Here is a 72089-nt window from a genome sequence, read left to right as displayed (position 1 = left end):
GTAAAATCTGTTTTTTGAATGTTTGCGATATAGTGTTTCTCCCGTGCAGACATTTTGTCAGTTGTCGATCCTGTGCCTCACAACTCGATAAGTGTGCTATATGTCGTGGATCTATTAAAAATACATTGACTGTTTTTACCTGTTGAACAATGGATGTATGTTTTTTGGATGTTCAAGGTTTACGAGGAAAAGACGGTGAATTTGTGTGGAAAGAAGTCGGAATATTGAAGTCTCCTTTTGAATGTACATTTGATTATTTAGTAAAACCTCCATACGGTCTACATTTGTTAAGTGAAAAATATCGTCGTGTGAATTATTGGCTCCGTGCAAACAAACACGGACTCTCCTGGGAAAATGGTTGGGTACCGTATGAGAAGTTAGGAGATCTTTTATATTCTGTACTTGTAAATGAAAATGTGTGTGTTAAAGGTACTGAAAAAACTAAATGGTTGGAAAAATGTATCGGAGAAAAACGTATGAGTACGTTAACCGTAGATAATATTGAAGAATTTGGGTGTCCAAAATTGGAGAGTGTGAAACTTTCGGTAGAGAAAAAGAAATGTAGAGAACATAGTGAATCAAAAAATGTAAACAAAACCTGTGCAGTTGAAAATGTTTGGAAAATGTACCATTTCTACTGTAATAGAGAAAAATAAAAAACTGTTTAACCTTTTTTCAAATGTTTTATTTACAATTTAATAATATACATATAAAGATATACATTTACAGTAAAAATACATAATGGATAATAAAGTTATTTATAATATCAATGAATGTCCAAGATTGTGTTGAAGATATATTTCAATCATCAACTCGTTGTACCAGAGAACGTGAAAATGGCTTATCAGGTTTTCCGGTACTTCTTTTCTTTCTGAAAACATATTCTTTTCGATACAATGCACAAAAGTCTGTATATGTGGCTGTAATTTATGATAACGTTCGTTCGATAATTTTCTTAAGGGTGTGAAAAGTTCACAAAAAAATAAATGTAGTTCCGGGGGTGTAAAAATAAAAGCATCCGGTGAGGAATGTTGATACATGGAAATACAACGTTTTCCGAAAAAATTTACAGCACTGACAGTAACATTCCCTGTGACGAGATAATTAAATCGTCGACCTGTTTCGATGTAATTAAGTACATCAGATTTCAAAACACACAATTCTCTAATCTGTGAAGAATTAATTCGTACGGGTAATCTTCCTTGTTGCGAAAACTCCCATACCAGATTGAAAGGTGTTTGTTTTTCGAATCCTACTGCTACATATTTGGTTTTTTCTGTGTTCAGAAAGTATATATTTGCAAGATAAAGATCCAAACAGACATCTATGTTGTGCAGTTCCGAACATTCGGTTTTATTTTGGGAAGAACTGTTTTCTTGACGTATTTTCATGAAATCACAATCCTTTGTCACATCCGGTTCACTCTCGATCGGTTCAGTTTTTATAACAGGAATCTCAATTTTGGTAGGGGGCAGACGTCTACGTTTTCTACATCTAGAAACACCATCCTTATGAGTAATACGGTCTAGAAGCTGATCATGCTTTTCCATTGTAGAATTTTTGACCGGTTCCATGATGTTTTCACTAAAGGTGTTAAGATGATACTGAGAGTGAGCAGAATCATCATACATATTTTATATAGAAATCACCTTATACACTCCCGAACTGGTTTGATGGAACGACACACTTGTGCTCCTTTAGGACACTTTGAATGCGGTAAACATTTGAAGATCTGGCGAAAACGGTGTAAAATATATTCATCTTTACTAACACCCGGTGGGAATATCCGGATGAAATCCCTGGTTGTGACGTGATGTGCTTTATAATAAGCATATACACAACAGTAATGTCCGCAAGTTGTAGCAAATATTCCTTGTAAGGGGGTATTATTGTGAGTCCAGATAGAGGAATGACGGTTCAAGAATGTTATGAATTCTGGGTAATAGGGGTGGAAACCGTATGAATCAAAATATTCTGCCTTATTGTTTTTGTCGAAATAGAAAGCAACCCAGTGTGTTCCTTCGGAATCGGAAGTATCCGTGTTTGCGATTATCAAAGCAGGGGTGGAGAACGTTCGAGGCAGAAGATCTCTCGGGTAAACACCACAAAAAATTGTTTTGGTGGAACAGTTGTGAGATAAAATATGTCTGATCTGTGATGTGTTCATGTCGGATACGTTTATAATAAAGTACACAAACACGGTAGTCTTTTTCTATTACGATACAGGTAGGTTTCTGTGACAGAAAACAGGAATACACCAAATTTATAGAGTAAAATTGTTAGGTTTATTAGTGAAGGATAGCACCTCTGTCTTTTGTCACATCCAAGGCCACTTCGAATTCAGCATAGAGAAGACAGGTAACATTTTCCGACAGTTGTGGAGAAAACTGCATTTCTACTCCTAAGGTACCTTGTTCCTGTAGACTGATGTGTGTATCGTTTCCTGAAAAATCTGGTGTAATGTCGTAAATTAGAAAAAATGATCCGTTTTCAAACATCTTCCTTGTTATCTGATGTCCATAATTATTGTGATGGATACCTGTGCCGGAAAAGAGAGTTTGGTAGGCACGTGTTACTAAACCACTATTTCCTCCTGTACTGATTCGTAAAGGTTCAGAAGGTGTGAGCTCTCCATTTTTTACAAGATGGAAAGAAGATAGGTTAAAACTTCTAAAGTCGAACGGATTTTTTTTACTGTCTCCGAGAAAGCTGGCGGTGGATACCATAGTAAAAAGAATAACATTCGGAAAAGGACCTTGAAAAGCATTGTCGATAGAAATCTGCTGCGTTCCTGCAACGTAAGAGTATGCCTTGATAATACTTCTTGTGAACGGATAATGTGCAGGAGCGTAAGAAAGTGCTCTGTCTATAGCCAAACTGGTGCTAGGAGTAGGAATGACGTGATTTATTTCGAGAGCAGCTTTTAAAATTTTTATTTGTACGCTAGGTGAATCTTGATCTCCCCAGATATAAAAAGCATCACGTGACTTGATAAGTTCGATACGTACTTCCACACCATTGAGTAGATATTTAGGCTGATTGAAAAAATCTATGTGGAGTTTTCCCATAAGTTCCATTTCGGCTGTTACTTCCATAGGATTTCCTGATGACGGAACGTATTGGAAAAAATTTTTTCGGGTGGTGAAACCTTCGTTATTGGTTGTGATTTTATCTTGGTTTCCAGGTGTGTCCAGGTACCATAAAGCATTAGTAAGATGTGTATTTGCAGCATCAGTACCGTAATTGAGAAGTACCTCAAAAATCGATTTGTATGCATAATTGTTGTCAGCATTTGTTACAGATATACCGTTGATAGCAACGTTACATTGTGAAAATATAGTATTGAGGAGATAATTTACTACCCCACAATTTTTTGTGGTTGCATTATCGGTCGGCAAAGCACTCATACGACTCCCATCTTGTTTGACCATCTCCACCTGTAAACGAAGATAAACAGATGCAAGATCCAGAAAATCTGTTGCTGTTGCAGGTATGAGAAATGGTATCACGTTCTGGTTATCGATGGATGCAATAGGTTTGTAGGTAAGAGTGTAGGTTTTTTCGACATTTTGTTGAATAGGTTTTTTCCGAAAAAGATCGAACTGTGAAATCATACACGTGTTGTCCTGCATCATTGTGTAAAAATATTTTTGACTTTGATATTCTTTTTGATTTTTCTGATCCTCGAGGTTCTAACACGGGTACCTCAATGTTTTAACATCGAATGAGTATTTTTTCTTGTAATTCTTCTTCTTATACCCGAACCTGTCAGAGAATCGATTTTTTATCGGACGGTAGAGTTCTCATACGACTTCCATCTTGTTTAATCATCTTCAGCTGTAAGCGAAGATAGACAGGTTCGAGAAACGAAGTTACATTCTGGTTATCAAAGGAAGCAATAGGTTTGTACGGAATAGTATGTTTTTTCTGAAAAAGGTCGAACTGTGAAATTACCCAGGTGCTGTTCTGTATCATGATGTAAAAATATCTCTGACTTTGATATTTTGTCTGATTTTTCTTTTACGTGTTTTCCTAGATTTCGATGATGTTTTTCGACGTTTTACGGATGTACGTTTTTTCTTGATTCTCGAGGTTCTAGCACGGGTACCTGAACGTTTTAACACCGAATGGGTATTTTTTCTTGCAATTCTTCTTCTTATACCCGAACCTGTCAGAGAATCGATTTTTTGTTGTGCTCTAGTTTTAAGATTCTGACCAGCTTCACGTATTCGCTGACGAACAATAGTTTTCGGGGTTTGCTGACTTGTTGCAATATCTGTAACAATATTAGCACCAGTTTTTTAAGCTTCTTTTCCGATAGCTTTTGCACCACTCCAGAGAAGAGGTTTCACCATTCTGAAAAGTCCAGCAAAAAGAGAACCTAATCCTCTTCCTTTCTGAATTCTGTTAGAACGAAAAATGGGTCCGATTCCTCCATGTATTTGGGTTGTGTAATATTCTGCTTGCGAATTCATGATGACTCATTCGTTTACCAATATAGACTGAGAAAATAGTGTTATGTCGGTTTTTTAAAAGGATTTTGTTTTTTTACGAAAATGTAAAACAGCGATAGTAGGAACGGAACCGTTTCTTAAAGGTAAAAAGTTTCCTTTTTGATCGTTCAAAGTAATTTCTATTGTTTCAAAAGAACTTTTATCCAAAGAAACATAGTGAATCGGATTGAATGTGTGATGAGCTACAGGTATCGTACATGTGGTATCTACTTCTGAACATTGTTTTCGAGTAAGACGTAAAAGACGTATCATTTCTTCACCGACCAACTGTTGTTTTACAATATCTGAATATACAAATATGTAAGGATTTTTATCGACAACGTTATTAGATATTACGTGCGAAGAGTAGATAGATTTTAATATATCATATCGAAATTTAGCATAGTCGTCTGTTAAATCTATCGGTGTTATTGTATTGTCTACAGAGGCATCGGGTTCAGGGTCGAGCATTCCTGTTTCGGACAAGTGTTTATATACTGCAGCTTTAAAATAGAATCGAAGATGAGTAGGAATAGCTACATTTGCAGGGTTGGTTTTTTAGGAAAAAAATAAGATCATCTATTGTATAAGTAGCTGCAGGAAAATAAAACGGTTGATCGTTAATATATAGTGTGTTATCTGTAGAAACAGATGACTCGAATGAACTCCATTGCGGGTCAGCCAGAAGATGCCAGAATTTGTAAAGCACAGATTTTCGTATTTCTCGATTATCGGGAAGGGAAGTTACGATCGACGAAATCAAATCGTCAACGTTTGTGTATGTTCGAACAGGAAATGTTAGTTGTCCTGAATCTGTTTCCAGAACGTTATCATAAAGAGTTGAATGACATAATTCTGCTAAACCGAATTCCCACAAATCTGGAGGCAGATCGATACGTTTTGCCAATTTTACAGTAAAATGAGTTAATGTGTTGTTTGAAAAATATTTTTCTGATGAAGACGATGGGAGGTAGATATAGAAATTATCATCCATTCTGACTGAACAAGAAGAACTCACTGATTCGAAATGGTGATATATTTCGATATATATTGAGGTTTAGTTGTTTGCTATCGGTTTTAACGATGATGCCTTGATCCATGAATCAAAACTGGAGGGATAACCCAGCCAACGAACACGGTATTCTAAATTTTTACCTTTACCTCGTGTTTTTAAAATTTTATCAATTTTATACTCTTCGTCAGGATTTGTATATACTTTCTGAACTTCCTGTTTGTAAAATGTTCCTTTTACAGGTTCACCATTTAAGTCGTCCAATATGTAAACAGGTACCGGCTGCCGTTGAACGACGGAATGAATTTTAAAAAGTTCTCGTGACCACGATTGTTCGTATCCTTTTTCGAAATGTCCTTTAACAACAGAAATTCGCACAATGTCCCCAACTTTCAAATCTGAAATTGTGTGTGAGATACGGTTGTTGTGTCTATTGAGATGTTTCCACACTGTGTAAACATTAGTTTCGTTTACATCTTGAGGTGCCATTCCTATGGAACGATGGATCGCAGTATTGTAACCTTCAAGAAGTTGAGGTAAAATATCTATGTAACGTCTTGTCTGTTTTGCTGTAAAATATTTCCACATTCGTTCTTTTAACGTTCGGTTAAAACGTTCCACTATACTTGCTTTTACAGGGTGGTTAATTGCGATCGAAAAGTCTACTTGTTCATTTTTCAGAAAATCCTGGAACACAGAATTTGTAAATTCTGTTCCTTGATCTGTCTGTAATGTGGCAGGTTTTCTTTTACTTTGTTTAAAAATGGTTCTGAAAGCTTCGGTTACAGAATTACTTGTTTTATTTTTTAGGGGTAATGCATAAGCATATTTTGAAAACACATCAATCACTGTTAGGAGATATTTAAATCCGTCGTTATGTTTTTGTATCGATGTCATATCGTTAAGATCGGCTTCCCAGAGCATATCTATGTTCCATACATTATAATGGTTTCGAGGAAACCTTTTGCGTGCACTTTTGTGGAGAGTGTATGTTTCCTGGTGCATTAACCAATTTTTTACTGTATCACGAGATATATTCCTATCTCGTACAGCTTTCCATAAACGGTCCACAGATGAAAATGAGGCTCTGTGTTGAGGATCGTAATATATTCTAGCAAGAATTTTATCATGTTTTACTTTAGGGACTCCCATGATTGGTCTCTCTGTCTACGGCTTTTTCTTAAAGGAACGAGTTTGTATGCATCAGGTGTTCTCAAAAATGGTGAAGTTTTTCTGGAAACACGTAAAACAACATTTTTCTTCTTTTTTTTCGTAGGTTTTTGTTTACGAGACGGACCAGGAATCTCCGTTGGTGATGATGACGATGAAAAATTTAAAGATCTCGGGTCCGGAAGTGTTTTTTCCTGATCTTTTTCGATTAGACGTTGGGCTGTAGATTGATACTCATCAATAATATTTTCTAACTGTTGTCTTGTATTACGTGGTAATGTTTCTACCAGGTTTGGAGGAAAATAAGTTGATTCTGGTGAAATACTAGAATCACCATTATTCTGGATAATAGGAATCTCTAATGGTTCTTTTGATTTTCGACTCAACCATAAATACTCATCCAATTCTTTTCTATAAAGACGCCATTTTTGGTCATCCGGTATATTTTTCATTTTAAAAATTTCGTTCATTTTTTTATCCAGAATAGATAATTTTTGATTTATAGACTGTTCGGAACCGCGAATACGTGTTAATTGTTCTGGTGAAAGAACAATCATTTTTTTGTAAACAGGTGACATTTTTAATGTGGAATGAGAGTTCCGAGAAGACCCGATAATAGAGATCCTAAAAGTAGGGGTAGAAACCCTCCTCTTTGAACAAGAATTTTTCTTCGTTTCTCGATATTTACTTTAGGTTTTACAAGTCTACGTAAAACAGTTTTGTAAGGTGTTAGACGATGCTTTACATACGGCCGAAGTTTTATATTGCCTTTTAAAACATTCAGACAACATTCACTGATAATACGGATTGTTTTTTTGGGAGCACTTTTCAATAATGTTTTACGAACTTTTGTTGGGGAATTTTTCAATATGTGCAGAAAAGGTGAATGTGTTTTAAAAGAAATATTCTGTTTAGAACGTAAGTTGGTACGTCTCTTCCTCGTTTTCTTCATCTCGAGGTTTCAGGCATTCCTGAGGAAGATATATGGTTGAATGATCTGTATTAAAAATATCTGTTTGATAACGTAAAGGATCCGGTGTTGACTGGGAAAGATCAATATACAAATAACTGTGAGGTTCTATTGTTGCATCTATATATACTTTTTCAAGTTCCTTCATGCGATGAGGTTGAAGTTGTCGTGCAAAAACAGTAAATTGGTTCATATCTAGTGGATTTTTAAATATAACAAAATGTTTTACGTTCAAAGAAATATCTCTACAATTTTTTCCTTGGTGAAAAAGATTCTGTGTTATAAAAACAACTGAAATATTTTTGTGGTGACTACCTTTCGTAAAAAGATCTGCAACTTTTTCTCCTTCAGCAACCATCATAAGATCATCTAGCACTATAAGGGTAGGAGTTTTTCCGTTCCATGATTGCCAATCAACAATTCCTTTATGATATTCCACATCACCAATATTTTTTGGGATACTATTTTCCTGATCGTAACACCACACTATTTTTTTAACAGGTTTTTCGACAAAAGAAAAAATAGAATTGACAAGTTTTGTTACAAAAGTAGTTTTTCCACTTCCTGATGCTCCACAAACCATCATTGTAAAAGGATGGATAAGTTTAGGAAACATTTTATATTAAGCAAAAATTTTACAGATTTGTATCCAGGAACTTGAAAGAAAATGACGGTTTACCAGACTATTACTACATTTTATATTTATTTTGTACAAGATTATATAATACAAGTATACAATATAAAAAATACTGAAACAAAAATTTGAACTTTGGACCTAAAACCTATTACAATACCTATTACAGATTAGGATTACAGACATATTTATAACCTAATCTGTGCGGTATCCGAAAGGAAATGATAAATGTCGGTGGTCAAAAAAACGTTTCATTAATACTGGCTGAAACAATTTCTTTTCATTTGTACTGATAACTTGAAACTGTTTTGTTCTTCTAATTCTAAAGATATTTTCTACTGTAACGTCAGATTTTTCATTGTTCATCATATCACACATAGTATCAAAGTTGACCAATTTTGATGTAGAAGTGTTTAAAGTGATCCCTTTAACTTTACAGATATATTGGGGTTCAGAAAGAGGTTTTTTTAATTTTCATACTGTAACTTTTTGGTCCTGTTGAGACAAACTCTTCACAAATTGCATCGGGACCGAAATCACTTAATTCATCGGTGAGATCCCCTAATTTATCACCTGTTCGGGGATGATATTCCATTTCAGGACTATCTATGTAAATCACCGAATCTGTGTCACAATAACATACCCTGTCATCCAATTTTGCAAGAAGTTCATACAGTTTCAAACGAGCATGACATGTCGTAAAAGCTGCAATAGGAACGTTTACTTTTCTGTTCAGGGTGATTGCCTCTTCAACATATTTCCAGTTTACTATAACAGTATCCTGATTGATAAATATAACTCCTCCGATAATTATATTAGGATCAGTCATTTTATCGAGAAAATCTTTCGACTCCTTGATAATTGATGTTTGGGAAAGGTTATCTCGTTGACAAAATTTGCCCCATAAAGAATTAAGACAACGTTTAGCCAAAGTACGTTTTCCAGGATTGATTTCAATATTGTCTTCCTCCAATAGAATTCCCTCTTTGTCAAAATAGTCTTGTAGGTATTTTTCTTTATCCGTTCTGTTTTGACACCAAGTAGGCCACCCACTAGCTTCCTGTTTTATTTTCAAAAATGTGTTGACATACTCAGCAAACAGTCCTCCAGTTTGTGTAACAGGATTGTACATAGATGTTTCATATAATCCACACTTCCGACATCTCCAACATTCTGTAACCTAAACTACAAGCTTTACGTACTTCTGCAATAACCCAAGTTCCTGAAAGTGCACGCTGTTCATCTGAATGTTCACAAATACCTTCACATTTTAGCGTGATAGCACATTCTTTACATAATACAAACATCAGTTTTCCATTTATTTTGGAGGGTAAAACAGGGTGGAGAAGGGTTGTAGGGGGTAGAATTGTACATTTAACAAGTCCTTCCATGTTTAAAACTTCATCGACTGGAGGAATAGAATTTCCTAAAAATATGGTAGGATGTTTTACAGGATACGTACAATATTTGTTTACATAAGGGTACAAACTTGTAAAATCGTTGTATTGTAATTTCTCATTCTCCTTGATTCTGTAATAAGTTCTGACTGTTTCAACTCTTCCACCATATAAGGCATCCCTCGGATTTAAAGGAATACAGCAGACAATAGGGTGTGTAGATAGATGTCTATCGAGTTCAGGATCAGTCTTTAATATTCTATCAAAATCGCATTCCCACATTGTGACAACACGGTATCCTTCAGAACGTAAAGCTGCAAGTTTACGACATGTTGTTTCGTATCTAAAAGCTGCAGTGTTTAGCATGTCACTATCGGTTTGATCGTCATTTTTCTGGGTGTTTTCATCTTCAGTGATATCTTTAGGATACATATCCCTGTTTGTTGATATGCATCGTCTGCAACCGTGCCAGAAGCAGCCAAGCGCTTCGTACACTGTATTTGTCTCCTCGTGATATCCATCTACTTTATAACGTCCTCCTAAAACATATTTTTCACGAGTACGTCCACCGTGAAGAAGTATTATGTGATTCTGTTCTTCAACATAGGTCAACCATTTCAACGCAAATTTTGACATTTTATCTGCATGATGGTAACCTCCTTTAGGAATTATTCCTATAGTGTCAGCGGGCATAAATTTATGTCTGTAAATTAATGAACAGGCTGATGCTATAGTGATACAATTTCTAAAAATATCTATTTTACATATATCCAGAAAATTCTGTCTCAGTTTCAGACATCCTTGTCTTAACAGAGTAACATCTTTAATACAATATTGGAGTAGTTCTGTTTTGTTGTTAAAAGGCATATTTTTTTTGCATTCAGTATCATACCAAGACATGAAATTTGTTTGATCTTCAATTGTTTTCATATATTCATATCCGTATGCAGAAGGAGGAGGTTTAGGTCCTATGTAATTTCGATTTTTGTATGTGTTCCACAAATGCGGATAATATCCTTTCTGTACTGGTAGACCGAAGAGTTTTGAAAACCCTGCAAGATTCGTTTGAACATAATTAAGACTGTCGATAAAGTAGAGATTTTGGTACGTCATACTGATGATTTTGGTTCCATCCAAGATTATACGAGGTTTCATCCCTTTTTCCAACATTTTTCTCAATATAAACGTGCAATCATAACCTCGTGCATTGTGTGCACAAATAGTTATATTGGAAAACTTATGTTGCAGTTCGAGATAGGAAAGAAATGTTTCTACAGGATCATCCCAGAATATAAACTGTCTTGTACCACAGACAGAACACGAAACTGTTAAATCCTCTTCGTTATGACATGCATGACAGGCTGTTTGTACCACGATTAGATTCGGAACATGAAGAAAAGTTTTTTCTTTATCGCAGTACGGAATATCAGTATAACATTCGAAATCATAAAACACAAATAGAAATTTCGAATTCTGTTTAGCTTTTGGAATGGACATGTAACACATATGATTTATAGGTTTCACACAGTTACAGACAGTACAGTATTTCATGTTACACCTATGTACTTTCTCATACGAATTATTTGTGAGAACAATTCTAAAACATCGAGGACACTGTTGGATTTCACTACATACTGTACCGTTTCGAAATAGTGTAGAAACATGATTTGTAAAACATTTCTCATTTTTGAAAATCCTGTGACATGTTTGGCATGTTTTATAAACTCCTGTTTCAGGTACGCATGGAGGGATTGCACGGCACATGGAACACATCTGTTTGCACTGATGAATATGTGGTTTACAAAATATAAGTTCGTTACATCCCTGACATTCCTGTTTTGCTGCAAAAGCTCCAACACGGTTCACAATAACATCGTAATGCTGCCGAGTACTGTCGTATAGAAGATATATGTATTTGGAGACATTCTCGACCTCTCCTTCAAAAAGAATATCTTTAACATCACGAAGGTTATTGTACACAGTGATTTTATATTCTGTAAGAACTTGCTGAAATTTTTTGAGTTCAGGAATTCCACTTCCGACACACGTATTGTCTGTTAGATTTACACCTGCCTTTCGCATTAGTTCAAAAACAGGTCTAAGAAGATTTCTATTTTTTCTGAATTGTGTATACGATGGATCTTTATCTACATAGGCTTTCCCTATAACCAAAGCTTCAGCTAAACAAAGAGGTTGTTTTCTATTTGGTACACTGACAACACTTCTCTTCAGTGTACTTAGGATATAATTCGGTAAACAATAGGCACGCTTACCGTCTCCTCCTCCTCCAACAGGTATATCAACACGGTCAGCCCGTAAAATTAGACGGTCTGTACTTGAAAATGTTTTTGCACTTTGTAGTATTTTATGCATAACAGTCCATACCATATCACTATGTAACTGATCACTTCTATGCCATCCGATATAAATATCTTTTACATTTGGGTCGGATATGTTAGATAGTGTTAAACCTATTTTATCTCCGTCCTTAGCATTCTTTTTTACATAGGTGAGAAGGTTTTCAACACCTTGACGAATCCAACTGTGAGGGTCAACATTTTCTGGAGGATGTGAGAAACTGAATTCCACACGTTGTCCCTTGGAACGAAATTTAGGGTATTCACGTTCCTGAATATTGTGTAACAATATATTTCCTATGTGTTCACGAGGTATTGTATCACGTTTTCTTTTCTTACCTCTTCTATGTGATTCAGAAATATTCTGAGGTGACTGTTCAACTGTCGGTAAGGGGTCCTCTCTCCAAGACGGTCCAGGTAGAGGTTCCGGGTCTGGTCTGGATACGACATTCCTTGAAGTTCCTTGAGATGATGCAGTATCGGATGTGTGAATATTCGGTGGCGATGATACTCCTTTTCCGAAAAGTTCGGGTGTTGTTGTTGTTGTTGTTGTTGTTGTTGTTGTTGTTACTGCCCGTAGTAATTGATCATACTCTTCAACTAAAGAGACAGTCTCTCCTTCAATTATCCTTTGTGCAATGTACGCCAGCAGTTTTCGTAACTGGTCAGCTGTTTTGTAATACCTGTTACGATATAACACTAACAATTCGTCAGCAGATAACTGTAAGTCCATGATAGGAGGATAATAGTATTCCAGAAACTACTCACGAAAGAGGGTGTCTATGTTATATACCTCAACATCACAATACTGATTCTAACGGTTTTACTGTCTGATTTATAGGTTTCCAGGAAATAAGTAATAATCTTTCCGGTATCTACGACCCCTTCTGTTTTAATGATTTATCTAACGGTTTCCTGGTTGTATTGTAAACTTTCTAGAAATGTGTAACGGTTTCCTGGTTCTTAACTATAAACAAGGTTAAAGTCTTCGATAATGAAAAGATATTTCTAATAAAATAGAACAACAATTGCAGAGGTCGAATTGCCTGATAACCTAAAACTTGGCAAAATTTCAGAAAACCTAAACATTTCAAAGGGGCATAGTCGTGTTGCTGATCGAGTTAGCCTGAAAACCGTTACAGATTTGGAATCTGCACATCGAGAGCTTTTAGTAGAGTGGTCGGAAGGGGAGTCTTCGATTGGTAATAAAGGAAGTAGGAAACTGTTGATCCTAGAATGATGAAACCTTTTCCAATAGAAAGAGGATTTCATTCCGAGTTCAACGACCTATCGATCATCCTTCTATCTCAATTAGGCACGGAGATATAACGATTTGAAAAAAAAAAAAAAGTTCAAAAAAAAAAAAAGTTCAAAAAAAAAAGTTCAAAAAAAAAAAAAAGAAAAAAAAAGTTCAAAAAAAAAAGTTGAAAATCAAAGTTTGGGGTCAAAGGTCATTCACCATTTTTCAAGGGCCCGGGCCGGCCCTGGTTTTAACGGAATAATAACCACCAAACGTTATTCATCATTTCCTAGGGGCCCAGGCTGGCCCTGGTTTTCGATATACATACAGAAATAACGTTACGATGGTTATTCACCATTTTTCAAGGGCCCGGGCCGGCCCTGGTTTTAACATACAGTAATAACTTCACCAAACGTTATTCATCATTTCCTAGGGCCCGGGCTGGCCCTGGTTTTCGATATACATACAGAAATAACGTTACGATGGTTATTCACCATTTTTCAAGGGGCCCGGGCCGGCCCTGGTTTTAACATACAGTAATAACTTCACCAAACGTTATTCATCATTTCCTAGGGCCCGGGCTGGCCCTGGTTTTCAACTTGCAGTGAAAACTTCACCAATCGTTATTCATCATTTCCTAGGGGGCCCGGGCCGGCCCTGGTTTTCGATATACATACAGAAATAACATTACGATGGTTATTAACCATTTCCCAAAGGGTCCGGACCGGCCCTGGTTTTCAACATACAGTGATAACTTCACCAATCGTTATTCATCATTTCCTAGGGGTCCGGGCCGGCCCTGGTTTTCGATATACATACAGAAATAACGTTACGATGGCTATTCACCATTTTCCTAAGGGTCCGGACCGGCCCTGGTTTTAACATGCAGTGATAACTTCAGGAATCGTTATTCATCATGTCCTAGGGGGCCCGGGCCGGCCCTGGTTTTCAATAAACATCATTTGACACAAAACCCTGTTCCATATTTTTAAAATGTCTGTTCTGTGTAGTTTCGTAAAAGATCGACCGCAAATAACCTCCTTAGGGTTTATTCTTCTTGTAAACCTTTAACCCTCATCTCAAAACTGCTGATTACAATTGCATCCTTAACTTTTAAACATTACTACGTCTACCGAGATATTGAAACACAGAATTTATAAACACCGGAGAATGAAAAAGACTCGAGAGTTTATCGACTCCTTCATTATTTCTCAATACTCTCAAATGTGACAAAGAACCTTCTCGAGACTGCCAATTGCTACGTAACCTCTAACCTTTAGAATGATACATAGAGATACTTTCAGAGAACGTCAAAACAGCTTGTGAAATATGTTTCCCACTAATTGCTACGTAACCTCTATAATCTTTAGAATGTCAAAACGACTTGTAAAATATGTTTTCCGATTCCCAATTATAATTTGACCGCTAACCTTTAAATGATACACGGAGGATGTTACAAAATTTGGATCAAACTATACCGCCAATATATGGAATATTTATAGCAGTCTTTCTTCACATTTTACCGTCTGCAACAGAACAGAAATGGAGAACGGAAACTTGGTAAGTAATTTGCATGTTTGTCTGTTTCTAACTTATTTTATGTAAAGAGACTAATCACAACTAGACCTCCAGTTTACACCGGGGTTCGAATTGTTAGACCTCCCCGATGACACAGTGGTAACGTCATCGTCTTGTAATCAAGGATCCCGGATTCGATTCCCGGTGCAGGCACATTTCGGGTCCCACTTTAAACTGTAGGTCTAGTTCCGATTAGCCTTAATGTGCATAAAGTGGACTTTAAACAACCAATCAAAATCAAGAGTTCGAATTACTGTGTATTTTTACCAGGTGTCGAACCCGGGACCTTAATTATGAGACATGTCACCATAGTAAAATCGGATTCGAACCATTTTTATGGAATAGCAGATCCGGAACTCTGATTATAAAACAGCTATGTCACCAATGTATTATAAGAAAAACGTAATTAACATACAGGTATTTCATATTAATATAAAAATAACATATTTTCTGATTATATTTTATTACAAACATTTCATATCCATCTAGTTATATTTTAAAATATATACATTTCATTTACTAAATCACCTATACACTTTCTCATTTAATTTTTCGGGTGTAGACAAACGAAATTCGGACAAAAGTGTTAGTGTATTAGTGGTGTTAGTATTTATTTGTCCAATTTTCTTTTCTTTAGAAGTTCTGACATTTTACTCTCCATCTCCTTTTCATCGTTCTTTTTTGTCTCCTCAGTTTTTTGTTTTCTAATATTTTTGAAAACCTCCATCATTTCGAAACATACACGAAGGGATAAATGAGATGGCACATACTGTGCCTGTTTTACATTTTCCAAAAAATCCCCAAATACTAGGGACGTGTTCTTTTTTTCTGATATGTAACTAAACATTTTAGTGAGCGTGTCGATTTGGACTGCCATATCACGGCAGACCTCCTCCAGGTTCTTCATCAGGTTCTCTGCTAACCCGTTCTCCTCGCAGAAATCTATGTAGCATGCGATCTGTCTCTCCACTTGGCGAGCTTGGACCTTGCTCCACAGATTCCTTCGTTCCCCGGAATGTTCTGCATCTTTAAGATTCCCATGCAATACATTGAATTCAAATGGTAGGGATGCCATATCTGAAAATATAAAGAAAATATGTTAGATATATCGCACGTACACCTTGATTACAGTTATACATTTTTGTTTTAGAACAATCGGGGGTTGGCTCTTTTAGAGGCCTTCCTTCTGTATATGGCTAACGCCGATGTGCCGGAAGAAATCCAAAACATGCAGAGGGCATTTCGCCGGTACACAGATAGAGTGGCAGGAGTCGATGTGGAGGCGCAGACAACTGGTGACCGTTTAGGCGCTGAATTAGAGGGTATCGGACACCGTTTGGTTGAAACACTCCAACGTGCCGTTACCGCGAACAACGGATTCATAGCCAGGCGGGAAGAGTTTAGGAGAGAGTTGGAGGCAGAGATCGGCGAGATCCAGGAAAGGTAATATATTTTTTCAATTATATCTATTACATCATCACCCCTATCTATACAATTTCCGATTTATGTGTGAATATGAAATATTATTATTCTAACTCCCTTCTTTTTTTCAGGCTCCGTCGTATTCACGAAGAACGAGGCGTTCAGTTCTTCGGGTTGGTGCCGGAGCCTCTCCTGGAACTCGTCCGGAATGGTGCTGTGGCACCACCTCCTCCTGCTGCTGTGCCACCCCCTCCTGCCGCTGTGCCTGTTCCTCCCGCCGTTGTGCCGGTCCCTCGTGTTGCTACGCCACCGTCCCCTGTTGCTACGCCACCTTCTCCTGCTGTGGCGTCACCGTCTCCTCCTGTTACGCCTTCAATTATAGATATCACGGATGAAGAGGACGGCGATTTATAATTTATCAATAAATATAGGTAATATTTTTTCTTACCTTTTATTTTTACACGTCTTCCACTTCTGATGTATCGGTCTCCTCGATGATGTTAGGGAATTCACGGTGAGGTGGGGTCAAAGTTCTGGTAAATTTTTCTTCTACTTTGTGAAGGCTAGAAATAAAAATATATTTATTTCTTACATCATCTCGTCGTAATGGATTGTAACAATAATCCGATAATTCTTCCAGATCCAATGTAGGCCCTTTTACTCCTAATATTTCACCTATCAGGTCCTCAGGGGACACACTGTATCGAAACCACCGGAATATCTCCCCCAGTGTTAATACAGATTCTCGGTACTCTCTCCGAAATATCTGCATTAACGTTGCAACATCACAATGATCTACCATCATATACTTACCGTGGCAGCCGACCCTATATAATTGAGGAATTTCGTTATTCAGCAGATCTTCCAAATTTTCGTACCGTGTCAATTCGACATCGGTACGGTCGCAATTCAGTCTTTCATTTGCCATGATGATATATTTTGTTGCCCGGCAACGTGGAGGAGCATGTAACTCAGATGTATCTAAATACTCCGAATTTAATTCCGATTCTGTTTCTATACAGATCCAATCCAATGAGGAAAGCCCTGATACTAAAATAAAAGGTCCTGCATTGTATCCGTGTGTCGCTATTTCACTAGCTACACGACTCGTCCATATACCGTACGACAAATGCCCGTATACAGGTGCTCTTTCGAACAGATAGTGTGTCTCACATAAACCGGCTCTGCGATTATTAATAAAACGCATACTGATCGGAAAACCGTTATTTTCAACTTCCAAAAACGTTTCAGACACTAAATTTTGATTGTAGACGGTAATTAAAAAGGATTCTCTGAACCTTACAGGGGCGTCAAAAATAATCAATTTTGTATTCTGATGTCCAAATATTTCCGATTTACAACTTTTAAATTTCTTTGATCTATTAACTGTTACAGGATATGTCTGATACACAGTCTTTTCGGGAGAACACTCTGTATACCCATACATAGGATTACACTTTACATTATACATATCACGTTTTCTCTTCCTCGACAATTCACCAGCATCATCGATACTGTTCTTTCTATAACGTTTAATTTTTTCGTACCCGTGTTGGGCAGCGTTCTTTTCTTCCCACAACTTTCGAAATTCATTCTCCGTAAAATATTTAGGGACATTCACATATGTCTCTTTTTTCGATAACATTCCTGACCGTATCGATGATCGTGGTGATTGTGGAGGAGTCGGTAACGGACGAGAATTCTGTCTAGTTACCGGTTTCTCTGATCGATCAGGAGATGAAGTCATCCCGATCATTCCTCCAATAAATTTCATCATCCACGATACTATACCCATTTTATACTTACCTCCGGATACCGTTATATACCTGGTAAATCACTTCGAAATCGACTCTGAAAGGTAGTCTCTGGATCTCTGGAAGAAGACGATGGTCACACAGGGTGCTCACTGTGATGTAAACATAAACAGATCAATCGTCCTTATATACCTCATCCTCCCTGTTTATCACGCACCTATTTTCTCTGCGCATCCTCTCGCGCAAAGCGTCCAACGCCCACGTACCCCTCCTATCCTCTTCCCACCCCGGAATACTATACACACTATCCCCTTCCGCAAATTGTACTTTTTTTCTATTTACTTTATTTACTCCCTGTTTCTCCACAACTTTTTCCTTTTTCACTTCTCCCTCCATCGGTCGTTACCCTATACGGTCGTTACCCTATACCGACCACACATACAATGACGCCACTATCGATAAACACGCAAAAACATCTCCCGGAAACATACAACGAACTTTATCTCCAACCTTTACACCGTCCACAATACCTCCTTTGTTCTACCCCACTTCCATATCACCCAACAGTCCCACACTCACATCCTGATTTCGTCATTCCAACCGCTCATCTGTAACCTTTCACCTTTCTCAAACAAAACTCTCACTCACCATCCCACGCCACCATCTCCCCATACCCCAAAAACCAATCAAAACACATCCCCATATCTCAAACCCCGCCCATTTCTGGCCGAACTCCAAAAATAAACAATGCTTGCTTGTCCACAGCCCTTTATCATCAATTGATCTTTCATCGATCTTTTCCAATCAATTGATTTATCGGACTATATCCGGGAACATAACTACTGCTAACTTCTTACCCCTTGACCTCAGGACCACCAAAACTTGGTACACGTATTCTACACCTCCAAAATCGACAGGGGGGGGGGGGTAGCTTCGCTACCGGGATGGGGGTGTTTTTCGATATATTTTTTCGATAACTCTTACCATTTTTGAGATATTTGCAAATTGAAGATTTTTTTAACGCTGTGGACTTAGAAAATTTTCGATTGATGAAAAAAATTGGTTCCATGACGACCTATGTTTATTTTGGTATGGGAGGACAGAGGACACCGAGACTCGACCGACACACTAAACCCGACAGGTTGGATGCTTCGTTTTTGGCGCAGCCCTTTGACCTACTTTTGAAATGACTTACGACATTTTCCTATAAGGCTGTCTCTCTTTACGATGTTTTCCTGTAAGGCAGAGATTGTCTGTCAATGGACCCTCAGTGTAATCTACTACGACCTAATACTAATTTTCTTTTTTACGTTTCATTGCAGTGACGAACTAAAAGCGCGGAAAAAAAGGCTCTGAAAGGTGAGTGTAAAAAAAAAAACAACGTATTTTCAAGTATGCATGCTCCAGTAATGTAACTTTCTAAAAACATGTGCCGTCCATGTTTCTATATCGTGAGGTGTTTCTGCGATGATGGCCTTTATATGCGGCTGTGAATGAAGTTTTACTCTTAGAAGCAATAATGCTGTAACGCGGAAGAAAGGATATAGGATTCTTGCAGTGATATGGCTGCATCAAAACAACTGCTTTTTTTTTTATTCACCAGTTCCATTTGTTTCTGCGGTGATGTCATCCAACAACAGCTCTTAATAATGGTCGCGGATTGCTGTATCCAGATTGTTGTTGCATCTACGGAAATATATAGATACTCAATCTCTCGTAAACATTCTGTACAACTAAAATTATGTTCAATTCGTCCTCTTTATTTCTCAAAATTTAAATTTCTGTATGCATCTCGTAAGGAAATGTGAGTCCATATAAAATGTTCAATTTGATGCATCCATCTAATTGGTAAATAACCTCTGGATATTTATTCTTTCTTCTATTCCTTGGAGAATGGATTCCCAGGACCAAGTTTCAAAACGACGTGCTACATGCTCAAAGTATTGTAAAATCTGATGACAGCAAACTGTCTAGAACCTTTCTTGAATACACAATTCATTTCAAATCGTTCGTCAGTTCTTTCAAACGTCTAATAGATTCGTAGCATTCGCAACCAGCACCACCTTTCGAAGGCACCGATTTTTTTGGTCTTATGCCTTTTATTGTCCATGATTCAACACCGTGCATGAGAGGGCATCCCCGATTGCCTTGTAATCAAGGGGTCCTGGGATCGATACCCGGCGGAGGCACTTAGTTGTTCGGATCCTACTTTAAATTTGTAGTCCCGATTAGCCTTTCTGTACCAGTCGACCTCGTGACGTAGTGGTTAGCACCAATTAATTGATTTCGTTTATTTTACTTTTTTCCGCCACTTTTGGCTAAACGCGAAGATGAGTATGTGATGATGATGAAATTAATGAAGGGAAACCACAAATAACACCCATGCCCAGGCCAGGATTTGAACCTGGGACCCCTGCCTCAACGCTGTTGATTTCCGGTTCAGTGGTTAGCACATGATAACTTATTTGAACCAGTTTAAAAATTCAAATACTTAGGAGTAATATTAACAAATGAAAATTATATTAAAGAGGATATAAAATAAAAAAGTAGGCTTAAAATTTAGGAAATGTATGTTACTTCTCTCTAAGAAACTTATAGTTAAAATATACAAAACAGTAATTTTTTGCCTGTTGTATTATATGGATGTGAAACTTGGTCTGTCATATTGAAAGATGAACATAAATTTGAGAGTATTTGAAAATAAGATCGTTAGGAAAATATTTGGATCTAAAAGGGGTGAGAAGATAGGTGAGTGGAGAAGGTTACATAATTTAGAACAGGCCATGTGTGGCACGAATGGGAGAGGAAAAAAAAAAGGAGTTTACAGGATTCTTGTTGGGAGACCTGATGGTAAGAGAGACCTGTAGGAAAACTAAAAAACGAAGATGGAAGGACAAATATTTGGGATGGACCTAACGGAAAATTTGGTAGGGATGGAAAAGAGTATATAGATATTTCTCAAGATAGGGACAGATGGAAGGCCTGTGTTGATGCAGCCATGAATCTTTTGGGTTTGAGAAGGCTAGAGAGTTAGTTAGTTAGTTATGAAAGCACATGCCACTATATAAAAAAATACAATCCCTCTCAAAAAAAAATGAATTTAAAAAAAAAGTGAAATTTATTTCCATATAATGAACTTCAACCTATACAATTGTATATATTTTTTAATTTTGCAGGAATTTAATGAAACAGACGTAAATAAGAATTGGGAACACGTACGTAAATGCAATAGAATCAGCAGTTAAATAAAGTATAAATCAAGAAAAAGTAAGCCATGGTTCGCATAACCTAATAGAAATAGATTGATTGATGCACATTAGGCTAATCGGGCCTGGACCCGTAGTTTAAAGTGGGATCCCAACCACTACATGCCTCCACCAGGGATCGAACCCCAGGGATACCTTGATTACAAGGCGACGACGCTACCACTGCGCTATTGGGGAGACACTAATAGAAATAGACTTAGGCGGTTAAAGAACAGCAAGTTTTAGAAGATTACTTGAAAAGTAAAATTAACGAAATTGAAAAAAAAAGTATCAGAGGTGCAAATGAATTGAGAGAGGGGTGGCAACCTAAAGTAAACTTGATATAAAATGGCTGACTATTTTAAATGGATGGAAGAACTACTTTAATGATGTTTAAAAAAGTTCATGTAGGAGATAAATCAGAAATAAATTAAATACGCACAGCAGAATCTAACTTGATTGAAGTCAAAGATGCCAAAGAGATAAATTAGTCGAGAAGAAACTTGTTAATATGTCTGACAAATGTACAATTCATGATGGATTAAAAAAAAAAGAAGATGCATTATCTCCATTGCTTTTTTTTTTAATTTTTGCCTTAGAATATGCTTTTAGGAAGCTAAACGAAACTAACGAAGTAGTGTTAGCATATGCAGATGATGTAGACTTACTGGGGAATGATGTAAATACAATTAAGAATAATGCTAAAATATTTTTTCAAAGCAGCTAAAGAGATAGGTTTTAGAAGTTAGCAATGAGAAATCTAAAGATATGTGCTGACAGGCCGAAACCAAGTGATAACAACTTGTTTGAACCAGTTTTTTCCAAATCCAAATACTTAGGAGTAATACTAACAAATGAAAATGATATTAAAGAGGAAAATGAAAAGAAGGCTTAATTCATGTTACTTTTCTCTTCATAAAACTTTTTGTCTCCTCGTTTCATATCTAAGGAACTGAAAAATTAAAAAAAAATATATATATAGATCTTGCTCAGGATAAGGACAAATCGAACTTTCGGGTACAAGAAGGGTAGAGAATTAATTAATTAGTTAATATTCAATGTACTATGGTTTCACGTAAGTTAGTAATAAGGTAATCATATTGACAAGGCAATTCTTACAAATTCATTCTCTTCGTAAGTTTGCCAATAGCATTTTTTTTTCATCCTGTGTTATTTCAAATCTTCAATTATGCAATGCAAAAAAAAAAAAAGAGAAGAATTTCCATGACATGATAACATGAATTTGTACGTTGAAAGAAAAAATGAAAACGAAGAGCTGTGAATAAAAAAAAAGAACGCTTGACTCTAGTAGTGTAATTGATACTATTATAAACTCAAGAAAGTATGAACCCCCCTCAAGCAGATTTGGCTACACTTAAAACTAGCTCAACATGCCCATATGAGCTTTTTGCTCAAGAGTGGAACCCCGTCTAATCCAAGATTTTTGTAAAAATGCCCTCAAAAATTTCCTGAGAAAGTATGACACCCCTCAGATTGATGTGCCTACACTTATAAAAGGCACTTCTGTGAGATTGTTGTCCACAAACTTGTCAAAAATATGCTCCTCTTGATATTTTTTTTGGCCACACTTAAAACTAGGCCAAGACACACACACACACACACACATATATACACATACATACATACCCACACACACACCCACCCACCCACACATATGTACTTCCGGTTTAAGTTCAATTGGATACCAGCTTCAATTTGTTTATCTAATATTAAAACAATGTAATATGCAGAGACCCTCTAGAATTGCTCCGTGACTCTCTCATTTCTTACATCATAAACATATGATTTTTCACCTATGAGAATAACACTACATATGGTGTCATCAGGTAATGCCTCATGGAATTAACAGATAATTTTAATATTTGTTCTGTCATTCACCACAACCTGTTTTCTTTTTGAAGTGTTGATTACAAACATGGGTCTCTGTGCTTTGAATTCATCTGGTGTGTAATACATGTCAGTATTGCCAGTAGTGACCCTTTTGAAGGATGTAAATGCTTCATATAATTTGAGGAAATCATCCTTGGACATGTCTAAATTATAATTTTCTCTAGGAAATACCTCATTTTTGCCATTTTTAAGATATATGTTCTTGATGTTGCAGCTATCAAATTTATTTGAATTTTTTTCCTGATTATTGTGTCTTCCAGTCTGAAACAGTACCACCACAAAATCAGGCATGTCATATTGTATGCTGGAGAATGAATTTGTAGCATCAAACTCATAATATGTACCAGATGCGGGCTTCTGTACACATTCATATGTATAAAATTGTAGAGAAATTTGTGGATTTTTTATTATATCAGCTTTGTATTTAAGAGCATAACTGGCTTCATACTCAACAACAGGGATTCTTAACTCCATAGTCTGAATAATGCACTTGCCCTCATCAGGTAGGGTATTGGGCAGAGCTTCCCCTGTAGAGTTTATTGCACTGTACCTCATCAAAGCATTGTTATCATTTGCAGCTCTTCTAAATGTGATTCTTAAACCACCCTTCCACATAATTTCTTTGTAATCTGAGAAGAATCCTGGCAATAGGCGCATAGGGAACAGCACTGTGTGGTTTTTAGATAATATCTTATCACCAGCCTCAAATCCACCTATTTTGTAGTATGAAGCCTCGGTTTTGGATAATTTTAATGTGGCCAAAGCTGTGGAGGTAATGCCGGGATAATCCACTCTGTTTATAACAACGCCATGCTTTCTGATTTCAATATCAGAGAATAGATGTGGCACAAAATTATCTACCAATCTTATATTTGAATTTGCCGGATAATCTGTTCAATCGAGCTTTACAACATCAAATTTGATGTATAGATCTGCTCTGTGGGGGTGTATAAATCCATCCCCTACATCAAGATCAACCTCAATCTCTGTGTTGGGTTAATTTAAATTTGCAAATGAGTAGTGGGTCTTGTGCTATAACCAGGACCACTTACAAGTGTAGAAAGGAAGAGCTCCTCTCAAGCAGATTTACCTACACTTAAACCTAGCTCAACATGCCCATATGAGCTTTTTGCTCTAGTGTGGAACCCCCCTCTAATCCAAGAATTTTGTAAAAATGCCCTCGGGAATTTCTCAGAAAGGAAGAGCTCTCCCCCAGCAGATTTGTTTACACTTAAACCTAGCTCAAAATGAGTATTGCTCTAGTGTGGAACCCCCTCTAATCCAAGATTTTTGCTCGGAAAGAAAAAAAGCCTCTTGCCCATACTTACAAAAGTTGCATTAGCCAGATTTTTGTCCATAAACTTGTCAACACCAGAAATTAAGCCAATACATACACACATACACACCCATATACACACGTATTTACTTCCAATTTAAGTTCAATTGGACCTCAGCCTCAATCCAATATTAAAACAATGTAATATGCAGAGAACCTCTAGAATTGCTCCGTAACTCTCTCATTTCTTACATCATAAACATATGATTTTTCACCTATGAGAATAACACTACATATGGTGTCATTAGGTAATGCTTCATGGAATTCACAGATAATTTTAATATTTGTTCTGTCATTCACCACAACCTGTTTTCTTTTTGAAGTGTTAATTACAAACATGGGTCTCTGTACCTTGAATTCATCTGGTGTGTAGTACATATCCGTATTGCCAATTGTAGAAAACAGTAAACAAAATTTGCTTGTTTTAGAGATATTCCAAAAATATATAAGCAACAACAACAGGGGCCATCTATGAGCAAATGTCTGAACTCGGTGAACACTTGGGAACAAGCCAACTTTTTTCAATACTACATCATTTTTAACTCTTATTGTCAGTAATAGGGAATGGTAGTAAGCATTAGACAAAGTACTTTGGAGCCGAATATGCCTTTCTTAAGACGTCGTATATTACTAAAATATCTTTAATTCACATATTTCTCATACCGCCGTATCTTGTTCTATTAGGTCTCTTCAAGAAAATTGCCAATTAGTGAAAATTAATTGAGCACAACAGGTGCTAATAGGGCAAGCATACAATGATATGGGGATATGTGAATTGTTGGTTTCTTCGATTCAGATAAATGGATCGAATTGAAACTGGGATATTTTGCATTTTCTTATACAAAATCTGTTACATCTAGCTTATTTGTTGTAATCCACTCTTATTTAGGGTCGGGCCTATACCCGTCACAGCTTGTTATACAAAAATCAATACATAACACTCAGTGCTGGGTCAGTGCCTTCTGGGACATGCATGTTCGTGCAGCCATTTGTGCTAGGTCAGTGCCTCTGAAGGCCGCTGCTTTCTTCTCAAGACCCGGTTCTCAACCGGCCTGGGAATCAATATATTGATTTGTTCTTTTGTATTCAGCAATTCCATTAGTAGTTTTATTGCCAATTGGAGGAGCAGTTCCTCAAATTCCCGCATGGCGCTGTGAGCATCGGATTGCTGTGAGCATTGGATCAATATATTAGTACCTCGGATTCCCAAGGTATGGGTGTGTAGGGGTGAAAGCAGCCTTAATGGATTAGTTCCTGCGAGCGCCATGCCCTGGCGCTGCGGTATGGATTGCATGTACACCTAGCAGAAAAATGGGAGGTATGCACAGGAGAAAATACTCCAGCCATGCAGAGTCACCCACAAGTGGGGGATAGAACCTGAACAGGCTCCACCAAAGTATAGGAGAATTGAAGCATATAATTTGGCGGAATAACCCAAGTAATGTCATAGAAACAATATACACTAATACAATAAAAGCCAAATTTTTGGCAGGGGGGGGGCCAAAGTGGTTCCTAAATACAATATCTCAAGAACTAATTGACATAGAGCTATGCAGTTTTTTTGTCTGCACTGAACCCAACTGATCCAGTATAGAGATTAGATTTAAAACCCAGGAAATTTTATATAAATACCAAAGCGAGAAATATTAACACACACACACACACACACACACACACACAGCACAGTGTTGAACCCAACTGATCCAGCATAGAATTTTGAATTGAAACCCGGGAAATTGTATATAATAAACAACGGCAAAAATGCCAAAACAAAAATATTGCAATCAGTGCAATAAAAATATATTTAGCTCTAATTGGGCTAGACACCAAAAGATTTGTAACCCAGACAAATGCAGAGCTCCCACAAAAATTTGCCCCAAATGCCATAGAAAATATAACATGCAATACTTCACATATACACATAAAAATACTTGTTCTGCACAGTCATCAACATTGCCCCCACAAGCATCTACATCTGGTCTGAAAAGGAAGCATGAAGCACCTCTTAATGCCGGACCTGCAAAGCAGCCACGCTATGAACCCATCCATAGCAGTTTTAATTGCCAACTTAGGGATTATCGGTTTGTATCAGAGCCAAGATGTGGTATTGAGAATTTCTTGAACAGTAAAAAACCTGATCTGCAGGCAATTCTAAATGTACAAAATGGCTCTTATAAGCTGTCTCTCAAATTGTTTGTGCAATATAAGAAGCCAAACGGCACAAAATTTACACAGCCCCACATGACAGAAACTGTACCAGTATATTTAAATGCAAATTCAGACACAATAATAAGCAGTTTAATAGATCAATTGAACATTAAACACTCTGAATTTGAGGCAAAAGAGTCTGGATGGAGCCTATGCGGCTCTTCATACAAGTTATATGTTCATATTTCTGAATTCAGCCCATTACAAGGTTCTACTTATTTACCATTACCTGATAATATTAAAAACAAACAAGCCGTGGTTAATATAAAAAATACCGACCAGAAATGCTTTTTGTGGTGTATTTTAGCTGCTTTGTATCCAGTTTCAAGGCATCCTGAAAGAATAAATTATTACAAACAACATGAACATGATTTTGATGATGCAATGGAGGGTTTAGAATATCCAATGACTGTTCAGAATATTGATAAATTTGAGAAAAGGGCCCGGGATATCAATGGCAAACAATTATCTATTAATGTATATATTTGTTCCACTGGTCGTGATAATTGCTTGATAGATCCTCTCAGAATCAATGATGATAATTCTGCTGTTCCGATTGATCTGCTCTTAATTGAAGGGGATGGCAAATATCATTATACTCTGATACATAATCTTGAAGCTTTAGTCAGAACACAACTAGACAAATCTAATAGAATATTCAAGTTGTGCAGAAGATGTTCAAGTACATTTGATGGTAGAAAAACAGTGAATGGGATTTGTAAAGTGAGTGCAGAAATTGCCAAAAACAAGTTAATTGAGCATCTGAAATACTGTGGCAATCATAAACCTGTTCATATGGTGATGCCAATGCGAAGTGAGAATTGCAAATTCAAAAAGTTTGAAGCCTTGTTGGAACACCCAGCATATATTGTCTGTGATTTTGAATCAATCCTCAAATCTCTTGCATCCTGCAATCCGGATCCTGAAGAATCTTCAGTTACACCATATCAGCTACATGAACCTTCCAGCTTTTGTTATGTGGTTGTACAGGATGGTGTTGTTAGTAAAGAATATTCATACATGGGGCCAGATGCCATCAAAATATTTGCACATAAAATAGAAAATGAGTGCCGTGACATAGCATCTAACATCTTATTAAAATCAAAACCCATGCTGCCTTTAACAGAGGATCAGATTGAAGATTTCAACAATGCAGAAAAATGCCCGGTATGTAAATCTGAATTTTCAAATACAAATATCAAGGTGCATCACCATTCTCATACAGATGGTCGATATAAACAGGTCCTGTGTAATAGCTGTAATATTAAGATCAAGAGACCAAGATTTGTCCCCATATTTTGCCATGGAGCATCCAATTATGATTTCCATCATTTGATCAGGTACGAGGGGTTTGAGAAGCAGAATTTAAATATTTTAGCTGAAAATGATGAGAAATATATATCTATTAGCAAAATAATTAAAGTTAATGGATTTTCTATTCAAATAAGATTTCTTGATTCTTACAGATTTTTACCCGCTAGCCTGGATACACTGGCCACTCAATTACCTGATGGTGAATTCAAAATCACACGTGCAGTGTTTCCAAATCAGGACCCGAAATTAATTAGGCGGAAGGGTGTATATCCATATGATTATGTTACAGATTTTTCTAAATTTAATGAGTGTTCCCTGCCACCGCAACATGAGTTTTACAGCAAAATCAGAGGATCTGGAATCACTGATGAGGATTATCACCATGCCCAATTGGTGTGGGACAATTTAGAATGCCGGACATTTGGTGATTATCACATGGCATATTTGAAACTTGATGTGACCATCTCAGCAGATATAATGCAGGCATTCAGAAAATTTTGTATGCAAAATTATGGACTGGACCCAGTGTATTTTTTCAGTGCCCCGGGCCTAGCATGGTCTGCAATGTTTTTAAACACCAAAAAGCAATTGGATCTGATCCAAGATCAAGATGTGTATCTGTTTGTGGAGGAAAATATAAAAGGAGGCATGGTACAATGTTCTCAGAGATATGCCAGAGCAAATAACAAATATATGCCTGATTATGATCCGGCACTGCCATCAAATTATATATTGTATGTGGATGCAAACAGCCTCTATGGTCACGCAATGATGCAAAAACTGCCATATGCAGGGCTTGAATGGGTTGAAGATTTCAATATTGAGGATCTTCAGGACTTTGATGACAGTAATTATGGCTTATTCTTAGAGGTTGATTTGACAATTCCAGATTATTTACACAACAAATTTTCTGATCTGCCCCCAATTCCCGAGGTTCAGTGCTCACCTGGCTCTAAACAGAAGAAGCTCATGATGACACTGGAGGCAAAACAGGGCTATGTCACATATTACAAGAACCTCCAGTTCCTGATGAAACATGGTGTTCAAGTAACTAAACTTGGAAAAGTTTTGAGGTTCAGGCACTCAGAATGGTTGAAACCATATATTAATACAAACACGGAGCTTCGAACATCTGCAAAGAGCGAATTTGATAAGACCTTGTTTAAATTGATGGTAAATTCTGTATATGGCAAAACAATTGAAAATGTCAGAAAACATACCGATGTTAAAATAATTACTGACCCCAGCCTGAGCAAAAAATTGGTTGCAAAGCCTAATTTCAATTACAGAAGAATTTATGATGAGCATATGGCACTTTTCAACATGAAAAAAACAAGGATTAAATTTGATAAACCTATTTATGTAGGGGCTGCAATATTGGAATTGTCCAAATTACATATGTTAACATTGTATTATGATGTGCTGAAACCTTTTTATGGTGATAATGTAAAATTGATGTACATGGACACGGATAGTTTTATTCTTGATATTAAAACAGAAGATGTTTATCAAGATATTGCACAGCCTGAATTGTTTCAATACTTTGATACCAGTGAATTGCAAGACCATCTGAATATTCAACCCCACAACAAAAAAGTGCCTGGCAAGTTAAAAGATGAGACACTTGGTGATGTTATTGTGGAATTTGCTGGGTTAAGTGCCAAGATGTACAGTTTTAAAACATGTAATGCTGTTGTCAAAAAAGCCAAGGGCATTGGCAAAGTAGCTGTGGAAAAAGAGCTTAAATTTGAGGATTATAAAAATTGCATCAAATCCCAGAGTTTAATCAGAACATCAGAATCCAGAATTCAGAGTGTGGATCACTTATTGACTTCAAATGTTGTAAGAAAAGTGGCTCTGGACCCACATGATGATAAGAGATGCATTTTATCATGTGGCATACATACTTTACCATTGGGGCATTGTGATTTGAAAAATGGGAATCAATGCACAAGCACAGAGCATGATTTGAAATAAATAAACATGCCTATGAACTTATTTGGGTTCAAAAAACGGACTGTTATGGACCCGCCAACACCACAACCCTCTTCTGATATGCTGTCTAAACTGAGTGGCTTTTTAATTATTCATCTGAACAGCATATTTACAGATGTTGATGATGAAACAGGCAAAATATTGTACATATTTAACAATAATTTAAATCATTACCAATTACCTGTAGGTGGGCAATTGCAATTTATTACAACCCCTGAGGGTGATGTTAAAATTTCAGTAGGGAGAAATATTTACAGAATTAAGCACTCAAACATGGTTTCTGGCACTGTTTATACTGTTTCTGCTGGTGACTGCTTATATATTGAGGTCCCTGGATCTTATGATAAGCTTATACCTTTTTTTATAGAATTAAGAATCAGATATTCAATAATAAATAACTACTAAACAAAATGCCTAATGATATTTTTGGCCATACAAGACATGAAGATCACAGTGATGAGATTTTGATGCTTGATGTCAGAGTCAAGAAATTAAGAAGTGATTTACAAGCTTTACAAACTACACTCAATGCCAGTCTTCAATTAGAAATTACAAATTTACAATCACAATGCATGGACCCTCTTCTTAAAATTGATTCTGAACTCAAATTATTGCTTCAGAAATATACTGATCTGGCGACATTGGATAATTTTCAAAGTTTGGAAGAAGCTGTAGCAGCTCTTCAAGCCAAATTTAAGACCCAGGCTAACAACTCTGAGCAATTGAAACAGCAATTGGAAGAGCAGATAAATAATGTCCAGACACAGCTCCAAACAATTGTCAAAAGCATAAAATCACAAGAAGATTTTGATCTAGTGATTTCCACTCTAAAAGAACAGATTCAGTCACTCCAAATACCTAATCTGGATCCTCTGAACAATGCCATAGCCGAGGTTAAAGAAAAAATTGAGACACTTGAAAATTTTATGAACAATTTGCCATCTTCTAATGCTTTGAATGCAATAACTCGGAGTGTAGCAAATATTAAGCTGCAACTTGAAACATATGAAGATTTTGGAAAAATTCAAAGTTCCATAACCCATCTTGAAGGTACAATAGCAGCAGTACAAAGTGATTTGGCAAATGTACTAGAATCCAGATTGCCCGGGATTGTAGATACCCTTGTCAGTGTCCAGCAACAGATCACAAAGCTTGAAAACCTCAACACTGAATCTGAACAGTCTCATTTTCATCACTTGATAGATGATATCCAAACAAAGCTTGAAATTTTACAACAATCCACACCCTCTCAGGCAGATATAGCCCTGCTCCAAAATGCTATGCAAAATGTGGCCGATGCTTCTGAATTACACAATGTAAAATTGGCACTTGAATTTTTGCAAAATACAGTATCAAATCTTCCTACATCACAGGAACTTAAAAATATTAAGAGAGCAGTGAATAGGATATTGAAATCAGAAGATATCAAGAATATCCAGGCAGAGATCAAACATCTTACTCAGACAGTGACCACTCTTCCAACCAATCAACATATTAATGAACTGCATGCCCTGTTTGAAGATATCAGAAGACAGGTCCATGATCTTACAGCTCAAAATTCAAAATTGGCAGTTGTTGAAAATTTGCAACAAATTGTAGCTAATATCAAGCAACAGCTAGGGACCATGGAATCCAATCAAGCAAATGCTCTGTCTGTTTTTGCCACCCAGCTTCAAGATATTGTGCAACAATACAAGAGACTTGCAGTGGACATAAAAATCAAGCCAGGCCATGATGATGTTGTTAGGACCATCAATGAGCACCTTGAATCTGTAACAAGCAGATTGCTCACAGCAGAAAAGGAAATAACAGGCATAATCGAGAATCCAAAACATTCAGTAATTCTTGAATTGTACAGCATCCCCAACAAAGAATATGATTCACCATTTACACCAGGTGGCAAAATATATATGCTGTCCCCTGCACAATTTTATTACCAGTTTTTTGTTGGGGGCACATTGAGACCAATCAAGATCAAATATTGGCTTCAGCCACAGGCACACCACTACCCCACCTTATCAATAACAAATGCTAACAACAAAGTGAAAATCACCAGTGTAGAATTGGAGGATTTTACAGACCCCAATACATTAGAAACAGCCTATACTGAAGATGATGGCACTCTGGAATTTAAAATACAGATAGGGGACAAATTATATTTAGAAAATCCTGCAGTATCAGCTGCTGAACACCCTATAGTTGCAATATTCTTGTTTACATATTATGTCTAGAAAAATTATTGTTGATGAATTACACAGACAAGCCAGACAAAATTTTAAGAGACTCCCAGTAGTCACAAAGGGCATAGATGATTTATGGCAAAGCGACTTGATTGAAATGGCAAGTGGGCAGTTGAAAAACTTAGACAAAATCAACAAGGGCTACAAGTATCTACTCACTGTCATAGATACATTTTCAAAATTTGCCTGCGCTGTGCCACTCAAATCCAAGACTGGAACATGTGTTACAGAAGCTTTTAGAACAATCATCAATCAGAGTGGAAGATCACCGCGCTATTTGCAAACAGATAATGGCAAAGAATTTTATAATTCAGTGTTTCAACAATTTATTAAAAGCCAGTCAATACAACATTACTCGAGTTACAGTGATCTCAAAGCCTCAATTGTAGAGAGATTCAATAGAACCTTAAAAAATCTTATGTATAAACAATTTACACTGCAGGGTAATTATAAATGGATTAATATTCTTCCAGAACTTCTACAAAAATATAACAATTCTGTCCATTGCACAATCAACATGAAACCCTCTGAAGTAACTTCATCTGATGAGCAAAAATTGATCAGCACTTTTTATTATCCTAGATATCAGCCAACAACAAGAAAGGCCAGATACAAGATTGGGGATCAAGTAAGAATAAGCAAATATAAGCACTTATTCAAGAGAGGCTTTACAAGAAACTGGAGCACTGAATTATTTACAGTGCTTCAAGTTAAACCCGGGACTCTTAACACATATATAATAAAGGATCACCGAGGAGAAATTCTCAAAGGCAGGTTCTATGAACAAGAGCTCAGCAAAACTAAACAGCCTGACACATATCTCATAGAAAAAATAATCCGCAGAAAAGGCAACAAGTTACTTGTCAAATGGCTGGGTCATCCGGAAAACAGCTGGATCGATGCAAACAAAATAATAATATGAACACCTGGGATGTTATAAAAAGGTTGCCAGAACCTGAACAGCAGAATAAGAGAAATGGGAAGTTGCTACCTGATAATATTAGGTGTCTTATTGTTGGGCCATCTGCTTGTGGTAAAACTACACTAATGGTTGATAATTTTTTATTGGCACCCAACTGGTTAGACTGGAAAAACAGGCACTTGTATGTCTTCTCTAAGAGCTTGGAACAATTAAAATATCAGCAGCTGATGAAGCTATATGATGGATTGGATATTGCCACTTTTGAACCAGATGTTAAGCCACTTCATGAATGTCTCGATAATTCTGTTGTTGTGTTTGATGACATTATATTGGATAATCAAAACAAGGTTAGGAACTTTTTTACACAGGGCCGGCACAAAAACATTGATTGCTTCTACCTGGCACAGACTTTTTCAAAAATACCCAAGCAGCTGATCCGGGACAACAGCAATTTTATATGTGTATTTCATCAAGACCATACCAACCTCAAACACATACATGATGAATATGTAGGTGGGGACCTGAGCTACAATGATTTTTCCAAGTTTTGCAGCAAGTGCTGGAGCCAGGACAATTATGGGTTTGTCACAATTGATATGACAAGAACACCTAATACTGGTAAATACAGAAATAAAATCAACAATTTTCTAGACGTAGAGACGTATATAAATAAACATGAAAAGGCCAATCATTGATGATCTTAAGTTAAGAGATTATCTTGTAAAAAGATTTAAGGGATGGAAATCAGAGAACCGTGGAATTTATGAAAAACACAAACAAACAGAACAGCCTGTAATTGATGCTATTAATAATTTAGGTAAGAATATCAAAACTGTTACAGATCAAAATCAAAATTTGCTCACAGAGCTTGTACCTGTAGCTGCAAGGAACATATTAGATTATCCATTCACCCCACTTTCCAGTATTCATACACCTAGTCCTATTGCTCCTAGAAGAATTGAGGCTAGTCAGGATCCTATTGAATTGGGTCTTCTTGCTCAAAAATATTTAACCACACCTAAAGACAATAAAGATGAGGTTTTTGGCTTATATGCTGACACAGAGCTTGATGGGAGCATCATACATAGAATTGGCAATTTCAGAGTAACATTTATGGGAGATGATATAATTGTATATTCAGAATCTCGTCTCGGAGAAAAAGGTGCTTTTGTTAAGTACACCGGAACACCTGGATTGTGGGAACTGATGACTAGGAAGAGACCTGGCAGCTATACAGATCAATATTATGAGGATTACAAAGAAATATTAATAAAATCAGATGCTCTATACCAGAACAATGATCCCACACAAAAAAGAGTCAAGTCGAGCAGTGGGGCAAAATACAATAATTTAATCAAGCCCATATGGTCACAGATCAAGACTGGCAGTGGAATCAAACAATACAACACCCTGCCTAAAGAATTTGTGTGGGTTGATGATGTCAGGAAACTTGTAGATAGGCTATTGGTAATAGCTGGGGAGGAAAATGCTGGGAACCACAATTTTTACAATGAAAAGGTTGGAATTATGGACATGATAAGCACCAAATTGTCTAATTTTATAGTGAACGACACTAAGGGGATTGGATATCTCATAAAAATTATTAATACTCTACCACCTAAATTTTGGAATATTTCTGAGGGTCGGGGCCTTGTTAATGACATTATAAACAAGCTGCCATTTGAACTGCATATTCCAGGCTATCAGTATTGTGGTCCAGGCACAAAATTGGACCATAGATTAAACAGAGGTGATCCTGGTGTTAATCCCTTAGATGCTGCTTGTAGAGACCATGACATAGCATACAACACACATTCTGATCTTGACAAGAGACATGTTGCAGACAAGAAATTAGAAGAGGCTGCATTTGGCAGATTTGTAAGCAAAGATGCTTCTTTGAGTGAAAAATAGCAGCATTGGGAACCACCATAGCTATGAGCACCAAACAAAAACTGGGGTGGGGGTTGTGAATATGTATATAATAAACCTACAATGAAGGCCAAGGGTGTTATGTATCAAATACCTTATGCAGGTCTCAAATCTCTTAAAACTATTGACAGTCTTTTGACCAAAAAGCAGCGCAAGAAAAAAAATTCTTGTATTGCAAAGGGTCATGGTATGAAATTGTTGCTCAGTACCCCCCAATTAAAAAAATTACAGCAATCAAGAAAAAAATCACATGTGGGGGGATTCATATTTACCATCCCTGCCATCTTAGCTGCTCTCGGGGCTGTGGGGAGCTTGGCTGGGGGTTCAGCCGCCATAGCAAAAACAGTAATAGATGCCAAGAAAAATAGGGCAGAATTAGATGAGCAGAAGCGCCATAACCTGGCAATGGAGAAACAAGGCAAAGGTGTTAAGAGAGCCATGAATAAGTTTAAAAAAAACAAGAGCCGCTTACAAACCAAGATATTGAAGCTTTAATCAAGCCATTGGGCATCAAACATTTTAGAGGTGTGTACATGTCTGATTCTTTACCAGAACAACCACTCAACAAAGAGTGTGGCATTGTTAATTTGGATGAGTTCAAAAATCAGGGCACTCACTGGATTTGTTATCTTAAATATGTAAAAAATAAGGCATTTGTGTTTGATTCATTTGGAGGTGTTCCACCTGAAAATTTAATAAAATATCTAAATTCAGCTAATCTTTATTACAATAATGCCCGTGTTCAAAACTTCAAAGATGTTAATTGTGGACATTTGTGTTTGTATGTTCTTAGATATATGTCTCAAATAAATAAACCATCAATTGAAGATTTTCAAAAAGCCTTGTGGTATCTGAAACATCATGGGGGTATTCCATCTCACCAGCCAAAATTCAATATTGAAACTCAAATTGCATGATGACATAGTATATCCCAAAACAATAGCTTTCAGAGCATTTTATGGCATGTACCTGATCCCCAATATTACACACCACAACAATACAATTGCAGTAGGGGATGAAAAAATTGTCATCACTCCAGGGCAATATAATCTATCCACTCTAAATGCTCAATTACCCAGAGGTGTAGTGTTAAGTCAAAATTCTGTCACTCACAGAGTAGAAATTGTATCTGCTACAGAAACAGTGGATCTGGCTACGATAGGAGAGCTGTTAGGCTTCGAGAACAACACAAAACTTGAACCAGGCATCAAACACACTGCTATGAATATACCCAAGTTCTTAGCCATAGAAACTCTGAATATTCACTGTAATGTGGCCGAGGGTATGATCACCAAATCAAATGGCATAGGCACTCACAAACAAACAGGCATTATTGCAACATTCAAACCTAATTCTGAATTTATGGAGCCCATCATCTACAATCCATCCCCAACATTATATTTTCCTGTGTGTCATAATAGAATAGATAATATTGAATTGATGGTCACTAATGAAAAAGAAGAATTAGTTGATTTTGCTGGAGCCACAACAACTGCTATCATAGAGATTAACATTTAAATAAAAATACATACAATGGAAAATATTGAGAGTTATGAGCTACAATCATTCTCTCCAAACAGGAGGACATTTGCAAATTTAAATCAACCCAACACAGAAATTGAGGTTGATCTTGATGTAGGGGATGGATTTATACACCCCCACAGAGCAGATCTATACATCAAATTTGATGTTGTAAAGCTCGATGGTACAGATTATCCGGCAAATTCAAATATAAGACTTGTAGACAATTTTGTGCCGCATCTGTTCTCTGAAATTGAGATCAGAAAGCACGGTGTTGTTATAAACAGAGTGGATTATCCCGGCATTACCTCCACAGCTTTGGCCACATTAAAATTATCCAAAACCGAGGCTTCATACTACAAAATAGGCGGATTTGAGGCTGGTGATAAGATATTATCTAAGAACCACACAGTGCTGTTCCCGATGCGCCTGTTGCCAGGATTCTTCTCAGATTACAAAGAAATTATGTGGAAGGGTGGGTTAAGAATCACATTTAGAAGAGCTGCAAATGATAACAATGCTTTGATGAGGTACAGTACAATAAACCCCACAGGGGAAGCTCTGCCCAATTCCCTACCAGATGCAGGCAAATGCATTATTCAGACTATGGAGCTAAGAATCCCTGTTGTTGAATACGAGGCCAGTTATGGTCTTAAATACAAAGCTGATATAATAAAAAATCCACAGATTCCTCTGCAATTTTATACATATCAATGTGTACAGAAGCCCGCAACTGGTACATATTATGAGTTTGATGCTACAAATTCATTCTCCAGTATTCAATACGACATGCCTGATTTTGTGGTAGTACTGTTTCAGACTGGAAGACACAATAATCAGGAAAAAAATTCAAGTAAATTTGATAACTGCAACATCAAGAACATATATCTTAAAAATGGCAGAAATGAGGTATTTGCTAGAGAGAATTAAAATTTAGACATGTCCAAGGATGATTTTCTTAAATTATATGAAGCTTTTTCGGCTTTCAAAAGGGTCACAATTGGCAATACTGACATGTACTACACACCAGATGAATTCAAGGTACAGAGACCCATGTTTGTAATTAACACTTCAAAAAGAAAACAGGTTGTGGTGAATGACAGAACAAATATTAAAATTATCTGTGAATTCCATGAAGCATTACCTAATGACACCATATGTAGTGTTATTCTCATAGGTGAAAAATCATATGTTTATGATGTAAGAAATGAGAGAGTTACGGAGCAATTCTAGAGGTTCTCTGCATATTACATTGTTTTAATATTGGATTGAGGCTGAGGTCCAATTGAACTTAAATTGGAAGTAAATACGTGTGTATATGGGTGTGTATGTGTGTATGTATTGGCTTAATTTCTGGTGTTGACAAGTTTATGGACAAAAATCTGGCTAATGCAACTTTTGTAAGTATGGGCAAGAGGCTTTTTTTCTTTCCGAGCAAAAATCTTGGATTAGAGGGGGTTCCACACTAGAGCAATACTCATTTTGAGCTAGGTTTAAGTGTAAACAAATCTGCTGGGGGAGAGCTCTTCCTTTCTGAGAAATTCCCGAGGGCATTTTTACAAAATTCTTGGATTAGAGGGGGGTTCCACACTAGAGCAAAAAGCTCATATGGGCATGTTGAGCTAGGTTTAAGTGTAGGTAAATCTGCTTGAGAGGAGCTCTTCCTTTCTACACTTGTAAGTGGTCCTGGTTATAGCACAAGACCCACTACTCAAATGTCCTCCTGTTTGGAGGGAATGATTGTAGCTCATAACTCTCAATATTTTCCATTTTTTTCTTGTATGTATTTTTATTTAAATATTAATCTCTATGATTGCAGTTGTTGTGGCTCCAGCAAAATCAACTAATTCTTCTTTTTCATTAGTGACCATCAATTCAATATAATCTATTCTATTATGGCACACAGGAAAATATAATGTTGGGGATGGATTGTAGATGATGGGCTCCATAAATTCAGAATTAGGTTTGAATGTTGCAATAATGCCTGTTTGTTTGTGAGTGCCTATGCCATTTGATTTGGTGATCATACCCTCAGCCACATTACAGTGAATATTCAGAGTTTCCATGGCCAAGAATTTAGGTATATTCATAGCAGTGTGTTTGATGCCTGGTTTAAGTTTTGTGTTGTTCTCAAAGCCTAACAGCTCTCCTATAGTACCCAGATCCACTGTTTCTGTAGCAGATACAATCTCTACTCTGTGAGTGACAGAATTTTGACTTAATACTACACCTCTGAGTAATTGAGCATTTAGAGTGGACAGATTATACTGCCCTGGAGTGATGAGAATTTTTTCATCCCCAACTGCAATTGTGTTGTTGTGGTGTGTAATATTAGGGATCAGGTACATGCCATAAAATGCCCTGAGAGCTATTGTTTTGGGATATACAATGTCATCATGTAATTTGAGTTTCAATATTGAATTTTGGCTGGTGAGATGAAATACCCCCATGATGTTTTAAATACCACAAGGCTTTTTGAAAATCTTCAATTGATGGTTTATTTATTTGAGACATATATCTAAGAACAAACAAACACAAATGTCTACAATTAACATCTTTGAAGTTTTGAACACGGGCATTATTGTAATAAAGATTAGCTGAATTTAGATATTTTATTAAATTTTCAGGTGGAACACCTCCAAATGAATCAAACACAAATGCCTCATTTTTTAAATATTTAAGATAACAAATCCAGTGAGTGCCCTGATTTTTGTACTCATCCAAATTAACAATGCCACACTCCTTGTTGAGTGGTTGTTCTGGTAAAGAATCAGACATGTACACACCTCTAAAATGTTTGATGCCCAGTGGCTTGATTAAAGCTTCAATATCTTGGTTTGTAAGTGGCTCTTGTTTTTTTTAAACTTATTCATGGCTTTTTTAACACCTTTGCCTTGTTTCTCCATGACCAGGTTATGGCGCTTCTGCTCATCTAATTCTGCCCTATTTTTCTTGGCATCTATTACTGTTTTTGATATGGCAGCTGATCCCCCGCCAAGCTCCCCACAGCCCCGAGAGCAGCTAAGATGGCAGGGATGGTAAATATAAATCCCCCCACATGTGATTTTTTTCTTGATTGCTGTAATTTTTTTAATTGGGGGGTGCTAAGCAACAATTTCATTCCATGACCCTTGGCAATACAAGAATTTTTTTTCTTGCGCTGCTTTTTAGTTAAAAGGCTGTCAATAGTTTTAAGAGATTTGAGACCTGCATAAGGTATTTGATACATAACACCCTTGGCCTTCATTGTAGGTTTATTATATACATATTTACAACCCCCACCCCAATTTTTGTTTGGTGCTCATAGCTATGGTGGTTCCCAATGCTGCTATTTTTTCACTCAAAGATGCATCTTTGCTTACAAATCTGCCAAATGCAGCCTCTTCTAATTTCTTGTCTGGAACATGTCTCTTGTCAAGATCAGAATGTGTGTTGTATGCAATATCATGGTCTCTACAAGCAGCATCTAGGGGATTCACACCAGGATCCCCTCTGTTTAATCTATGATCTAGTTTTGTACCGGGACCACAATACTGATAGCTTGGAATATGTAGTTCAAATGGCAGCTTGTTTATAATGTCATTAACAAGGCCCCGACACTCAGAAATATTCCAAAATTTAGGTGGTAGAGTATTAATAATTTTTATAAGATATCCAATCCCCTTAGTGTCATTCACTATAAAATTAGACAATTTGGTGCTTATCATGTCCATAATTCCAACCTTTTCATTGTAAAAATTGTGGTTCCCAGCATTTTCCTCCCCAGCTATCACCAATAACCTATCTACAAGTTTTCTGACATCATCAACCCACACAAATTCTTTGGGCAGGGTGCTGTATTGTTTGATTCCACTGCCAGTCTTGATTTGTGACCATATGGGCTTGATTAAATTAATGTATTTTGCCCCACTGCTCGACTTGACTCTTTTTTGTGTGGGATCATTGTTCTGGTATAGAGCATCTGATTTTATTAATATTTCTTTGTAATCCTCATAATCTTGATCTGTATAGCTGCCAGGCCTTTTCCTAGTCATCAGTTCCCACAATCCAGGTGTGCAGGAGTACTTAACAAAAGCACCTTTTTCTCCAAGTCGAGATTCTGAATATACAATTATATCATCTCCCATAAATGTTACTCTGAAATTGCCAATTCTATGTATGATGCTGCCATCAAGCTCTGTGTCAGCATATAAGCCAAACACCTCATCTTTATTGTCTTTAGGTGTTGTTAAATATTTTTGAGCAAGAAGACCCAATTCAATAGGATCCTGAGTAGCTTCAATTCTTCTAGGAGCAATAGGACTAGGTGTATGAATACTTGAAAGTGGGGTGAATGGATAATCTAATATGTTTCTTGCAGCTACAGGTACAAGCTCTGTGATAAAATTTTGATTTTGCTCTGTAACAGTTTTGATATTCTTACCTAAATTATTAATAGCATCAATTACAGGCTGTTCTGTTTGCTTGTTTTTTTCATAAATTCCTCGGTTCTCTGATTTCCATCCCTTAAATCTTTTTACAAGATAATCTCTTAATTTAAGATCATTAATAATTGGCCTTTTCATGGTTATTTATATATGTTTCAATGTCTAGAAAATTGTTAATTTTATTTCTGTATTTGCCACTATTGGGTTTTCTTGTCATATCAATTGTGACAAACCCATAACTGTCCTGGTTCCAGCACCAACTGCAAAATTTAGAAAAATCATTGTAGCTCAAGTCCCCACCTACATATTCATCATGTATGTGTTTGAGGTTGGTATGATCTTGATGAAATACACATATAAAATTGCTGTTGTCTCGGATCAGCTGCTTGGGTATTTTTGAAAAAGTCTGTGCCAGGTAGAAGCAATCAATGTTTTTGTGCCGGCCCTGTGTAAAAAAATTTCTAACCTTGTTTTGATTATCCAATATAATGTCATCAAACACAACAACAGAATTATCGAGACAGTCATGGAGTGCCTTAACATCTGGTTCAAAAGTGGCAATATCCAATCCATCATATAGCTTCATCAGCTGCTGATATTTTAATTGTTCCAAGCTCTTAGAGAAGATATACAAGTGCCTGTTTTTCCAGTCTAACCAGTTGGGTGCCAATAAAAAATTATCAACTATTAGTGTAGTTTTACCACAAGCAGATGGCCCAACAATAAGACACCTAATATTATCAGGTAGCAACTTGCCATTCCTCTTATTCTGTTGTTCAGGTTCTGGCAGCCTCTTTATAACATCCCAGGTGCTCATATTATTATTTTGTTTGCATCGATCCAGCTGTGTTCTGGGAGTCCTAGCCATTTGACAAGTAATTTGTGGCATTTTCTGCGGATAATTTTTTCTATGAGATATGTGTCAGGCTGTTTAGTTTTGCTGAGCTCTTGTTCATAGAACCTGCCTTTGAGAATTTCTCCTCGGTGATCCTTTATTATATATGTGTTAAGGGTCCCAGGTTTAACCTGAACCACTGTAAATAATTCAGTGCTCCAGTTTCTTGTAAAGCCTCTCTTGAATAAGTGCTTATATTTGCTGATTCTTACTTGATCACCCACCCTGTATTTGGCCTTTCTTGTTGTTGGCTGGTATCTAGGATAATAAACAGTGCTGATCAATTTTTGCTCATCAGATGAAGTTACTTCAGAGGGTTTCATGTTGATTGTGGAATGGACCGAGTTGTTATATTTATGTATGAGTTCTGGAAGAATATTAATCCATTTATAATTACCTTGAAGTGTAAATTGTTTATACATAAGATTTTTTAAGGTTCTGTTGAATCTCTCTACAATTGAGGCTTTGAGATCACTGTAACTCGAATAATGTTGTATTGCCTGGCTTTTAATAAATTGTTGAAACAATTAATTATAAAATTCTTTGCCATTATCTGTTTGCAAATAGCACGGGGATCTTCCACTCTGATTGATAATTGTTCTAAAAGCTTCTGTAACACATTTTTCAGTCTTGGATTTGAGTGGCACAGCAAAGGCAAATTTTGAAAATGTATCTATTACAGTGAGTAGATACTTGTAGCCCTTGTTGATTTTGTCTAAGTTTTTCAACTGTCCACTTGCCATTTCAATCAAGTCGCTCTGCCATAAATCATCTATGCTTTTTGTGACTACTGGGAGTCTCTTAAAATTATGTCTGGCCTGTCTGTGTAATTCATCAACAATAATTTGTCTAGACATAATATGTAAACAAGAATATTGCAACTATGGGGTGTTCAGCAGCTGATACTGCAGGATTTTCTAAATATAATTTGTCTCCAATATGTATTTTAAATTCCAAAGAGCCATCATCTTCAACATAGGCTGTTTCTAATGTATTGGGGTCTGTAAAATCCTCTAATTCTACACTGGTGATTTTCACTTTGTTATCAGCATTTGTTATTGATAAGGTGGGGAAGTGGTGTGCCTGTGGCTGTAGCCAATATTTGATGTTGATTGGTCTCAATGTGCCCCCAACAAAAAATTGGTAATAAAATTGTGCAGGGGACAGCATATATATTTTGCCACCTGGTGTAAATGGAGAATCATATTCTTTGTTGGGAATGCTGTACAATTCAAGAATTACTGTATGTTTTGGATTCTCGATTATGCCTGTTATTTCCTTTTCTGCTGTGAGCAATCTGCTTGTTACACAGCAAGTCTCTTGTATTGTTGCACAATTTCTTGTAGCTGGGTGGCAAAAACAGACAGAGCATTTGCTTGATTGGATTCCATGGTTCCTAGCTGTTGCTTGATATTAGCTACAATTTGTTGCTAACTGCAATTTGTTGCCATGTTTGTAGTGCCATGCATTTCTTCTTCGTTCGTAATGAAATCATCAAGTTATTCGAATTACGGAACTTGTAATTTGACCTCCCTAGCGAAGCATGTTCTAAAAAATAAAAAAAAATAAAAACATCGGAAGTTTTCATTTCGCAAGCCACGATGAACTTAGGAGGCACAGGCTTGTATGCATTCCGTCTTTCGTTCGGAGGGACAAACGTAACCAACCATTCAATGATGGGGCCTCCCCCATGGCGCAGTGGTAGCATCGTTGCCTTGTAATCAAAGGGTCCCAGGTTTGATATCTGGTGGAGGCACATAGTGGTTCGGATCCCACTTTAAACTGTAGGTCCAGTCTCGATTAGTCACACTGTGCATAAAGTGGACTTAAAACACCAACTCATCAACAACAACAACATTCAATGATGATAATGTTTATGAATTTGTTCGGATTGAGAAAAGTAAAAATTATCGTGGAAGAGCCACCTTCTTTTGAATATCCCCCCCCCCCTTTCCTCTGTTCATATTTTCCGTCCTTGATTTCTATTATGTTTCCCGCTCGTCAGAGTCAAGCGTTCTTTTTTTTATTCACAGCTCTTCGTTTTCATTTTTTCTTTCAACGTACAAATTCATGTTATCATGTCATGGAAATTCTTCTCTTTTTTTTTTTTTTTGCATTGCATAATTGAAGATTTGAAATAACACAGGATGAAAATAAAATGCTATTGGCAAACTTACGAAGAGAATGAATTTGTAAGAATTGCCTTGTCAATATGATTACCTTATTACTAACTTACGTGAAACCATAGTACATTGAATATTAACTAATTAATTAATTCTCTACCCTTCTTGTACCCGAAAGTTCGATTTGTCCTTATCCTGAGCAAGATCTATATATATATTTTTTTTAATTTTTCAGTTCCTTAGATATGAAACGAGGAGACAAAAAGTTTTATGAAGAGAAAAGTAACATGAATTAAGCCTTCTTTTCATTTTCCTCTTTAATATCATTTTCATTTGTTAGTATTACTCCTAAGTATTTGGATTTGGAAAAAACTGGTTCAAACAAGTTGTTATCACTTGGTTTCGGCCTGTCAGCACATATCTTTAGATTTCTCATTGCTAACTTCTAAAACCTATCTCTTTAGCTGCTTTGAAAAAATATTTTAGCATTATTCTTAATTGTATTTACATCATTCCCCAGTAAGTCTACACCATCTGCATATGCTAACACTACTTCGTTAGTTTCGTTTAGCTTCCTAAAAGCATATTCTAAGGCAAAAATTAAAAAAAAAAGCAATGGAGATAATGCATCTTCTTTTTTTTTAATCCATCATGAATTGTACATTTGTCAGACATATTAACAAGTTTCTTCTCGACTAATTTATCTCTTTGGCATCTTTGACTTCAATCAAGTTAGATTCTGCTGTGCGTATTTAATTTATTTCTGATTTATCTCCTACATGAACTTTTTTAAACATCATTAAAGTAGTTCTTCCATTCATTTAAAATAGCCAGCCATTTTATATCAAGTTTACTTTAGGTTTCCACCCCTTTCTCAATTCATTTGCACCTCTGATACTTTTTATTTCAATTTCGTTAATTTTACTTTTCAAGTAATCTTCTAAACTTGCTGTTCTTTAACCGCCTAAGTCTATTTCTATTAGTGCCTCCCCAATAGCGCAGTGGTAGCGTCGTCGCCTTGTAATCAAGGTATCCCTGGGGTTCGATCCCTGGTGGAGGCATGTAGTGGTTGGGATCCTACTTTAAACTACAGGTCCAGGCCCGATTATCCTTACTGTGCATCAATCAATCTATTTCTATTAGGTTATGCGAACCATGGCTTACTTTTTCTTGATTTATACTTTATTTAACTGCTGATTCTATTGCATTTACGTACGTGTTCCCAATTCTTATTTACGTCTGTTTCATTAAAATCCTGCAAAATTAAAAAAAAATATACAATTGTATAGGTTGAAGTTCATTATATGGAAATAAATTTCACTTTTTTTTTAAATTCATTTTTTTTTTGCCAGGGATTGTATTTTTTTATATAGTGGCATGTGCTTTCATAACTAACTAACTAACTCTCTAGCCTTCCCAAACCCAAAAGATTCATGGCTGCATCAACACAGGCCTTCCATCTGTCCCTATCTTGAGAAAGATCTATATACTCTTTTCCATCCCTACCAAATTTTCCGTTAGGTCCATCCCAAATATTTGTCCTTCCATCTTCGTTTTTTAGTTTTCCTACAGGTCTCTCTTACCATCAGGTCTCCCAACAAGAATCCTGTAAACTCCTTTTTTTTTCCTCTCCCATTCGTGCCACACATGGCCTGTTCTAAATTATGTAACCTTCTCCACTCACCTATCTTCTCACCCCTTTTAGATCCAAATATTTTCCTAACGATCTTATTTTCAAATACTCTCAAATTTACGTTCCTCTTTCAATATGACAGACCAAGTTTCACATCCATATAATACAACAGGCAAAAAATTACTGTTTTGTATATTTTAACTATAAGTTTCTTAGAGAGAAGTAACATACATTTCCTAAATTTTAAGCATACTTTTTTATTTTATATCCTCTTTAATATAATTTTCATTTGTTAATATTACTCCTAAGTATTTGAATTTTTAAACTGGTTCCAATAAGTTATCATGTGCTAAGCACTGAACCGGAAATCAACAGCGTTGAGGCAGGGGTCCCAAGTTCAAATCCTGGCCTGGGCATGGGTATTATTTGTGGTGTCCCTTCATTAATTTCATCATCATCACATACTCATCTTCGTGTTTTTAGCCAAAAGTGGCGGAAATAAGTAAAATAAACGAAATCAATTAATTGATGCTAACCACTACGTCACGAGGTCGACTGGTACAGAAAGGCTAATCGGGACTACAATTTAAAGTAGGATCCGAACAACTAAGTGCCTCCGCCGGGTATCGAACCCAGGACCCCTTGATTACAAGGCAATCGGGGATGCCCTCTCATGCACGGTGTTGAATCATGGACAATAAAAGGCATAAGACCAAAAAAATCGATGCCTTCGAAAGGTGGTGCTGGTTGCGAATGCTACGAATCTATTAGACGTTTGAAAGAACTGACGAACGATTTGAAATGAATTGTGTATTCAAGAAAGGTTCTAGACAGTTTGCTGTCATCAGATTTTACAATACTTTGAGCATGTAGCACGTCGTTTTGAAACTTGGTCCTGGGAATCCATTCTCCAAGGAATAGAAGAAGAATAAATATCCAGAGGTTATTTACCAATTAGATGGATGCATCAAATTGAACATTTTATATGGACTCACATTTCCTTACGAGATGCATACAGAAATTTAAATTTTGAGAAATAAAGAGGACGAATTGAACATAATTTTAGTTGTACAGAATGTTTACGAGAGATTGAGTATCTATATATTTCCGTAGATGCAACAACAATCTGGATACAGCAATCCGCGACCATTATTAAGAGCTGTTGTTGGATGACATCACCGCAGAAACAAATGGAACTGGTGAATAAAAAAAAAGCAGTTGTTTTGATACAGCCATATCACTGCAAGAATCCTATATCCTTCCTTTCTTCCGCGTTACAGCATTATTGCTTCTAAGAGTAAAACTTCATTCACAGCCGCATATAAAGGCCATCATCGCAGAAACACCTCACGATATAGAAACATGGACGGCACATGTTTTTAGAAAGTTACATTACTGGAGCATGCATACTTGAAAATACGTTTTTTTTTTTTTAAACTCACCTTTCAGAGCCTTTTTTTCCGCTCTTTTAGTTCGTCACTGCAATGAAACGAAAAAAAGAAAGTTAGTATTAGGTCGTAGTAGATTACACTGAGGGTCCATTGACAGACAATCTCTGCCTTACAGGAAAACATCGTAAAGAGAGACAGCCTTATAGGAAAATGTCGTAAGTCATTTCAAAAGTAGGTCAAAGGGCTGCGCCAAAAACGAAGCATCCCACCTGTCGGGTTTAGTGTGTCGGTCGAGTCTCGGTGTCCTCTGTCCTCCCATACCAAAATAAACATAGGTCGTCATGGAACCAATTTTTTTCATCAATCGAAAATTTTCTAAGTCCACAGCGTTAAAAAAATCTTCAATTTGCAAATATCTCAAAAATGATAAGAGTTATCGAAAAAATATATCGAAAAACACCCCCATCCCGGTAGCGAAGCTACACCCCCTGTCGATTTTGGAGGTGTAGAATACGTGTACCAAGTTTTGGTGGTCCTGAGGTCAAGGGGTAAGAAGTTAGCCCACCTCCCAAAACTTTTGATCACTCCTAACGTTCGAACGAATAGTCGCAGAAAGGTCGAGTTTAGTGCGTCGGTCGAGTCTCGGTGTCCTCTTTGATCTCCTAACAAAAAAACACAGGTTGTCATGGAACCAAATTTAACCCCTCTGTCGAAAAATTTTCCAAGTCCAGCGTTAAATTGCAAATATCTCGAAAAACAGAGAAAGATAGTGCAAAAATCCTCCCCGTTGACCCTTTTGTCGATATTGGTGATGCAGAGTACGTGTACAAAGTTTTCGGAGGTTCTTGGAGGTCAAGGGTGGGCCAATTGCCAAAAATGTTTTTGATCACTCGTAACTTTCGAAAAAATAATCATAGAGAGCTGGGATTTCTTGCGTTAGCATCGTCTCGGTGTTCTCTGTCCTCTCATAACAAAATTGGCGTAGGTTGTCATGGAACCAAAAAAAAATATTCCGAAAATTTTCCAAGTCCTGTGTTAAAAAATCTTAAATTTGCAAATATCTCGAAAATGGTAAGAGTTATCGAAAAAATATATCGAAAAACACCCCCATCCCGGTAGCGAAGCTACACCCCCTGTCGATTTTGGAGGTGGAGAATACGTGTACCAAGTTTTGGTGGTCCTGAGGTCAAGAGGTAAGAAGTTAGCCCACCCTCCAAAATTTTGATCACTCGTAACTTTTGAACGAATGGTCGTAGAAAGATCGGGTTTAGTGCGTTGGTCGAGTCTCGGTGTCCTCTGTCCACCCATACCAAAATAAACATATGTCGTCATGGAACGAATTTTTTTCATCAATCGAAAATTTTCTAAGTCCACAGCGTTAAAAAATCTTAAATTGCAAATATCTCGAATTTTTGACAAACAGAGGTGTCCCATAGGACAAAAACAAACACGTGAAACTCTATAGAGGTGTGGTTATCTACAACCGCAGCCGTTAGAGAACCTTTTACTTTTTTTTTGGTTGGGCACCACGCACCCTGGCGAGGTTATAGGGGCCAGGAATCCTAAAAAAAAAAAAAAATATTATTTTTTGTTTGTTTGCTTGCGTCACAAATACGGAAATAATGAGAGGCGGCACGCACGCGCGCGTGTGGCAGAGAGATCACATCGTTCCCGAGAGAGGTTTACAAAGGTCACGATATATAAACATTTGGTCCCGGACTTGCAAAATTACGATAAGGCGCATTCATCCTTCAAGGATGAGAAAGTGAATTTACTCATCACGGCTTTTCTGCGCCGTGAAACATCGTCAGCGCAATAAATGAGGCGTGTAACGTGGAGAGAAAGTGAGTTTTTGAGGTTTTCGTGCGATTTTCTGAGGGGTCGAAAAATCAGGGTTGCAGTCAAATGCACATTTGTGATACTACTAACTTGAAAATTTTCTTGAGATCTGTCTTGATTTGTAGAATTTAAATACATCGTACGAGTATTTTCATAATTTAGCGTTACACCTGAAATCAGTCTGTATTTCTCCATTTTTTGATATATAATTTTTGTGTCAGTCTGAGACTGAACTAAAATACTGACATCATCTGCGTATGATAATACTTTAATATTTTGATTGCTAATTGTAATACCAGATATTTCCTTTTCTAAAGATATTAACAAAGGCATGAGCGAGACACAAAAAAATCAACATAGAGACAGGATCTACCTGTCGAACACCTGCACATACTGGGAAGGGGTTCCTTAAGAATCCATTTATTTGAATTTTGGATTCTGCTTGTTTGTACAAACCTTGTAAGGCATTTAAAAAATTACCACCTGCCAAGTTTACCAGAAACATTGAACATATGTTCATGATCAACAGAGTCGAAAGCATGTTGGAAATCTACAGCTAAAATTGCGTGATTTACATTAGCAGAGTTGGAGTTTGAACTAGCAATTACTTCACGGAGTATTTGCAACACACCATATACATTTTTGTGTTCACCTTAACAATATTGCATCTTGCCAAATAATTGCTAAATAATTGAAGCAGTCAGTCTTTGCATCATACACCGAGAAAATATTTTGAAATCTGCACACAGTAGAGTTATGGGACGATAATGAGACACTTTCTTTGTTTCCGCTATTTTAGGCACTAATACTATAACACCAGTATTTGATGTTTTACCAGTGATGTGATTCCAAAAAAACTGAATTTACCCGTTTTGTTATTGTTTTAGCCATTAAATTGGAAAAACGTTTGAAAGGGAGCAGTGGGAAGTCCATCAATTCCAGTGGAAGATAAGGGTTTCCCCCCCATGACTTCTTTATGTACTTTTTCCATAGTGAAGATATTGTCTAAACCATCTCTATCAGTATCATGAAACGCAATATTTCCATAAAATTCATCAGCATTTGAATTACCATACGTTCTCTTGTTCGAATAAAGATTACTACAATGGTCATAAATTACTTTCTTAATGTCTGAAAGTCTTGTATGCTCACGTCCATCACCATTTGAACTGTACCAATTTGTTGCCTCCTTGCGTTCTTTCTCTCTTGTATAACATGAACGAGAGATACAGTTTCATGGCGATCTAAATGGGGGAGTCTGCACCTAACTTTGACACCATTACGTTTCTGAGAATGCATACATAATAATGTGGCTCGGATTTGCTTTATATCTGTTTCCACTGGTTTACCATTCGTTGCATCTTTAGTAAGCTCCCCCAACAAACTGTAATAGAAGTTATATTTGAGATTCCAATCTTTGGATCGTTCTTTGCAAAATTGAACACATTTTTTTTAATGCCAGGTTTTAAAAAAAAATTCCCACCAACCTATAATATCTGTCTTTTCTCTAGATCAATTTCCCATTTTTCCACTGTTCATGAAACGCATTTTTAAAATTTGGCTCTAGGAGAACCCTTTCGGAACTTGAAGAATATCCAAATTTATCCCCATAATTACAGCTAAATGGTCAGAAAAACACGTGGGAGTGAGTTGTATTGATGTTACATTTTGACTTAATTGGGGTGTGACATGGAAGCGATTTAAACTTGATGCACAGTTGTCTCGGAAATATGTATACCCTGATTTTCGATTATTCTTAGAAATCCAAACATCCCCAAAATTAAAACCGTGAACTATCTTTGGAATGTATTATACCTGGTGAAACCAGACCGTTGATCCTGTGGATATAAAACACAATTAAAGTCATCTCCACATATTATATGCTCTTTCCCCCTTGTAATTCTGCTGCTACACCAGTACCAAAAAACTCATTTCGCAATTGACGGTTTGTATTCCCAGAAGGAGCATATATGTTGAAAAACCAAATGTTTGCTAATTTTGTACCTATAATACGGCCAGATGGATGCTGAATAACTTGTGAAATCGGCAGGACCTGTTTGACTACTAAAGTCGTTCCTTGTAATTGACACGAGGGCTTTAGATATGACATATACTGGACTGGTAAGTCAAGCTGAGTCACACACACTTCCTGCAGAAGGGCAACGTCCACTGAGGATCGTACTAGAAAATATCCTATACCGCGTTGTTTCTTCGTGGAGCTTAACTTATTTATGTTCACAGTAATTACTCTAACAGTTGTATTCATAACTATATTTATCATGAGGGCAAAAACAGATAGACTACTCTCGTTAACATGTTGTATGTTCACACTTAAAATCGTTTCATAGTCCACACTTTTCCACTTGCTACCCTAGGGGCGAACATCACTTTCTCAGTCACGAGATAGGTCGGTTTCACGTCCATGTCACTTTGTTCTTCCATTACTGGCCCTAATATTGCTGGGTTTTGGCATCTAAGCCAGAGGTAGGAGTATTTCCAATATCATTGGCACTTGAGGAATCATTGCTTACAACTGTTGATCTACTTACCATTTCGCCATTTTCTTCTTTTTTTGCTCTCAGTGTCATATGGTCGGATGAGGGGTTGCCTCCTCTTGTTGTCGATCTGGAACGGGATCGTCGTGTGTTGACTTTTGGAAATTTACTCCAGGCGAACATCGTGCCTTTCAGATTGGGGGAAACCTCCAAACGTTGTTCAATATGGGTTGGGGATGTAGATGGCGCATCTTCATTTTCTATTCCTTCCTTTGGCCTGTAGAACATTGCAGATCTGGTTGAACAAGGTCATCTTTTTCATTTGACTCATTGGCGGTCTGGAGAGACTTTGTCGGCGGAGTTTCGTTGGTGTCACTATTCTCGGCGCTGGGAAGTAAGAGGACCGAGGGTTGATACTTCGGTTCTCGGTCACAAACTGGTACTTGGCTGACGGTTGTCCTAACCAGATTCGCCCTTTGGGCTGTCGCGAAACTGGATACCGTCGCGGTTGTTCTGGTGTCCCTAGGGCGGCGCTCATTACAGCTATTGGCGTAGTGTGATGGGGAATCGCAAATGGCGCACGTTTTTTCCTGTCCATTATAGGTAACCCAATAAAGTGATCCACTTATCGTAATGTATGACTAGATGGCTTTTGTCAAGTCATCTTCGCAAGTTTTCTACCTGTCCGGACTTGATATATATATGCTCATCGGAATACTTCTCGTCTACCAGTGGTGAGATTATCGTCTCGAATTTTGCTAACACTGGTCGTATTTGGTCGTCACTTAGTTCGATTGGCTCAACATGTATTCTCACCGACACATAATCGATTGGCTCAACATGTATTCTCACCGACACATAATCGCGATCTGCCCAAGTCACTTCTATTTCGTAATCATTGTCAACATCAGTATATTTGTAGATACCACCAGTCTTGAATAACAATTGCTCACAAAGTCCTTTCGATAACAGTTTTAAATATACGCAGTAGTTAGAAACGGCGCACGAGCAAACACCCCCAAAATCTAACAATTTCATAGTGAGCTTTCTTAGTGTAATTTAACTAAAAATCATGATTTTAGCTGATTTTCCAAGTGTAAAAACTGAAAATTTGTTTTACGCAAGAGCTTAAATTTCAATTTTTTTTGTATAAAAATTCCAAGATTTAGATAATTTCCCCTATGACACCCAATCTTTTAAGTAACACCCACACCCATCCACACATACACCCGCACACATTTACTTCCGGTCCACTTCCGGTCTACTTCCGGTTTAGACTACGTGTAGAGTTTTTTGTTATTTTCAAAAATTTGGTTTGATGTTAAGTTTATTTTTTCACATGTGTTGAGTGGAATTATTATTAACTTCTAAACTAAAGTGCCCCAAAGGAAAAGTATGGATTCCACACTCGAGGATACACCTCTTGTCGTCGTGTGGATCCAGGGCTACTTTTTATTTTATTCGTTGTAATCTCATGGTTTGAGCTTTGTATTCTAGTATCCTCGACTGTGAATAAAGGCAATAAATATAATCCTGGAATGTTAGTTTGTTTTCCACGGTATCTTTCCACATTCCTTTTGCTTTCTTCGTGATGCTGCTCTTTGTTCTGAATGTATACATCTTCAAACGCAAACCAGAGAACTCAACAATAATCTCACCGTTACATTCATCTTTCAATTTGCCAAGAACCTTCTTGTTGCGGGAAGGAAATCCAAATCTGTTGGGTTGAGTGTAGGAAGAAGTGTCGAAATACCCAAGCATGGAAGGATTTTTAAGATCTTTGTAGAGGTTAGGTGTTTGTATGTCATAAATAAAACTATCGGTGTCATTGTACAAAATTGAGAGCTTATCATTATAGAAGGGTTTCATAATATTATAATGAAATTCGAACATGTGCAGTTTCGACAAGTCGAGAATTGTTGCACAAACATAGGTTTTCTGAATTTTATTTATTTTATATCTAGATTAAAAAGTGTTAATTTCTCGTTGCAAATTTTTCGCGATTTGAATCTAGGATCAGATACCAATATTCTACATTTATTGTCATCTGAAACCAATTTTATGTCTACACGCTTTCTGACGTTCTCCATAGTTTTCCATAAACGCATTAATCATTACTTTATAAAAATCGTTATCTAATTCTGATATGGCAGCTGTTCTGTGTCTCGTGTTGGTCTCAATATAAGATTTTAACCATGGAGAGTGTTTGAACTTGAGAATTCTTCTCACATTTAATATCTGAACAGCCTTCCCAATCAAAAACCGGAGATTCTTGTAGTGGACGACATATCTATCTTTTCTTCCCAGAGTTAACAAAAGCTTGATTTGATTACAATCAGGTGAGCATTTAATTTCGGGAGCCGGAGGTAAATCAGAAAAAAGTATCATGCAAATTATTTGGAAATTCAATGTCCACCTCAATGAACAAACCAAATTCACGATCGTCGAAACGATTAATATCAATTGAAATGGGATCTATCCACTCCAATCCTCCGTAGGAAAGTTTTTGTATCATTGTGAATCCGTAGAGATTGTTTACGTCACCGTAAAATATGTAATTCGATGGTCGATTTCCATCGTATTGATTCTCAGACATCTGAATGTTTTTTGCCTTTGCGTGTCTCTGCGAGCATTGAACCATCCCCCAACTTTTCTATGAAAAGTAACATGTCAACGTCCGATATCAATTCCAACTTGATTCTAGTCTGGAGCAACATATCAGACCACGATAAACTAGGAAGACTGTAGAAATATGCTGCATCTAATTTATAAATATTTATTGCTGTTTTTCTGAATACCTGAAAAACATCAGCAAGTATTGTTACGTCTAATTTGAGAAATGCATCGTGATAATCGCCGAGAGTATTGCATCTCAATTCCTTCCATATTAATTTCGCATTTTCGTATTCTTCATTCGTAATTTCGTTTTTTTTTGAGTTGACTGAAGAATTCTTTTTGAGGTGGAAGAGTTTCATTGTCAAATTTAGATTCATCGGTTACATATTCGTAAGGATAAATGCCCTTACGTTTAGTCAGTTCTACGTGTATGTTGGGAAAACTGGCTTTTGTAATTTTAAATTGTTCGTCGGTAAGTTTACTCGCTAAAGTATCGAGACTTGCCGATAGGAATCTAAAAGAATCTAAAAACCTCATCTCTATGATTTCATTCTTTCCTGGAATTTTAACTTTCTTACTTATAAAAATATAACGTTCTTCGTTTTGAGCAAGAATATCTATTTTTTGCCTATCGTATCCTAGATTCCTAACTAAAAATAGAAGTCGAAATTGGATCCATTGTGAAAAAAAATATTAGTACGAATTAAGGCTTCTGGATTTTGAGGTGCATGTGTTACAGATTCCACTAATGTAGTTTCCGGTGAAATGATTATGGAGAAATACTTTCCGATTCTCATCCGTGAAATGTTGATCACACACCGAACATGTTTCAATGTTGTTGTAAGATTGAAGTTCATCACTGGATAATGGAAGCATTGGTTTCGATTGGCGTAAGAGGCTGCCAATATTCTTAACCTCCTCCACCATCTGTTTAAAAAAGAGTTCAATAACATTCGGTCCGCGATATACAGGGTGACTGGTAATTAGATGTATTCCCTGAAAGGGGTTAAAGTAGAGACAATTTGCAATAAATTTGACCATATGATACCCCGTCCGAAAATTAGTAGTTTTCGAGATAATCGATTTTCAATTGTTTTTTTTAAAAAATGTCAATTTTCCACATAAAAAGATGAATTGAGAAAAAACTGCTCATTGAATGGAACTTATTTCAGCGTTTTCTCATAGCTAACAAATAAGTGGTTCGTTGAAAAAAAAGTTTTTACCAAATAACAATCACATGTAAGTAACGGGTGGGTCTAAACTTACAAGTGGTGATAAAAAAATGCACTCTTAGTTTACTTGGCAACGTATTAATAACAAAAATGGTATGACACGAAGCGTACAAATTTCGTAAATTACTTCCTTGTGACATCTGCTATCCAACAAGGTACAAATGTTGCTAACATTCACATTTGTGTACAAGAAATAATACTTCATTCATCTTCATGTGAATGGAATCAATGAACAATACAATTAAAGAACATTACACGTCTTGCTCAAAGTGGGCACCTCCGTTACGAATGCAGGCACGCAGGTTTTTACGGACATTTGTTCTCTTAACTCGTGATGTGATGGTGTCCTTGAAGTGTTGACCAGCTGTTAAGATCCTCTCCCTGAGCTCTTCTTGCGAGTTTAATGGTGTCTTGTCATGTGGATCCAAATGTAAAAGTTGCAAGGCTTCAAAGCGGGGGATCGAGCCGGCCAGGGAATCGGGCCGCCTCAGCCAATCTATTTCTTTGGGTAATTTTCATCCAGCCACTGTCGCACGCCCAGGCAGAAGTATGGATGGGCATAATCAACAATAATTTGATCGAACCATTTTTCCTGCCCCAAATCTTAAATGGCATCACTTATGAACATTTTTTGAGGAACGGGATGGCAATGTTGTTGGAGAATGTGCCTCTAGCTACAAGACGTGACATGATTTATCATCATGATGACTGCCCAGCTCGATCCCCCGATCGATATCACGCCTTGCGACTTTTACATATGGAGTCACATGACAAGACACCGGTAAACTTGCAAGAAGAGCTCAGGGAGAGGATCTTAACAGCTGGTCAACACATCAAGGACACCATCACATCACGAGTTAAGAGAACAAATGTCCGTAAAAACCTGCGTGCCTGCATTCGTAACGGAGATGCCCACTTTGAGCAAGACGTGTAATGTTCTTTAATTGTATTGTTCATTGATTCCATTCACATGAAGATGAATGAAGTATTATTTCTTGTACACAAATGTGAATGTTAGCAACATTTGTACCTTGTTGGATAGCAGATGTCACAAGGAAGTAATTTACGTAATTTGTACGCTTCGTGACATACCATTTTTGTTATTAATACGTTGCCAAGTAAACTAAGAGTGCATTTTTTTATCACCACTTGTAAGTTTAGACCCACCCGTTACTTACATGTGATTGTTATTTGGTAAAAACTTTTTTTTCAACGAACCACTTATTTGTTAGCTATGAGAAAACGCTGAAATAAGTTCCATTCAATGAGCAGTTTTTTCTCAATTCAACTTTTTATGTGGAAAATTGTCATTTTTAAAAAAACAATTGAAACTCGTTTATCTCGAAAACTACTAATTTTCGGACGGGGTATCATATGGTCAAATTTATTGCAAATTGTCTCTACTTTAACCCCTTTCAGGGAATACATCTAATTACCAGTCACCCTGTGTATATGGTTTATCTATTCTATTCAGCCAAACAACAACATATGCAAAACTATTTGGATCATGAAGCTGGTACGGTGTTGTGGAAGAAAATTCGGGATCGCAATATGACAATCGTTTGAGAAAAGCCTCAAAGTCTGCGATGATAATGGATGTTCCAACAAGGCCTTTTGCATTTTACATTCTTCGCATTCATTTGCTTTTGGAAATCTTGGTAATTACGTCGGTCACGATCGTCGAATACGGTTAAAAACCTTGGACAAACTTCGATGTGTGGATCAAGCTTGGTTGCCTGGTTTCTGACCAAGCGGGAGAGTGAACGAATTAACGTGTAATGATGAACATCATCGTCAGCAATGAGAAGCAGATTGATTTCCACGGCTTCGTCATCAACATTATTAGTTATCCTAACGGGATGCACAAAATGCTTAACTGAAGTATATTAATAAACATTTTTAGCTATTCGTTTTCCTTCTCCATTTCATGCCCTGTTTTCAAACTTTGTTATGTCAGAAATAGCAACAGGGTATTCGATGCCTGTCATAGCATATTCAAACTCGTCTACATATTTTGTGTAATGACTAACCTGTTGCGGATTATTTGAATAATGAACCGGGTGAAGTGCCGCTAAAATGCACCACATAAAGCACTTATTGTCGGTGTTATGAATGTTCAGGACAGCTCTCTTATGCTGAATTTCTACCGGAAGTGGAACGTAGCTCGAAGCAGAAAAAGGTGTAAATTTGTTTACATAAGCGATTAATCTGTGAGCATTTCCACATAAAGACCAACCTGATCCCTTAGCCTCGAATTCATCATGTTTCCTAATCAATTCACTAGTATGATTAGAATAAAAAACGTTCAAATTATTAATGTCTGCCAAATAAAGAACTTGGTTTTTCGTTTTGTGAAAAAAAATATTTGTTATACCATTGGTTTTCTCATATTTACAGATTAGATCAACAAATACTTTTATGGAGTTGTTTTCCACTTCATTTTTCAAAATATTTATGATAGATGATTTAATTTCACTCAAGAAATATCACAGCCTGGTTTCGAAGTAAAAAGAAAATCCAGGAGTTGGTTGTTGAATGCAGATCTAATCGGCTTTTGGTCATTAGACATCTTAATTTGTTTGGAAGTAGAATCTTCAGCTTCAGGATGATCAATTTTTCTTTTCAATGTTCCATGTCCGGTTGATGCAATGTAAATTTTCATGTGTTTACTTAAATTAGTATTGCTAATTGTTTTTCCGCATTGAGTACAATGCTTAGTAGGTAACAAACGATTTATTTTCGAACCTGTTTCGCTACATCTTGCCCTATGCTTGCTAACATTAGTTTGGATATTAATTTCCCACAAATAACAAATTCGATGAAATTGGTAGATGACATTTTTTTAAAATATGGTTTTCTAGAAAAAACACAAAACGAAAAAATTAAGTAAATAACAGTAAGACTTGCAATCAACTCAAAATTCAATAAGATTATATTTACTAGGAAAAAACACTTTTTAAACTTACGATAATTATTAGAATATAACTCAAAAGACAATAGTTATAATTATAATAATTTTTTCAGCTCTGGTATTTATATATACATTTTCTCCGGGGAAAATACAAAACGCGCAATCTAGTCAAAATTCAATCTGTGTGAAAAACAACTTAAACCACCTTCAAAATAAAATAATTGTAGCTATTACGATAAAATTTTCAGCTATGTTATTTATACAGAATTTCCGGAGGCAACAAGTAACATCTGATCACATCAAAACTCAAGCTGATAGTGTGTATACTTAGTCGGTTACTATTTTTGGTTTTGGTATTTTTATATAATTTTTTGGGGGTTCAAATCAAAGAAATTATACTTAATAAAACTATATACTTAAAAAAACTGGAAAAACCCACAGGAGTCTATCAAGTAGACCGGAAGTTGACCGGAAGTAGACCGGAAGTAGACCGGATGTAGATCAGAATTAGACCGGAAGTGGACCGGATGTAGACCGGAAGTAAATGTGTGTGGGAAGTAGGTGTGTGTGGGTGTGGGTATTACGTAAAAAAATTGAGTATCATAGGGGAAATTATCTAAATCTTAGAATTTTTATACAATGGAATTGAAATTTAAACTCTTGCGTAAAACAAATTTTCATTTTTTTACACTTGAAAAATCAGCTAAAATCATGATTTTCAGTTAAATTACACTAAGAGAGCTCACTATGAAATTGTTAGATTTTTGGGGTGTTTGCTCGTGTCCCGTTTCTAACTGCTATACGCACTTATGATACATGTCAATTTCAATACTTAGTACTTGCTCTGGAGTAACTTTTAAAGTCTCGCTGATCCATCTGTGAAGATTAAATGTAGTCGGTTTCCGTGTTACTGTTTAAAATTTCAATCTCAACATATTCATGCGTTTCAGAACCATTTTACTCACTTAATTTTCAAAAAGACGAACGCTAGTCGCGTAAGGAAGGCTGACTCCAGGAACACGCAGCGGGAGCAGTCACGCACACGTCTGCTCGCTACCGCGTTCCGAACAAGACTGAACCACTGAGCTACTGAGTCGGCCTGGCCTCGCCTGATTTTTTGCTGTCGCTGTTTTACCTGCTGGAATCTTCCCTGCCAGTGCTACCGCAACGTGGTCTGTTGCCTTTGAAATACAGTAGACTTCTACGTTGCCTGGTTCCTCCCAGCGTAGAGATGTTAATTATTGAAGATCAGACACACACAGGTAAAGTACTACTTAGAAATTTTCAGTGAATAATGCATTCACATCTCTACGGTATATCATAGACCCATGTTCAGGTCCTGGTATATCCTTCATTTTTCGCTGAAAATGTCTACGTGGTACATCTCCTGTGTCTGCTAATCTTCAATAATAATACCAACTCTTAACAATTTGTGGGATCGATTGTTGGTGTTTGACTAGTCGTAAAACAGTTGCTTTGTGAGGTACAGCAAAAGCAGGGGATTTTTTTGGAAAACCTCTTGCACATGAGTGTAAGAGTGAGTAGTAAAATACTCTTCAGCAATGCACACGCGCTGCTCCAAAGGCGTAGTAGTGTCGAAACTGAGCGAAGAGAATTCAGTGTAACCAAAGGCAGACTAGGATTCTCTCAAAACTCTAATTTGAGCACAAAATCTTTGTTTATGTTTTTTCACGTAAATGTAGAAACATTTTAACGCTGCCTTCCGCCAGTTTTTAATTTATCTAAATTTTCTGTATGGAGAAGACTGATAATTTTAAGCATTGCAAATATCTCAATGGACGAGACTTTATGATGCAGAAAAGCCGGTGTAAATATCTCTTAGAATTTTCATGATATACATTTTCAAAGTTTGGTTTGTGCAAGGTTTAAGAAACTGAGCATCACGGTATTCAAAACATCTCTAAGTCATTCGAGAAAACAGGAAATGCGGTATTGGGGGACAAAGAGTAAAAAAATATTACTGACACAATGGAATGTTCAGAACGTTGAGTTAAAATATAATAATTTTCTAACTTACGCTGTACTGCAATTGAAACTTAGAATCATGAAAAATTCGTACATATAACAGCATAAGATCACAGTCGCCACGCTGAATTTTTTAGTCGGAATGGCGACCTGGCAAGGGAGATTTTTCGATCCCTGGTGGTAAGCAATACTTACCGAACCATTACTTCGACTCTACTGCCACACTCGATCTGCTCTTAAGCTGATATTTAACTCAAACGAGTCAGCCACATTTTATGAACAGAAGTGTACATCTATTAACTGTAAATCATATTAATTTTAAAGTTTGTAACTGCAACGGTAACACAGAAGAATTTAAAGAGAAACACCTATCTAACTAACTACACCCACACACATAAAAAATGTTTAAAGAATCTACGGAATTGGAAGATTGTAATCTGATGTAAAATTTGAAATTTTCCTTCAAATATTATTCATCGTACTCTAATCAGATATATCAATGTATGTAACATATTACTTGTACCTTTCACGAATACACGAGAACAAAAAGAAAATTAGATTCAAACACTTACTTAGTATCTTCCTCGTCCAGCTCCACTTTGTATGCAGTATCCTCGCATGCGTAATGACACTTACAACGAGACCAGGCGGTTGGGTGCCCCAAAATATCTGAGTATGGAATAAATGAAAATGTCAATATCAATAAAGCAAATTACTCACAGTACTTGAATGAATCGTACACATATATACAAGGTGTCATTGTAATGACGCCTCCGGACCTCGTTAACGGACACAGGACATCAAAACACAACACTTTTCTAAGTACTCTTTTCTCCTCTTAGGTGTTCCGTTTCTACGCTACACGCATTCCATAAAAACTGCTTGCCTCCTGAATGATAGCTAACAAACAAAGATTTGATCTGCCCTGTGACGTCATTTCCTGCTGCTAAACAGCCCACTTCATTTGTTCAAGGAACATGCAAATTTTGTGAAAAATCGACAGACTACCAAACACATTATGAGTTGTAACACGAAGACAGGAACGAGTCCATTAGACCGAACATCCCGTGTACCACAACCAATAAGCACCAAAAGTCCAGCAGTCATCCCAAGGAAAGGAAGAAGCGAACCAACTATAGCAAAATGGTATAAGAAAAACGTATTCGAAATGTAGTTTTAATATCGGATTTTTACTCAGTCTACATGTCAATACAATCATCATCAACAAAGTTTATTGGTTTACAGTTTACACGCGGCTGTTTGCACGCAGCTACATGTCAAGTATTTGCCAATCTCCTTTCAAGGTTGATATTAACAGGCTTATTTACTCATATATGCTTTGTCGTTCCAATTGAATGTGGTCGTGATTCCATTCGTAAAGTAGGAGCTCAACATCAGCGCGTACCATACATTATCATGCAATGCACGAAATTCGAACTTTCCCGAGATAATTTGCTGTACTTTTAGATATCAAAATTAGTCATTTTGTGTTCTTTGGAGAAATGTTTTAAAAAATTATGTAATTTACAAATTTAATAATTTTGTATAAATATTTTAAAAGCCAAAATTGCATGATGTAATTATGCAAATCCATGGATATGTGTAAATATCAAACAAGTTTCCTTTTTAGTTTGTAAACATCCGTTCATTATAAAAAGGATTCAGATTTCTGTATTTTTTGGCTTTCTTAGCCGGTTGTTGTTAGGCTTGTATCACAGGTCTACCACGTAGGGAGATCTATCAGTACCCTAAATGGGTGAATCGTCTTATGCATAGGATAGTTACTCATAAACCTACTTCTTATGGTCTGGGTTCTTGCGATACCATCAAACCGTGAATAATAGTGGAAGGGTTGAACGCTACAGATTTATTCGCACTTCTACATCTGTCAACTCGATCCAGGATTACCGGTGGGTAAGATTCATTGTAATAGTGTATAAAGGATAATAAATAAGACATATATTGAAAAAAAAGAGTTCCATAAATTTTTCATTTCAGAAAGGAAAGCATAAATCCGTCGCCGGTGACCAGTCAAGACCTGGCCATCCGTTTACGATGTTATCTTGCCTGAGAAGCCGGATTTGAGTTACCTAGTCGTGTTCATTCACGGTAGCCAGAGTACCAGTGTAGGTGAATGCATTATGGTACTGTGGAAGCTGATAACGGAAGTATCAGAGGTTCCCCTTGTTATATTTTGGCTAATACACGTACATCCACAGAAAATAACTATTTATGAATGTAACGCTATTCTTCGCTCGCAAAGAAACATGAATCAGGTTGTTTCCTGTTTGTTATTAATTTGTTTCCTTTTTTCGGAGAAGTAATACGTCACCAGGTCATGAGTCTGTGGAAAGGGAAGGCTCTCGCGTGGCATGTGAAGCTCTCTCTCTTACTCTGGCAGCTATTGGGTTCACATATCGCTGTTCTACCTTGAACTGGTGGAATCGGTCTGTGAAAGTCATCATCTGTGTACAGGTAGTATAATTAATATATTTAAGTTTAATCTAAGATCTATAGTACTTGATTTAGTTAATTAGTTTCATTTGAGGACTATTTTTTATGTTATGTTTAATTCTACCATTATGCAGATTGTCCTTTCCGAGTTGACCGATATAAACTACTCATGTTCATTTGTATTCAATTAGATTTACAACTTCACTATTCTAAATTTCTGATTAACAATCTACTTTCCACTCAAGAATAATACTGAACATTGAACCAACCTTAATAAACAATGAGAAACGTAATCTGATTCTGGTACATTTGTTTGGCCTCTATGAAGTTTGGTTATATTTGTAAATTGAATGGTAAAGGTAAAAGTAAAGTGCTCGCCTGTGCTTAGCACCACGCCATGAAGGCGTATAGGGGGTGTGGGGGTAACGCCTCACACTTTCTTGATCAGGTCGTGAGTGGGGTTGAAGTGATCAGCATCACGCCCCTGACCACATTTACCCTCGAGGGTTTCCCCCAGGTACCCATGTTATTAGACGCAGGGTGGGCGCCGGGACCGCTATCATCGTTAGAAAAGTTCCAGGACTTGAACCGGCCGGGGATCGAACCCGGGACCTTTAGCATGGTAGTCAGACTTTTTTATAATACCACGTTATTATACCGAGCATTTATACTTTCTTTTCTGAAATGAAAAATTTATGCAACTCTTTTTTTTTTTTCAATATATGTCTTATTAATGTTAATCAGATAAGTTATGCTAAATTTGTTACTGAAAAATTTCTATTGTTAAAGTTACTACTATTATATACGACAAATGTTAATCGTTCTTTGCTCAAATAATTGTTAAATATACTATTTACTTTTCCCATTTCAGTAGTATAAAAGTATATAGGATAAACTCAGGAAAGGAAGAGCCCCCCTCAAGCAGGTTTGGCTATACTTAAAACTAGCTCAACATGAGCATATGAGCTTCTTGCTCAAGTGTGGAACCCTGCCTAATCCAAGATTTTTGTAAAAATGCCCTCGGGAATTTTTTGTGAAAGGAAGAGCCCCCTCAGATTTATTTGCCCATACTTACAAAAGTTGCATCAGCCAGATTTTTGTCCATAAACTTGTCAAAAATTGATATTTTTTTGGCTACACCTGAAATTAAGCAAAAACCCATACCTACCTACACACACACATACCTACCTATATACACACATATTTACTTCCAGTTTAAGTTTAATTGATAAACAAGGGGTTCTGGGTTCGAGTCCTGATAGATTGAAATACATGTGGCAAAATAATATTTCCATACGTGAGATTTTGAGAATAATTACTGCTAGTTGATATACAACTCCCAGATCTGAAAACCTGGTAAAAGTGTTATACAACAGAGCAAAATTATTTTATATTGGGGATCACCCGAGCCTAGTTATTGCTGTTATCTGGGTATAAAATCATATTAACTGCTGTTATATTTTTATGAGCCAAAACTCCCTGATCAATACAATGGAAGAGAGGTCAAGCAAACATAAATAATTGCCTGCATGTTCTTCTAATTTTTTGATCAATCCTATGTTTTGGCCAGCAATTAATTATTGCTTGCCCGGGAAATTATATTTCTTTTATGCCAGCAGATATAATCTACACTGCGTCTTTTCAGAGAGAAATAACATATTATTCATCATCAAAGAGTAATTGCCTTCTTTCTGTATGCCAGCAGATATAATCTACACTGCGTCTTTTCAGAGAGAAATAACATATTATTCATCATCAAAGAGTAATTGCCTTCTTTCTGTATGCCTGGGAGATTATATCTATGCCAACCTGCACTGTGCTTTTTTCCGAGGAAAATTACATGTCATTTGTCATGGGACTCAAAGAGAAATTATTATCTACACTGTGCCCCTTTCAGGGAAAATTACTTACCATCCATCATATTGAGGAAATTCCTAGTATTGGCTTCTTGGATATTTGTCATGCAAACTGAATTGCATTTAGGCTTGGTCTTGTCGCAATAATATAACCTCAAGTCTGTAACTTACAGAATATATTGCATATTTCTGTATTTAAGTTTTCCTGCCACAGGCAGATGTGCTGTGTTATTTGTGTTTTTCTACCATGTGTAGAGGTGCTGTTAAATTTGAGTTTTTCTGCCATGAGCAGAGGTGCTGTTAAATTTGGGTAAGTAATATATATATAAAAGTTTTCCTGCCACGGGCAGATGTGCTGTAGACATAATTTCATGGCCTATAATCAAAAGGTCCCCAGGTTTGAAACCTGCAAAGTGCATAGGCTTCCCTGACAGCAAAGTGTTGGTATTATTGCTTTGTAACCAAGGGGCTTCTGTGTTTGAATCGGCCCTCTAGAATTGCTCTGTGACCCTCTCATTTCTTACATCATAAACATATGATTTTTCACCTATGAGAATAACACTACATATAGTGTCATCAGGTAATGCCTCATGGAATTCACAGATAATTTTAATATTTGTTCTGTCATTCACCACAACTTGTTTTGTTTTTGAAGTGTTGATTACAAACATGGGTCTTTGTGCCTTGAATTCATCTGGTGTGTAATACATATCCGTATTGCCTGTAGTGACCCTTTTGAAAGCCGAAAAGGCCTCATATAATTTGAGGAAATCATCCTTGGACATGTCTAAATTGTAATTTTCTCTAGGAAATACCTCATTTCTGCCATTTTTAAGATATATGTTCTTGATGTTGCAGCTATCAAATTTACTTGAATTTTTTTCCTGATTGTTGTGTCTCCCAGTCTGAAACAGTACCACTACAAAATCAGGCATGTCAAATTGTATGCTGGAGAATGAATTTGTGGCATCAAATTCATAATAAGGACCAGATGCGGGCTACTGTACACATTGATATGTATAAAATTGTAGAGGAATCTGTGGATTTTTTATTATATCTGCTTTGTATTTAAGAGCATAACTTGCTTCATACTCAACAACAGGGATTCTTAACTCCATAGTCTGAATAATGCATTTGCCTGCATCTGGTAGGGTATTGGGCAGAGCTTCCCCTGTAGAGTTTATTGCACTGTACCTCATCAAAGCATTATTATCATTTGCAGCTCTTCTAAATGTGATTCTTAACCCACCCTTCCACATAATATCTTTGTAATCTGAGAAGAATCCTGGCAATAGGCGCATGGGGAACAGCACTGTGTGGTTTTTAGAAAATATCTTATCACCAGCCTCAAATCCACCGATTTTGTAGTAAGAAGCCTCGGTTTTGGATAATTTTAATGTGGCCAAAGCTGTGGAGGTAATGCCGGGATAATCCACTCTGTTTATAACAACGCCATGCTTTCTGATCTCAATTTCAGAGAATAGATGTGGCACAAAATTGTCCACCAATCTTATATTTGAATTTGCCGGATAATCTGTACCATTGAGCTTTACAACATCAAATTTGATGTATAGATCTGCTCTGTGGGGGTGTATAAAGCCATCCCCTACATCAAGATCAACCTCAATCTCTGTGTTGGGTTGATTTAAATTTGCAAATGTCCTCCTGTTTGGAGGAAATGATTGTAGCTCATAACTCTCAATATTTTCCATTTTTTTCTTGTATGTATTTTTATTTAAATATTAATCTCTATGATTGCAGTTGTTGTGGCTCCAGCAAAATCAACTAATTCTTCTTTTTCATTAGTGACCATCAATTCAATATAATCTATTCTATTATGGCACACAGGAAAATATAATGTTGGGGATGGATTGTAGATAATGGGCTCCATGAATTCAGAATTACGCTTGAATGTTGCAATAATGCCTGTTTGTTTGTGAGTGCCTATGCTATTTGATTTGGTGATCATACCCTCAGCCACATTACAGTGAATATTTAGAGTCTCTATGGCTAAGAATTTAGGTATATTCATAGCAGTGTGTTTGATGCCTGGTTCAAGTTTTGTGTTGTTCTCAAAGCCCAACAGCTCTCCTATAGTACCCAGATCCACTGTTTCTGTAGCAGATACAATCTCTACTCTGTGAGTGACAGAATTTTGACTTAACACAATACCTCTGGGTAATTGAGCATTTAGTGTGGAGAGATTATATTGCCCTGGAGTGATGACAATTTTTTCATCCCCTACTGCAATTGTATTGTTGTGGTGTGTAATATTGGGGATCAGGTACATGCCATAAAATGCCCTGAGAGCTATTGTTTTGGGATATACAATGTCATCATGTAATTTGAGTTTCAATATTGAATTTTGGCTGGTGAGATGAAATACCCCCATGATGTTTTAAATACCACAAGGCTTTTTGAAAATCTTCAATTGATGGTTTATTTATTTGAGACATATATCTAAGAACAGATAAACACAAATGTCCGCAATTAACATCTTTGAAGTTTTGAACACGGGCATTATTGTAATAAAGATTAGCTGAATTTAGATATTTTATTAAATTTTCAGGTGGAACACCTCCAAATGAATCAAACACAAATGCCTCATTTTTTAAATATTTAAGATAACAAATCCAGTGAGTGCCCTGATTTTTGTACTCATCCAAATTAACAATGCCACACTCTTTGTTGAGTGGTTGTTCTGGTAAAGAATCAGACATGTACACACCTCTAAAATGTTTGATGCCCAGTGGCTTGATTAAAGCTTCAATATCTTGGTTTGTAAGTGGCTCTTGTTTTTTTTTAAACTTATTCATGGCTCTCTTAATACCTTTGCCTTGTTTCTCAATAGCCAGGTTATGGCGCTTCTGCTCATCTAATTCTGCCCTATTTTTCTTGGCATCTATTACTGTTTTTGCTATGGCAGCTGATCCCCCCGCCAAGCTCCCCACAGCCCCGAGAGCAGCTAAGATGGCAGGGATGGTAAATATAAATCCCCCCACATGTGATTTTTTTCTTGATTGCTGTAATTTTTTTAATTGGGGGTACTAAGCAACAATTTCATACCATGACCCTTTGCAATACAAGAATTTTTTTTCTTGCGCTGCTTTTTAGTTAAAAGGCTGTCAATAGGCCCAAGAGATTTGAGACCTGCATAAGGTATTTGATACATAACACCCTTGGCCTTCATTGTAGGTTTATTATATACATATTCACAACCCCCACCCCAATTTTTGTTTGGTGCTCATAGCTATGGTGGTTCCCAATGCTGCTATTTTTTCACTCAAAGATGCATCTTTGCTTACAAATCTGCCAAATGCAGCCTCTTCTAATTTCTTGTCTGCAACATGTCTCTTGTCAATATCAGAATGTGTGTTGTATGCTATGTCATGGTCTCTACAAGCAGCATCTAGGGGATTAACACCAGGATCACCTCTGTTTAATCTATGGTCCAATTTTGTGCCTGGACCACAATACTGATAGCCTGGAATATGCAGTTCAAATGGCAGTTTGTTTATAATGTCATTAACAAGGCCCCGACCCTCAGAAATATTCCAAAATTTGGGGGGTAGAGTATTAATAATTTTTATAAGATATCCTATCCCCTTAGTGTCATTCACTATAAAATTAGACAATTTTGTGTTTATCATGCCCATAATTCCAACCTTTTCATTGTAAACATTGTTGTTGCCAGCATTTTCCTCCCCAGCTATCACCAATAACCTATCTACAAGTTTCCTGACATCATCAACCCACACAAATTCTTTAGGCAGGGTGTTGTATTGTTTGATTCCACTGCCAGTCTTGATTTGTGACCATATGGGCTTGATTAAATTATTGTATTTTGCTCCACTGCTTGACTTGACTCTTTTTTGTGTGGGATCATTATTCTGGTATAGAGCATCTGATTTTATTAATATTTCTTTGTAATCCTCATAATCTTGATCTGTATAGCTGCCAGGCCTTTTCCTAGTCATCAGTTCCCACAATCCAGGTGTTCCGGCATATTTAACAAAAGCACCTTTTTCTCCAAGTCGAGATTCTGAATATACAATTATATCATCTCCCATAAATGTTACTCTGAAATTGCCAATTCTATGTATGATACTACCATCAAGCTCTGTGTCGGCATATAAGCCAAAAACCTCATCTTTATTGTCTTTAGGTGTGGTTAAATATTTTTGAGCAAGAAGCCCCAATTCAATAGGATCCCGACTAGCTTCAATTCTTCTAGGAGCAATAGGACTAGGTGTATGAATACTGGAAAGTGCGGTGAATGGATAATCTAATATGTTCCTAGCAGCTACAGGTACAAGCTCTGTGATCAAATTTTGATTTTGCTCTGTAACAGTTTTGATATTCTTACCTAAATTATTAATAGCATCAATTACAGGCTGTTCTGTTTGCTTGTTTTTTTTCATAAATTCCTCGGTTCTCTGATTTCCATCCCTTAAATCTTTCTACAAGATAATCTCTTAATTTAAGATCATCAATGATTGGCCTTTTCATGTTTATTTATATATGTTTCAATGTCTAGAAAATTGTTGATTTTATTTCTGTATTTGCCACTATTGGGTGTTCTTGTCATATCAATTGTGACAAACCCATAACTGTCCTGGTTCCAGCACCTGCTGCAAAACTTGGAAAAATCATTGTAGCTCAGGTCCCCACCTACATATTCATCATGTATGTGTTTGAGGTTGGTATGGTCTTGATGAAACACACATATAAAATTGCTGTTGTCTCGGATCAGTTGCTTCGGAATTTTTGAAAAAGTTTGTGCCAGGTAGAAGCAATCAATGTTTTTGTGCCGGCCCTGTGTAAAAAAAATTCTAACCTTGTTTTGATTATCCAATATAATGTCATCAAACACAACAACAGAATTATCGAGACATTCATGAAGTGCCTTAACATCTGGTTCAAAAGTGGCAATATCCAATCCATCATATAGTTTCATCAGCTGCTGATATTTTAATTGTTCCAAGCTCTTAGAAAAAATATACAAGTGCCTGTTTTTCCAGTCTAACCAGTTGGGTGCCAATAAAAAATTATCAACTATTAGTGTAGTTTTACCACAAGCAGATGGCCCAACAATAAGACACCTAATATTATCAGGTAGCAATTTGCCATTTCTCTTATTCTGTTCTTCAGGTTCTGGCAGCCTTTTTATAACATCCCAGGTGCTCATATTATTATTTTGTTTGCATCGATCCAGCTGTGTTCTGGAAGTCCTAGCCATTTGACAAATAATTTGTTGCCTTTTCTGCGGATAATTTTTTCTATGAGATATGTGTCAGGCTGTTTAGTTTTGCTGAGCTCCTGTTCATAGAACCTGCCTTTGAGAATTTCTCCTCGGTGATCCTTTATTATATATGTGTTAAGGGTCCCAGGTTTAACCTGAACCACTGTAAATAATTCAGTGCTCCAGTTTCTTGTAAAGCCTCTCTTGAATAAATGCTTATATTTGCTGATTCTTACTTGATCACCAATCTTGTATTTGGCCTTTCTTGTTGTTGGCTGATATTTAGGATAATAAACAGTGCTGATCAATTTTTGCTCATCAGATGAAGTTACTTCAGAGGGTTTCATGTTGATTGTGCAATGGACAGAATTGTTATATTTATGTAGAAGTTCTGGAAGAATATTAATCCATTTATAATTACCCTGCAGCGTAAATTGTTTATACATAAGATTTTTTAAGGTTCTGTTGAATCTCTCTACAATTGAGGCTTTGAGATCACTGTAACTCGAATAATGTTTTATTGCCTGGCTTTTAATAAATTGTTGAAACACTGAATTATAAAATTCTTTGCCATTATCTGTTTGCAAATAGCGCGGGGATCTTCCACTCTGATTGATGATTGTCCTAAAAGCTTCTGTAACACATTTTCCAGTCTTGGATTTGAGTGGCACAGCCCAGGCAAATTTTGAAAATGTGTCTATTACAGTGAGTAGATACTTGTAGCCCTTGTTGATTTTGTCTAAGTTTTTCAACTGTCCACTTGCCATTTCAATCAAGTCGCTCTGCCATAAATCATCTATGCCCTTTGTGACTACTGGGAGTCTCTTAAAATTATGTCTGGCCTGTCTGTGTAATTCATCAACAATAATTTGTCTAGACATAATATGTAAACAAGAATATTGCAACTATGGGGTGTTCAGCAGCTGATACTGCAGGATTTTCTAAATATAATTTGTCCCCTATTTGAATTTTAAATTCCAAAGAGCCATCATCTTCAACATATGCTGTTTCTAATGTATTGGGATCTGTAAAATCCTGTAACTCTACACTAGTGATTTTCACTTTGTTATCAGCATTTGTTATTGATAAGGTAGGGTAGTGGTGTGCCTGTGGTTGAAGCCAATATTTGATCTTGATTGGTCTCAATGTGCCCCCAACAAAAAATTGGTAATAAAATTGTGCAGGGGACAGCATATATATTTTTCCACCTGGTGTAAATGGAGAATCATATTCTTTGTTGGGGATGCTGTGCAATTCAAGAATTACTGAATGTTTAGGATTTTCAATTATGCCTGTTATTTCCTTTTCTGCTGTGAGCAATCTGCTTGTTACAGATTCAAGGTGCTCATTGATGGTCCTAACAACATCATCATGGCCTGGCTTTATTTTTATGTCCACAGCAAGTCTCTTGTATTGTTGCACAATCTCTTGAAGCTGGGTGGCAAAAACAGACAGAGCATTTGCTTGATTGGATTCCATGGTCCCTAGCTGTTGCTTGATATTAGCTACAATTTGTTGCAAATTTTCAACAACTGCCAATTTTGAATTTTGAGCTGTAAGATCATGGACCTGTCTTCTGATATCCTCAAACAGGGCATGCAGTTCATTAATATGTTGATTGGTTGGAAGAGTGGCCACTGTCTGAGTGAGTTGTTTGATCTCTGCCTGGATATTCTTGATATCTTCTGATTTCAATATCCTATTCACTGCCCTCTTTATATTTTTAAGTTCCTGTGATGTGGGCAGATTTGATACAGTATTTTGCAAAGATTCAAGTGCCAATTTTACATTGTTTAATTCAGAAGCATCAGCCACATTTTGCATAGCATTTTGGAGCAGGGCTATATCTGCCTGAGAAGGTGTGGATTGTTGTAAAATTTCAAGTTTGTTTGGATATCATCTATCAAGTGATGAAAATGAGATAGTTCAGATTCAGTGTTGAGGTTTTCAAGTTTTGTGATTTGTTGCTGGACACTGACAAGGGTATCTACAATCCCAGGCAATCGGGATTCTAGTACATTTGCCAAATCACTTTGCACTGCTGCTATTGTACCTTCAAGATGGGTTATGGAACTTTGAATTTTTCCAAAATCTTCATATGTTTCAAGTTGCAGCTTAATATTTGCTACACTCCGAGTTATTGCATTCAAAGCATCAGAAGATGGCAAATTGTTCATAAAATTTTCAAGTGTCTCAATTTTTTCTTTAACCTCGGCTATGGCATTGTTCAGAGGGTCCAGATTAGGTATTTGGAGTGACTGAATTTGTTCCTTTAGAGTGGAAATCACTAGATCAAAATCTTCTTGTGATTTTATGCTTTTGACAATTGTTTGGAGCTGTA

This window comes from Lepisma saccharinum, chromosome 16 (assembly GCF_977018435.1).
Source record: "Lepisma saccharinum chromosome 16, izLepSacc3.1, whole genome shotgun sequence".
NCBI classification, from domain to species: Eukaryota; Metazoa; Arthropoda; class Insecta; order Zygentoma; family Lepismatidae; genus Lepisma; species Lepisma saccharinum.
The sequence above is the reverse complement of the archived record's forward strand: the minus strand, read 5'-3'. Positions refer to the sequence as shown.